The sequence below is a fragment of the Nycticebus coucang genome, chromosome 21 (genome assembly GCF_027406575.1).
Source record: "Nycticebus coucang isolate mNycCou1 chromosome 21, mNycCou1.pri, whole genome shotgun sequence".
In the NCBI taxonomy this organism is placed as follows: Eukaryota; Metazoa; Chordata; class Mammalia; order Primates; family Lorisidae; genus Nycticebus; species Nycticebus coucang.
Genome location: NC_069800.1, coordinates 55,163,685 through 55,224,551, shown reverse-complemented (window position 1 = coordinate 55,224,551; position 60,867 = coordinate 55,163,685). Strand labels below are relative to the sequence as shown.

General features: G+C 45.6%; 2 protein-coding genes, 1 long non-coding RNA gene and 3 other non-coding genes across 8 annotated transcripts; 1 reads left to right on the top strand and 5 right to left on the bottom strand.

The window, feature by feature from the left end:
• Window positions 1–2,702: 2,702 nt before the first annotated feature.
• On the bottom strand, window positions 2,703–6,063 carry LOC128573725 (uncharacterized). The gene is made up of 4 exons (XR_008376526.1): window positions 5,947–6,063; window positions 4,514–4,576; window positions 3,681–3,768; window positions 2,703–2,958 (listed from the first exon to the last, which is right to left on the bottom strand). It is a non-coding gene; the product is annotated as an uncharacterized LOC128573725 (long non-coding RNA).
• On the bottom strand, window positions 3,901–3,989 carry LOC128574391 (small nucleolar SNORD12/SNORD106). Its single transcript, XR_008376759.1, has one exon. It is a non-coding gene; the product is annotated as a small nucleolar SNORD12/SNORD106 (small nucleolar RNA).
• LOC128574390 (small nucleolar SNORD12/SNORD106) lies at window positions 4,646–4,736 on the bottom strand. Its single transcript, XR_008376758.1, has one exon. It is a non-coding gene; the product is annotated as a small nucleolar SNORD12/SNORD106 (small nucleolar RNA).
• Window positions 6,064–6,129: 66 nt separating the features above from the next.
• LOC128574389 (small nucleolar SNORD12/SNORD106) lies at window positions 6,130–6,220 on the bottom strand. Its single transcript, XR_008376757.1, has one exon. It is a non-coding gene; the product is annotated as a small nucleolar SNORD12/SNORD106 (small nucleolar RNA).
• A 215-nt stretch (window positions 6,221–6,435) lies between these two features.
• On the top strand, window positions 6,436–32,627 carry ZNFX1 (zinc finger NFX1-type containing 1). Of its 3 annotated transcripts, XM_053574092.1 has the most exons (15): window positions 6,436–7,101; window positions 9,593–9,707; window positions 12,918–13,276; window positions 13,424–14,726; window positions 16,385–16,516; window positions 16,978–17,126; window positions 18,449–18,598; window positions 19,771–19,885; window positions 21,384–21,628; window positions 23,665–23,804; window positions 24,774–24,928; window positions 25,317–25,462; window positions 26,535–26,645; window positions 27,422–27,517; window positions 29,151–32,626. In XM_053574092.1, exons 2-15 carry the CDS (start codon window positions 9,647–9,649, stop codon window positions 31,587–31,589), a joined length of 5,601 nt encoding a protein of 1,866 aa, XP_053430067.1. In that variant the 5' UTR covers window positions 6,436–7,101; window positions 9,593–9,646; the 3' UTR covers window positions 31,590–32,626. The 3 variants fall into 3 exon arrangements, with proteins under 3 accessions (XP_053430067.1, XP_053430066.1, XP_053430065.1); XM_053574091.1 differs by having other exon boundaries at window positions 9,601–9,707; window positions 12,918–14,726; window positions 29,151–32,627; XM_053574090.1 differs by having other exon boundaries at window positions 12,918–14,726; window positions 29,151–32,627.
• A 2,182-nt stretch (window positions 32,628–34,809) lies between these two features.
• Window positions 34,810–60,498, bottom strand: DDX27 (DEAD-box helicase 27). Its single transcript, XM_053574173.1, has 21 exons — window positions 60,370–60,498; window positions 56,726–56,872; window positions 54,442–54,501; window positions 53,979–54,198; window positions 52,881–52,927; window positions 52,674–52,760; window positions 51,010–51,115; window positions 48,011–48,184; window positions 46,918–47,068; window positions 43,520–43,619; window positions 43,245–43,386; window positions 42,281–42,434; window positions 41,648–41,729; window positions 41,363–41,540; window positions 39,671–39,777; window positions 39,429–39,531; window positions 36,510–36,604; window positions 36,290–36,413; window positions 35,808–35,895; window positions 35,093–35,167; window positions 34,810–34,971 (listed from the first exon to the last, which is right to left on the bottom strand). Exons 1-21 carry the CDS (start codon window positions 60,457–60,459, stop codon window positions 34,953–34,955), a joined length of 2,349 nt encoding a protein of 782 aa, XP_053430148.1. The 5' UTR covers window positions 60,460–60,498; the 3' UTR covers window positions 34,810–34,952.
• Window positions 60,499–60,867: the final 369 nt, after the last annotated feature.

The window sequence follows — 60,867 nt, the reverse complement described above, 5'->3', positions numbered from 1 at the left end:
CTGAGGATGGTACAGTGAGACTGTCTCTAAAAAAAAAAAAAGTCAATAAAATTGACTTCTTTTGTAGTACAGTTCTATAAATTTTAATACGTGTTTAAATTCGTGTAACCACCACCATCATAATCAGGATACCCACAAACTTCCTTGTGCTATCCCTTCATATGCACACCCTCTACCCATCCCAACTTCTGGGAACTGCCATGTTTCCCATTGTTACAGCTTTGTCTTTTCCCAGAATGTAAATTGAATATAGTAACACAGTAGGTAACCATTTGAGACTGTTTCCTCACTCAGCATGCCTTTGAGGTTTGCCCTCTTTGTCCCATGTACGGCTGGTTCATATTTTACTCATATAAAGATGGCTATTACTAATTGAGTACTTACCCTGTGGCCAAAAGCTACCCTAAGCTTTTGGATGTTACCCCATTTCATCTTCACAGTAACCCCAGGAAGAAGGAAATGTTATGGATAGGAGATAGGGAGTTAAGAGCTGGTAATGGTACTGCTGACAGAGGCCAGGACTAAGCCCAAGCTCTGAACTACTTGTCAAACTGCTTTGTTCCCAGCAACTGAGTGAGGTGTGGGGAGGATTCTACCTCTCAGCTGAAATTCTGGAAGATACTCTATGGATCCCTTATTTATCCCTGTAGCTCCCCATAAATGCTTGATTTCATCCATGTAGCTGGTGAGTCTGAAAAGCCCTTGCAAGGCAATAGAGCACTAAACCCCAATAGGGCGCAAATCCCAGCCATCACTAACCCTCCCTGAGCCTGTTTTCCTGTCCATAGGTGAATAACATTATATGTGGCATAGGTTAAATAATAGTTAACACAGTATCAGCAAAAGGCAAGCACTCCAAGAATCCAATTTGACAGATAAGGAAACTGAGGCTTATGGAGGGAATTTGCCCAAAAGATCCCTCAAGCTAAGGAGGGACAAATGAGATAGAACACATTTGGACTGTGGTGAGAGATGAAACTGGGGAGATGGGTGGCAAAGGGTTGGAGCACTGGATGTTACCATTGCTTCTGAAGCTCAGAGAAGCAGCAATAGCAAAAACGAGACTTGGATTGACACTAGAAATTCTCATGGGAGCTTCTTGGAACCCTTGTCCAACAGGCATTTGGCTCAGTGGTGTTTTATCAACTACGTGGGCATCAGCATAAGTGTAGCAAAAGCATTTCAACCTTTAAGAGACAAATACGTAATTAAGCCAAGAATTACTAATGCAAAAACCAACTAGCAGAATTCGGTGCCGGCTGTCACCAGCTGTGTAGCCTTACACAGGTATTACCTCTCTATTCATTCATCTGTCAAATGACAATATAAACTGCTTCACAGATATGTTGGAATAATGTTTTATTACAATATAAACTTCAGGCCAGACACAGTGGGCCATGCCTACAATCCTAGCACTCTTGGGAGGCTGAGGCAGGATCAGAACTATAGAGAGAACCTGTCTCAAAAAAGAGGGGGGCAGATTGTGTAAGCCCTAATACGAACTTAAAACCTTTTATAGTGAACTGGGGAGACACTGCGGAGTTCTAAGCAGGGACAGTCTCATAACCTTAGTTTACACAGATCACTGTGGTTCCATTTGGAGAACAGATTATATGGGGAAATGGCAAGAGTAATCCAAGTTTGGATGATGGTGGCTTAGACCAAGGAAGTTAGTGAGTTTCAGATATATCTAAAACAGAACCAGGTGCAGTGGCTCACCTGCATCTATAATCTTAGCACTCTACCAAGGGTGACAAAGTTAGATTCTGTCTCAAAAAAAAGACAGAACCAACAGGATTTTCTATTTGATATGAGCCATGAAAAGCAAACTGTCAAGGATGACTCCAAGGTTTGTGGTATGGGCAACTATGCTGCGAGTGATGCAAATACATGGAAGACTAGCACTTGGTTTTGGACATGACCCATGCTAAATTGAACGCAGAGAACACAAGTCTGGAAATTTAAGCTTGGGCCAGATAAAAAACTCTGAAATGTATTAGCATGAAATTAAGTAGGATTTAGTAAATGTATGTTCATGATGTCAAGGCTATTAACGGGCATTTGATTAAGAGTTCTATATTACACTACTTACTGCTATCTGCCTCTACTATAGAAAAGATATGCTTAAAACTCAACAAACAGTTGTTGGGAAGATTATTCCTTGCTAGACCTGGCAGCCTACCAAGTAGAATGAGTAGTATTTTATCACATCATCTCAGAAATGACATTAGGTACAACCCTTTACAAGAAGCACTTGACCGGGCAGTGCCTGTGGTTCAGTCGGTAAGGTGCCGGCCCCATATACCGAGGGTGGGGGGTTCAAACCCGGCCCCGGCTGAACTGCAACCAAAAAAAAAATAGCTGGGCGTTGTGGCGGGCACCTGTAGTCCCAGCTACTCGGGAGGCTGAGGCAAGAGAATCGCTTAAGCCCAGGAGTTGGAGGTTGCTGTGAGCTGTGTGATGCCATGGCACTCCACCGAGGGCCATAAAGTGAGACCCTGTCTCTACAAAAAAAAAAAAAAAAAAAGGCACTTGACCATTACCAAAAGCATTTCCAGAAATCCAGAGTCCCATCTTTCAGAGGTAAGATTCAAAAACCACATTTCTCATATTGATAATCCTGGGACGAGTAAATAACCCACCTGAAACACAAGAACACCTGGTTGCTACTTATTAGCCCTGCTAAATGTTTACCTCCATTGGCCAAACACAATAGCATTTTGACTTTAAAGATTTTATTTTCTTTTTCCAGGTAGGAAGGCTGCCACATGAGAAATTTCACCAAGGTCTAATAATTGCCTCCTCTAAGAAATGGGTACAGCCTTTTGTACTCAAGCTGCATGCACAATAACCTTCTGGAACTGCTTCAGCCAGAATGCTTTGCTTTCAGGAGAACAAAGGGTCAGCCAGTCTTCCTTTCAAGAAGCCTTCTCTTGTATTCCAAGTCCAGTTAAGAAACTAAAAAAAGATACATTGTAATCAGTGCTTCATTCTAATCTGCCCTACTATTTGTTTGAGATATGGGTACATGCACATAAGACTGAATCATTCCAAGTCCATCCACTAGGTGGATGTACAATCATGTACCAGACCAAGAGAGCTAGGAAAACTCGTTAAAAAGCTATTGAGGCTCGGTGCCTGTAGCTCAGCAGCTAAGGCTCCAGCCACATACACGGAGCTGGTGGGTTTGAATCCAGTTCAAGCCTGGCAAATAATGACAACTACAACCAAAAAATAACTGGGCATTGTGGCAGGTGCCTGTAGTCCCAGCTTTGAGGCCAGAAGTGGTATAATCCTAGCACTCTTGAGTTTTAAGACCAGTTCGATTAAGGGTGAGAACCCTGTTCTCTACTGAAAATAAAACAAAAAATAGCAGGGTGTTTTGGCAGGCACCTATGGTCTCAGCCTCAGTGGGAGGCTGAGGCAAGAGGATTACTTGAGTCCAGGGGTTTGAGGATGCTGAGCTATAACTCCACAGCACTCTACCCAGGGTGACAAAGTTACACTATCTCAAAAAAAAAAAAAAAAAAAAAAAAAAAAAAAGATTTGGTAATAGCTTCCCTGTTAGCATAAGCTATAAAAAGGTGCATTATACACATCTCAAGACAAGGGATTTCTTTTCTTATAAGACATGAGTCCCAGTAAGCAAAGATCAGCCCTGAGGACTTCAGCAATCTCACCTGTTACATACAGGACATCCTGAACCAAGCCAAGGTGCTATCAGCACACTGCATTCACACAGCTCCCAGACCCATAGGAAATTCCGACCTACAGGAAGTTAACAGATGAGACCAAAATAAACTATCTGCATACTGAAAAAAGCCAACAGAGCAAGCTCAAGCCTTACTAAATAATACACTAGTAGGGGGGCAACAGGAAACAAGGATAGAAGTTATCGAGGCCAATGCATCAGACAAAAACTGGCTAACCGTGTAGATCAACAAGGTCGATCTGATGGGGAAAAAAGTTATGTCATCAGCTGCAAAGGCCAACTTTTTAGTCTATGTGGAATGGGGACAATCCCACACTGAAAAAGAAAAGTAAACCAGGAATGGTGACGCATGCCTGCAACTCCAGTTATTAGGGAGGCTAAGGTGGGGGAGGACAGCTCTAACCCAGAAATTTGAGGCTGCTGGAGCTAGGATGAGGCCACCAGACTTCAGCCTGAAAGAAAAACGTAAACGTGAGACCTAGCATCTTAAAAAAAATTAAAGCAGGGCGCCGGCCCCATATACCAAGGGTGGCGGGTTCAAACCCAGCCCCGGCCAAACTGCAACAAAAAAATAGCCGGGCGTTGTGGCAGGTGCCTGTAGACCCAGCTACTCGGGAGACTGAGGCAAGAGAATCACCTAAGCCCAGGAGTTGGAGGTTGCTGTGAGCTGTGTGATGCCACGGCTCTCTACCGAGGGCCATAAAGTGAGACTCTGTCTCTACAAAAAAAAAAAAAATTAAAGCAGCTACCACCCCTGTGCAGATCCTTGCCTATTCAGCTGAGAAAGATGTGGGCACTTACCAGTCCCTTCCCACAGCCAGATTCATCCTGGTTCATTCAAAGTCTAGCTTCTGCCCAACAAACCTACAATGAAGAGAAAAAACTCCCATCAGCTAGACACCCAAGGGAATGGGGGCCAGAAGAACTGCTCAAGCTGGCATATCAGATAGAAACTGGCTTAGAAGAGTTAGATCAACATGGTCGATCTGTAGGGGAAAAAAGTTCAGTCATCATACATGCCAGCAGAGAATCCTAGAATATCCTTAGCAAGTAATAAGCTGCAGATAATGCCAGCTTCCATATCCGCAAACTCATTTAATATCTGAGCAACTATGCATTGTTTCCTGTTGTTGGCAGTGACATAATAGCCAAAACATCCCTCCCTGCCTTCAGAGCTAATGTTCTATTTGATAGGCAAGAGTTAATAGCTAGCGTTTACCAAGTTGAGATGTGGTATTAGTTCCTAAGCAAGCATCAGGAGGTTCTTTTTTACTTATTTAGAGGTAGTCTTGTTACGTTGCCCTCAGTAGAGTGCCATAGCATCACAGCTCACAGCAACCTCAAACTCTTTGACTTAAGCAATTCTCTTGCCTCAGCCTCCCAAGGAGCTGGGACTACAGATGCCCGCCACGACACCCGGCTATTTGTTGTTGCTTTTAGCTGGCAAGGGCCAAGTTCAAACCTGCCAGCCTCGGTGTGTGTGGCTGGCACCATAACCACTATGCCAGGATGCCGAGCTGCACCAGGAGGTTCTTAACACAAAAACCTGAACACTCTGGGACAAGCTCTCAAAAATGTTCCAAAGGCCGGGTGCAGTAGCTCATACCTGTAATCCTAGCACTCTGGGAGGCAGAAAGATAACTTGAGCCCTCGAGTTCAAGGCTGCAATACACTACCATGACAGCAGTGTACTCTACCTGGGGCAACAGTCTTCAAGCAATCCCCTGCCTCAACCTCCCAGAATACTGGGATTACAGGCATGAGCCAACACACCCAGCTCAGCCATTTCTTAAAGTTTCTCCATCAGGAATCTAAATCCAATAGGCAATTGTAAAAGATTATAATAAAGCATACAGCACACTTAAAAAAACTACCTAGCAAGCCAATACAAATTAACCTAAGTAGCCTGTAATCCTAGCACTTTGGAAGTTCCAAGTGTGATAGTCACTTGAGGCAGCGTGAACCATCTTTACAAAAAATATGAAAATTAGTTGGGGTAGTGGCATGGGCCAATAGTCCCAGCTACTCCAAAGGCTGAAACAGGAGAATCACTTTAGCTCGGGTGACTGAAGCTGCAGTGAGCTATGATCACACCACGTACTTGTGCCAGGGTGAGACCGGGCATCGGGGAAAAAAGTACATTAGTTAAATCTTCAAGCTTTTTCCAAGTTTCACTAGTTAAGAGGTTCCTCAAGAAGAGATTTCACGCAATAGGCCTGGAGATAAGCGCTTACCCCTAGAGGTCAGGAGATTGAAGGGCGCACGTGTCTGCACATGGTTCCCGAGAAGGCCCAGCGGTTCACCCCGGCTCCAACATGCTTTCTGGACACCGACCACGCTCTAACCTGTGAACCAACAACCAAAAGGTGTCAACCATCACCTTCCCACGGTCGGAAAACAGGGCTGGACCATTTTAGGCCGGTATATCAGAAACAACTGGCAAGTATTCTAAGACATCAGCATTGTCGATCTGATGGGGAAAAAAGCGAAGTCATCATTTACACCGGCGAAGGTCTGCTCAGGCCCGTGCAGAAGGCGCGGGTTTTTCCAGCTCTAACTCATCTACCCCGCGGCCCTAAGGCCTATTCGAAGTCAGAGCCGCAAAAAGGCCACGGTGAGAGCAAGAGTAGGACCAGCCACAGAGACGACGGCACAAAGAGGATAAAGAGATTTGGAATGGAAAACAATGGGGTTACCACTCACCGCACACAAAGCAGGAATTACCGTGCGGGACGACATCACAGTAACCCTCCAAATCCTCACAACGCCGCAGACGCGAAAGAACGAAGGCGTCTGGGACCTCCTTTATATAACCAAGGGAGCCTCTCGCGCCTGCGCACTGACTCCGAGGCGCCCTTCTCCCGCCGGCACCGCGCGAGGCCTCCTGGGAAGTGTAGTCTCCAGCCGCGCTTCCCGAAGCGCTGTCGTGGTCGTCCTCGCCGCGTTTGGCCCCGCCTCATCCTCTGTACACAGTGGGCCACCCAGGCTCGTCGGCCTCGCCGCCATGTCGCGCTTCACATGCACCAAGCCGCTCGCCGGGTTCCCCCTCCTCGGGGGCGGGCTGAGGCCTGCGACGGCTTTGGGCGCAGTACCCTCTGCTCAGCCGCGCTCGGCCCAGCCCGTCGGCACCGCGGCGCTGGGGAGCTGAGGCGACGTCCACCCTGAGGGCGGGGACGCCCGCCGAGCCTAGGCCGGGCCGCCCAGAAGCCCCCGCCCTCTCCTTGCACTCCTCCTCCTCCGGGCCGCCCGCCCGGCTCTTCGCCCCGCCCAGGGTGTGCGGGGAGGGGAAACCGAAAGTGCGCGGCACCGGGCGGCGCCGCAGAGCTGCCGGGCCGCAGAGCAGCCGGGCCAGAGCTCCGCTGCGCCGGGCTGAGGACGCGCTGGAGCTGGTGAGTGGCGACCCCCGGGGCCCCGGCGCCCCCATCGCGCTCCGTGGAACCCCTAGCCCCTGTCAGTCTCCGCGCCCCGCCGGGATTCCCTTCTGGGGGTCTCCATCCCCTCGGCTCGCCCGGCTCCCCCGTCACAGCTCTAACCACCCCGGAGCCCCTGTCCCCACCTCTTCCCCGGCCCGCACCCCTGCCTGTCTCTGACCCCCTCGCTGCTCGGCCATCTCCGGCCTCGTCCGTGCCCCGTCTTCCACCGAGCGCCCTGGGCGCCCCCCAGCTGCGCTCCGCTGCACCCCCTTCTCCGCGCAGCCCCACCTCGTCTGCCGTCCCCCGCGCACCCCGCTGCAGCCCGGGCACGGCGCCTCCCTCCCTCGGGGCCGGGTGGGCTCCGGGCCCCGCGGACTCCTCGGCCCACCCTGCAGTTGCCGTCCTCCCCTAACCCTGACCCCACACCAGCTTGAGCACCACTGGTTTCATTCTTTCTGCCCTTTAGGCTTGGATTCCCCCTAAATCCTACTTTAGTCTGTTTTTGTCACAACATTCATTTCCTGTTGGTGGCCTCTCCTCCCTTCCTTTCCTTGCTTTTTCTTTCTAATGTTTCTTTTTTTTTTTTCCTTCCGTTTCTTTTATCCCAGGAAATTTCTAGGTTTCTATTTTAGCATCTTTCAACAAGAAGGCATTTTACCCGTGGAGAATTTTTAAAACCCCAAACTCTAGATATTGAATCTGCGCCATGAGCGCTGGGTTTGATAAAATGAAGGAGGAGACACACCAGAAATATTCCCGGGGGAGAGAAAAGGGACTCCTTTTTCTGATGAGGATAAAAGCTCCCTCTAGTATAATGCCAAATCTATTCACAGTTTCCAAGTATGAATATTTTAAAACTCAGTGAGAAGGACAGTCTAAAAAATCCCTTTACTGAGGACTCTGAGTCACCCACTCTAGCCCTGAGCCCACATCATGTGCAGGAGTTGGATTGAGAAGTTCCCTTAGTGGGGCTTCCTTTTCCTCTTGTAAGACCAGTGTCAAAAATCAAGACAAGAAAGAGGAGAAAGAAAGACTTGCTAATTTCTAGCTGGTCCTGAGGAAACAACACCTCGTATTTGCCAAGCCTCCTGATTATTGAAACGTGTAATTTCTTTCTCTTGATTCAGTAGAGTGGAGGGCTTAATCATTTGGCTCCATTCCAAAGAATAGGGTAAAGGATAGCTGCTCTCTAATTATTTATAAACTATAGAACACTGCAAGCTATGGAGTACTCTGTAATGTAAGTGCCAGATAGGGCGGTGAGGACGTGGTTTTGGATTAACAAAAATGTGCTCCTTTTTGCCCTGGCAACAATATTTGTCTGCTTTATAAGAGAGGAAAATGAAACCTAGCAACCGATTAAGTAACTTGGCTAAGGGCTTAAACGAAACAGTAGTTTGGAATGGGAATTGATGACATTACCTCTGCCCCAAGAAAGTACAAGGAAAAAGGGAATTTGATCTTTTTTTTTTTTTTTTTTTATTGGGGATTCATTGAGGGAATAAGAAACCAGGTTACACTGATTGCATTTGTTAGGTAAAGTCCCTCTTATAATTGTGTCTTGGGCACACACCAAGGCCCCACCCCACTCCCTCCTTCCCTCTCTCTGATCTTCCTTTCCCCACCCCTCCCTCCTTCTTTCTCTCTCTGCTCCCCCCTCCCCCACCCCCACAACGTACTTAATTGTCATTATTGTCCTTATATCAAAATTGAGTACATAGGATTCATGCTTCTCCATTCTTGTTATGCTTTACTAAGAATAATGTGTTCCACTTTCATCCAGGTTAATACAAAAGCTATAAAGTCTCCATTTTTTTAATGGCTGAATAGTATTCCATGGTGTATATATACCACAGCTTATTAATCCATTCCTGGGTTGGTAGGTATTTAGGCTGTTTCCACATTTTGGCGATTGTAAATTGAACTGTAATAAACAGTCTAGTGCAAGTGTCCTTATGATAAAAGAATTTTTTTCCTTCTGAGTAGATGCCCAGTAATGGGATTGCAGGATCAAATGGGAGGTCTAGCTTGAGTTCTTTGAGGGTTCTCTATACTTCCTTCCAAAAAGGTTGTATTAGTTTGCAGTCCCACCAGCAGTGTAAAGTGTTCCATTCACTCCACATCCATGCTTGATCTCTTAAAATCACCTAAAATTGTGAATTTAATGTTCTGTATCATAATTGGGCATTCACTGAGTTGAGCACTTGTGCTCTTGATTAAAATCTACATTTAGGGTGGTGCCTGTGGCTCAAAGTGGTAGGGCGCCGGCCCCATATGCCGGAGGTGGTGGGTTCAAACCCAGCCCTGGCTGAAAACTGCAAAAAAAGAAAAAAAAATCTACATTTAATTCTTAGTTAGCAAAAGGTTAAAATGTTAACAGAGGCAGAAAGGCCTGGCTTGCTGGTATTTGGGTGTTTGCTGCTAAATACTGTATTTCAAGGGCACTGATAACTCTCACCCTGTGCAGTTTTCCAGACAACTGAAAGTAAAGTGAACAGGGAGGAATTCAGGTGACTCAGACATGGAAGACAGAAGACCTCATCTGGAGGCCAGACCCAGAAATTTCCATACCAACCACAGAGGTAAGCAAGGTTTCCTACCTAATGAGGGTATTCTAGTAATATGAGAAGAAAATTAGCTTCTGTATGAATGAGCAGGCCCTCCTAAGATTGGCTTGCCTTTCTCAAGTAGAAAATGATTTATTCCTTAGCTATAGCGTGAATGACTGAAAAATAAGAGAACCCTGCGCTTTTCCTAAGAGAGCTTATGAATGAGTACAGTCACTTTAACAAAAATAGTGACACGGTTCCAGAAATGGAAATAACTCTTAGTATAGAGCAGTGCTATCCAGTAGAAACATAATATAAGCCAAAACCATATTTTTTTTATTTTCTAGTCACATCATTTTAAAAAGTAAAAAGAAACATGTTATTTTATCAACATAAAACATTTTAATGGGTGATTAAACTTTTTTTGGTTTTAGTCTTCAAAATCCCATGTGTGTTTTACACATATTAATTCAGACTAGCCACATTTCACTTTTTTTTTTTTAGAGACAGAGTTTCACTTTGTCACCCTCAGTAGAGTGCTCTGGCGTCACAGTTCACAGCAACCTCCAGCTCTTGGGCTTAGATGATTCTCTTGCCTCAGCCTCCCCAGTAGCTGGGACTATAGGTACCTGCCACAATACCTGGCTATTTTTTCATTGCAGTTTGGCCCGGGCAAGGTTCAAACCCGGCTCCTTCTGTATATGTGGCCAGCACCCTACTCACTGAGCCACAGGCGCTGCCCCACATTTCACATGTTTAATAGCCATGTATAGCTAGTGGCTATTAGATAGCACAGGTCTTTAGTCCTAGTCACCAAAGCAAATTTAGTTCCAAGAGCGTCACTTGACCAAAGGGATTGTTCTATTGCCTCAGAATCTGCTAAAACAAAACAACTAAATGATTTCCTGCTTTTCCCTAAGTTTGCAACATCTTCTGAGTTTTAGCTGTGGGACAAATGAAGAACTGTGGAATTTTACTTTATTAGCTATGTGAATATCGAAAATTAGAAACAATACAATTTTCCATTCTTTCAGGATATAGCATCTTCTTTTTTTTTTTTTGAGATAGAGTCTCACTCTGTTGCCCTTGGTAGAGTGCCGTGGTGTCACAGCTCACAGCAACTCAAACTCATGGGCTTAAGAGATTCTCTTGCCTCAGCCTCCCAAGTAGCTGGGACTATAGATGCCTACCCCAACACCCAGCTAAATTTTGTTGTAGTTGTCATTGTTGGTTTTTTTTTTTGATATTTAAATTAATAGTTATATTTATTCCTTTTTATTATCCACTCCCCCCCTTCTTATAATTTTCTCTTTTTTTCTTTTTTTTTTTTTATTTAATCATAGCTGTGTACATTGATATGATCATGGGGTATCATTCACTAGCTTCACAGACCGTTTACCAAGTTTCACATATACCCTTGTAAGATGCACCGCTGGTGTAATCCCGTTGTCATTGTTGTTTAGCTGGCCCGGGCTGGGTTTGAACCCGCCAGCCTCGTTGTATGTGGGTGGCGCTGTAACCACTGTGCTATGGGTGCTGAGCCAATATTAAAATCTTCTAATTAGATCATAAAATTAAAGAACTTCTGATAAAGTAAATAATGAAAGTAACAATTATAGCATTATATTTTACCAAATATTCCTTTATGTTGTCACATTAAAATTTCTCTACAAAGTACAAAGAAAAATGTACATAAATAGATTTAGGGTCTGATGTCATAAAATTGTTATTATGATCATCTGAAATACCATGTGCATTTGAAGCTTTCATAACATTTTTAATCATCATATCATTGTATGCAGTCTTATTTTTAAAGTCTCCACATCATTCTTCTAAGTTGGGTCAGCTCCAGAATCAGTTTTAGTGGAAAGTAAAGTGAAAAAAACTGAACCTTGGGTATGTTGGGCAAAGTCACTTAGGACATGTGTGGTAGATCCAAGCAGATGAGTTTGGCTTCATTCATAGGGAAATGTTAGCTTTCCTGTGTATGCTGGGTGTGTTCTCACCATCCCTCCCACCCTCTCTTCCTATGTGAGTGTTGGTAATTGCTGATAAGTACTATTTGATGAGCTCATGCTCCAGAAAGGGGAAAGCTTGAGTTTCATTTTCCGGTTTCCTTCATAGTCTTTTTCAGGGTTTTGTTTGTTTTTTGAGATGGAGTCTTGCTCTGTGTCCCTCAGTAGAGTACAGTAGCATTGTCATACATAGCTCACTGCTACAACCTCAAACTCTTGGACACAACTGATCATCTTGCCTCAGTCTCAGCCTCTTGGACACAACTGATCATCTTGCCTCAGTCTCAGCCTCCTGAGTACCTGGGACCACAAGTGCACTCCACGATGCGTGGCTATTTTTTCTATTTTTAGTAGAGATAGGCTCTCACTCTTGCTCAAGCTGGTCTCAAACTCCTGAGCTCAAGCTCCCTGCCTCAGCTTCCCATAGTGCTAGGATTATAGGTGTGAGACACCACACCCAGCCCTCAAAATCTGCTACTTAGCTCAAAAACATTTTGGTAAAGAAACCCCATCTTTCTTTTTCCCATTAAGACTATATTTGCTGATGCTGGGCAAAGTTCAGGTAATATTTCCCTTTATAATTTTATTCTGCTTAATGTCTCTGCTGCCTATGATGATTGTTTGGTAGTAGAACCACTGGTTCCCTTAGAATTGATAGGATATTCTCAAAAACTTATTCTTACTGCTATTAATATTAACTAAAATTTGCTGAGAGTTTTTTATGTATCATCTTTACAAAGACCCCAAAACTGAAACTTACAGAAATTATACAATGTGGCCAGGGTTACACAGTGAGGAAATGACCAAGCCAAGATTTGAATCAGATCTATTTGGCCCTGGAACTCATGTTCTGAGTATCATGTTTTGAGCATTGTTTGGTATTGGCAAGAGATTATAAGCAAAGGGCTAATCTTTTCAACCCTCTGACACTTAAGTCCCAGATTGTAAGGATTAAGTATAATACTGTATGTATGTATTTTCTAACATGTATTAGGCACTGAATAAATATTCCTTTTCTCTTTTGCATCTTTTGGAAAAAGGGTTTTCATAATCCACACAGTAACAACAATTGTCTTTCATTTATTACACAACTTATTAGGAATTTTTTCTCACTCCAAGTAAAACCTGCACTCCTCAGTTTTGGACAATGAGAACATGTTCATGGTTGTCCAACAGGGTTTCCTTGCCCATTCACTCTGTGCTTACCTAATATTCCATTTGTGTTTAGGGCCTGTGGATGGAGAATTACCACCAAGAGCTAGAAATCAGGCCAGTAACCCACCAGCCAATGCTGTACGAGGAGGAGCCAACCATCCCAGAAGGCATCCTAGGACCAACAATCATCCTGTTCCCTACAGGCAAAGGGAAGAAAGATTTAGGGCCATGGGCAGGAACCCACATCAGGGAAGAAGGAACCAAGAAGGGCATGCCAGTGAGGAAGCTAGAGGCCAAAGACATGATCAGGAGAATGATACCAGGCATAGAAATGGCAACCAGGAGGCTAGAAACCACAGACCACCATGGTCCAGTGAAAACTTTCAGCAGTGGCGGACCCCCCACCAGAAGGCTGAAGATCCACCACAGCAGGTGAAGAAACTAGGCTATAAGTTTCTAGAAAGTCTTCTGCAGAAAGACCCCTCTGAGGTGGTCATCACACTTGCCACAAGTTCAGGGCTAAAAGAGCTCCTGTCTCATTCTTCCATGAAATCCAACTTCCTTGAACTTATCTGCCAGGTTCTTCGGAAGGCTTGCAGCTCCAAAATGGACCGCCAGAGCATTCTCCATGTACTGGGCATATTGAAGAACTCCAAATTCCTCAAAGTCTGCCTGCCTGCTTATGTAGTAGGTATGATAACTGAACCTATCCCTGACATTCGAAGCCAGTATCCAGAACACATAAGCAACATCATCTCCCTCCTCCAGGACCTTGTAAGTGTCTTCCCTGCCAGCTCTGTCCAAGAAACTTCCATGCTCATTTCCCTCCTGCCAGCTTCTCTTAATGCTTTGAGAGCCTCTGGTGTTGATATAGAAGAGGAGACAGAGAAGAACCTGGAAAAGGTGCAGACCATCATTGAACATCTGCAGGAAAAGAGGCGTGAAGGCACTTTGAGAGTGGATACCTATACTCTAGTTCAGCCTGAGTCAGAAAACCATGTTGAGAGCTATCGGACCATGCCCATTTACCCTACCTACAATGAAGTACACTTGGATGAAAGGCCCTTCCTTCGTCCCAACATTATTTCTGGAAAATATGATAGTACTGGTATCTATCTGGATACCCACTTCCGACTCCTGCGAGAAGATTTTGTCAGACCTCTACGTGAAGGCATTTTGGAACTTCTCCAAAGTTTTGAAGATCAGGGCCTAAGGAAGAGAAAGTTTGATGACATCCGAATCTACTTTGATACCAGGATTATCTCCCCAATGTGCTCATCATCAGGCATTGTCTACAAGGTGCAGTTTGACACAAAACCACTGAAGTTTGTCCGCTGGCAGAATTCTAAGCGATTGCTCTATGGGTCTTTGGTGTGCATGTCCAAGGACAACTTTGAGACATTTCTTTTTGCCACTGTGTCTAACCGGGATCATGAAGATCTCTGCCAAGGAATTGTCCAGCTCTGCTTTAATGAACAGAGCCAACAGCTGCTAGCAGATGTCCAGCCCTCTGACTCTTTCCTCATGGTGGAGACAACTGCATACTTTGAGGCCTACAGGCATGTGTTGGAAGGGCTCCAGGAGATTCAGGAGGAAGATGTCCCCTTTCAGAGGAACATTGTAGAGTGCGACTCTCATGTGGAGGAGCCAAGGTATTTGCTAATGGGGGGCAGATATGATTTTACCCACTTAATAGAGACTCCTTCAGCCATTGAAGAATCTCTGAGGAATGCTGAGGGCTTGAGACATCCCAGGATTAATGTCCTAGACCTTAGTCAGTGGCCCACCAAAGAAGCCCTGAAGCTGGATGACTCCCAAATGGAAGCCCTACAGTTTGCTCTCACAAGGGAACTGGCTATTATTCAAGGACCTCCTGGAACAGGTAAGACAGGAAATATTTCAGGGCACATGACATTTGCTCTAGGAGATAGGCAAGGGAGGTTTGACCTGAAGTTTCTAGAATGTCTCATTGAGAAACATTCCCCTGAAATGGGCATAAAAGTTGTTTATAAAGTAGCTGCTCACAATGATTTTCCAATGGGGACCCACTGGTATGCATAGTAATAGACCAAAATCACAAGACTAGAAAAAGATTCCCAGAGGTCAAATTTAGGGAAATAGCTTCAACCGAGGGTATATTGATTTGTTCAATTTTATGTTATTTTCAATTAGATGGTATCAAATACATATTAGCAATACATGCTAAGCACTGTTTACATGCTTTACGTATGTTAACTTACTGCGTACTCAGAACCACCCCGTGAAGTAGAAACCATTATTATTACTTTTTTTTTTTTTTTAAGACAGAGTCTCAAGCTGTCATCTGGGTAGAGTCCCATGTTATTGCATCTCACAGCAACCTCCAACTCGGGCTCAAGCGATCTTCTCAGGCTGGTCTTGAACTCATGAGCTCAAGCAATCCACCAGCTCGGCCTCCCAGAGTGCTAGGATTACAGGTGTGAGTCACCATGCCCAACCAGAAACCATTATTAAAACTATTTTATTCGGATGGTGAGGTGGCTCACATCTGTAATCCTGATACTTTGAAAGGGCAAGGCAGGAGGATTCCTTGAGCACAAAAATTTGAGGCCAGCCTGAGCAATGTGGTGAGACCCTGTTTCTACAAAAATATTTTTAAAATTAGCCAGGCATGGTAGGGCATACCGTAGTCCCAGCTATTAGGGAGACCAAGGCAGGAGGATCACCTGAGCCCAGAAGTTTTGAGGTTATAGTGAGCTGTCATAACATTATTGCACTCTAGCCCAAGCAACAGAGTGAGACTTATCTCAAAAAATATTTTGTGTAACACAGCTAGACATGGTGGCGCATACCTGCATTCTCAGCTCCTCAGGAGGCAGAGGCAGAAGGATTGCTTGAGCCCTGGAGTTCAAGGCTGTAATGCTTTCTGATCATGCACTGCACTCCCTTTTCTAAAAAAAGAATTTGCCACATAAGATTGGAAACAACATGTATTATTAATAGCGAAGTGACTGAAAACTACCTTACAGCTATTTTTTTAAAAAATGAGAGTGAGGATTCTTTTTATGCAATGACAGAGAACTATCTCCAGGATACATTGATAAAAGAAAGTTGTAGACCAGGGAAAATAGTCTGTTACTATTTGTATTTCCTTTTTTTTTTTTTTTTTTTGCAGTTTTTGGCCAGGGCTGGATTTGAACCCGCCACCTCTGGCATATGGAGCTGGCGCCCTGCTCCTTTGAACCACAGGCACCACCCTACTATTTGTATTTCAAAAAGAAAAAGGGAAGGCTAAAAAAAGAACATATACATGTAGTTGTTTGTATGTGTATAGAAAGATCCTCTCTAGAAAATTATACAAGAAACTAGTAACATGGGTTCCTCTAGCCAGAGGAACTGGGCAGCAAGGGAGACTTTTCACAATGTACACATTTTGGATTTTAAACTATCTCAATGTATTGCCTTAAAATTAAAAAAAAAAAAAAAAAAGATTTTGCTCTAAGTAATTACTCCTTTTAGAAAGTTTCTAAGTTTGTTAACTCCTTTTTTCTTATTTTCTAGGCAAAACCTATGTGGGTCTAAAAATTGTCCAGGCCCTCCTAACCAACAAATCTGTTTGGCAAATTAGCAACCAGAATTTCCCCATCTTGGTTGTGTGTTATACTAATCATGCTTTGGACCAGTTTCTGGAAGGTAATGTCTATAGGCAAAATTGTTCATTAGCAAGATGTTTACGTTGAACCAACTTTAGTAAATACTTAACATTTACTAAGTGCTAGCTTTGTGGCAGGAATATAAAGATACTCTTTCTTTTGTCCAGATTGTAGCCCTAAGAGGAATATTTTGCTATCTCCAAATCCCAGACAAAGAAACTGAGACTCAATTACCTGCCCCAAGTTACACAGCACTAAGTGGTAGAGCCAAGATTTGGGGCCCCAATTGTCTTGATGCCAAAGCCAGTGCTCTTAAGCACTATAATGTTGTTCTAAAGCTCACCTCTTTGGGTTCTTCTCACACATTAGTGGGATGCATTTGCTATAAACACAAGTTTGTTCCCTAAGGGACCAGCTAAGATAAGATCCCAAACACACATAGCTTTTACCCAAGAGAACCCAGCATAACTCTTCTCAACCCTACCATACTCTACTCCACAGGCATCTACAAGTGTCAGAAGACCAGCATCGTGCGGGTGGGTGGAAGGAGCAACAGCGAAATCCTGAAGCAGTTCACCCTGAGGGAGCTGAGAAACAAGCGGGAATTCCGCCGCAATCTCCCTATGCATCTCCGAAGGGCCTACATGAGTGTGAGTGCCAGCTCTGGAATATCTGAGATAGCTCAAGGGGATCTAAACAAGATAGCAGTGGCTTCCTGGGTAGGCAGCCTGGTGTAGATATGGAGACTTCTCAAATCTCTGAAGGACCCAAGTTCTTCTCAGCATTCCAGTCTGCCTATCCTTTGGCATGTCCTTTGCCTTCACAATGCCAGATGGAGAAAAGACAAAAGCACATTGCCCCTGCCTATCCCTGCCAAGACCTTAAGGCTCCTGCCCCCAAACCAACCGCAGTACTTCTACTTAAAGCTCATCATCAGGGAAATGTGCCCAGCCAAAAATCTGAGTTGTTATTACTAAGGAAAAGAGAGAAACCAGGCATGGTAGTGCATGTCTATAGTCCCAGCTATTCAGGAGGCTGAGGTGAGAGGATCACTTGAACCCAAGAGTTTGAGGCTGTGGTGAGCTATGATCACACAACTGCACTTCAGTTGCAGTTATAATAATAGAGCAAGACCCTGATTCTTTTAAAAAAGAGAAAGTAAGAAAACAGATACTGCAAGGCTTGAAGTCTCTGCCACAGTATCCTTGGCCTGTTTTTCTATTGTACATTTTGAGCATCCCAAATTCAGAATGCTCCAAAACCTAAAATTTAAATGCTTATTGGAGCTATTCAGATTTGGATTTTCAGATTTTTGATGCTCACCCAGCAATTATAAATGTCAATATTCCAAAATAAAAAAAAAAAAAATACAAAATCTGAAATACTTCTGGTCCCTCAAGCATTTTAGATGAAGGATGTTGGATCTATATTGTTTCTTTCTCTTGTTACTTGTTTCTTTTCTTTTCTTTCTTTTTTTTTTTGAGACAGAGCCTCAAGCTGTCACCCTGGGTAGAGTGCTATGGCATCATAGCTCACAGCAACCTCAAACTTCTGGGCTCAAGCGATTCTCTTGATTCCACCTCCAAAGTAGCTGGGACTACAGGCACCTACCCGCTACAATGCCTAGCTATTTTTTGGTTGCAGCCGTCATTGTTGTTTGGCAGGCCGGGCTGGATTCAAACCCGCCAGCTCAGGTGTATGTGGCTGGTGCCTTAGCCGCTTGAGCCACAGGCGCCGAGCCACTTGTTTCTTTTCTTATTGGTAAGAGTCTTTTTAGACACTGTGGATGCTAATCCTTTGGTTTCAAGACTGTAATAATATGCCTTGGGAAACTGGTTTGTTGACTGGTCTACTTATTTATTCTCCCTTCTTGCTATTCCTGTTTTAGCTTTGTTTTCTCTCAAGATAAGGACTGAGTTTAGGAAGATAATGCTATTTCTCCTCATTATTTCTTTTTCTCTCTTCTTGGCAGATTGTGACACAGATGAAGGAGTCAGAGCAAGAGCTTCATGAAGGGGCCCAGACCCTGGAGTGCACCATGCGCGGAGTCCTACGGGAACAGTTCTTGGAAAAGTACATCTCCCCCCAGCATTGGAAGAGCCTCATGAGTGGACCAATGCAGGTAGGGATCATGGCGGGGAGGGAGCACAAATACCTGCCTTGCTACAAGACTAAGAGGGAGCCTCCAGCAGAAGTAGCAGTCCAAAACTTTGGGTGTTTGGTAATCTGATGCTGCCACAATGTGTAAAGTTCCCTTTCCTGATGAGAAGAAGCTGAATATACTTGTCTGAAACAGATTCCAGAATTAGACAGCTGAGTTTGAGTCTTGGCATTACTCTGAGCCTGTTTCCTGAAGTGGGGATAATAGTAGACATTAAGTTGAACTATATGAAATTGCCAATATTTCTAAACTGGACATAACAAAAATGGCAGTTTCTTATACATCAGTTTAATTCTTATATAATTATTATTTGGATAAATAAATTAATATTTGTAAACCCATTAATTTGATGAGCTATTAGTGTTAAGTGAAATAAAATTATAACCAGAAGCAACCTATCACATATAGAGAGCTTGGGAGCTGGGCAGGTATGTAGCCTATAGTCCCAGCTACTCAGAAGGCTGAGCTGGAAGGATACTTGAGGCCAGGAGTGTAAGACCAACCTGAGTGATAATAGTGAGACCTCATCTCAAAAGAAAAAGAGAAAAGTTGGGAGTTGGTGACCTCAGTCATGCAGACTATGTGACTTGTGCTACTGTGATCTTCAACAATCAAATAGCAATAGTAATAACGTCTATCTTCAAAGGATATTATAAGAAGTAAATTGAGATAATCTCTTTAAAGTTACTGGCCAGGAACCCAGTGAAATGGTAACTCTGTTATCATTGAGTTGGTGATATCCAGGGTTACAAACCCAAAAGCTTAGGGAGGTCAATCCTATAAATAAGTGATGCAATCTAGATGTGAAACATTAGGAAATAGAGAGGACTGTGGCAAACTGGAAAAGGGGTGGCAGCAACCCAGTTCCAGCCATTTGTTTCCATTCAGTAATGTAATGGCTTATTGTTGTCCATTCACATTTCTACCATGGATGGATCAATTTCACTCTACTCAGATAACAAAATACTGGGGGGAGTGATTTTTGTCAAGAGAGGCTGTCAAGTAACGTTAAATGTTCCAGTTGCCCAAGCAATGCCTGTTTGCAACCTCTGAATTTTTGATCCTTTTAAGAGACCTTGCCTTCACATTGGTTGTCACAGAATTCTTGTGAATGATAATTCTTCCTTCCTCAGGATAGTGAATGGGTTTACTACCAGCATTGGAAGCATTCCATGATGTTGGAGTGGCTGGGTCTTGGCATTGGTCCTTTCACCCAAAATGCTCCTCCAGCAGGACCTGAGAATACAGGTAAGAAGTATATGTCTTCCTAGAATCACATCTTAAGGTAGAATATAGCAAAGACCAGAACAGCAGGACTTAAGAGTGATGCCCACAAAACATAAGGAGCTATGAATCAATCTGAGAAAGACAAATAGCTTAATACAAGGAAAATAGACAAAAGACTTTTAACAGGCACATCACAAAACAGGAAATCATATTGTTTAGTATGAAACAATATGAAAAGTGTTTGCTAAAAATTAGGGAAATTAAAACCACAGTGAGATACTATTACATACCCAGTAGATTGACAAAAACTTTAAAATTTAATAAAATCTCACTTTGAGAATGTGGAGCAGTAGGAACTCTTGATACACTTCTGATATGTATTTATTTATTTATTTTTGAGACAGAGTCTCACTTTGTTGCCCTCGGTAGAGTGCTGTGGTGTCACAGCTCACAACAACCTCAAACTATTGGGCTTAAGCAATTCTTTTGCCTCAGCCTCCCAAGTAGCCCACCACAATACCCAGTTATTTTCTTGTTGCAGTTGTCATTGTTGTTTAGCTGGCCTGGGGCTGGGCTCGAACCTGCGTATGTGGCTGGTACCATAACCACTGTGCTATGGGTGCCAAGCCTTAAGAAGTAAAACTACTAATTTTTTTAAAGGCCTCTGTAGGCCCTTCTACCCTGACTTTTATATTACTCATTTCCCCTTTTAAAAGAAAATAACATTACCACATATATGCTAATGTATCTCTAAATAATATATTATCTGGTGTATGTATTTTTCTGTAACATGCCTTTTTTATTCAGCATCTTTTTGAGATTTTTCTACCAAGGGCAACATAGTGAGACCCTGTCTTAAAAAAAATTAGTAGGGGTGGTGCCTGTGGCTCAGTGAGTAGGGTGCCGGCCCCATATGCCGAGGGTGGCAGGTTCAAATCCAGCCCCGGCCAAACTGCAACAAAGAAAAAAAAATAGCCAGGCGTTGTGGCGGGCGCCTGTAGTCCCAGCTGCTCAGGAGGCTGAGGCAAGAGAATCACGTAAGCCCAAGAGTTAGAGGTTGCTGTGAGCCGTGTGACGCCACGGCACTCTACCCGAGGGCGGTACAGTGAGACAGAGTCTACAAAAAAAAAAAAAGTCTACAAAAAAAAAAAAATTAGTAGTTTTACTTCTTAAATTGAGTAGAAGGAATCGAATATTCATTTTATGTATTTTTGTTACCTTTTAAATTGCGTACATTTTTATATTTGCCTTTTTATGTGTATTTGATATAAGTAAAACCTTTCTTAAAAAGATATATATCATATGATTTTTAAAATGTAAAACATATAACAAAAATATATAAGGAATATAAGGAAACCTAATCTTACTTCTCTTGTTCTCCCCAGTTTCCTTTCCCAGAGGTAATGTTATCCCTTAAACCCTTGGGAATGTCTTTATGCATGTAGCTCTTGTTGGTGCCCACTTCCATCCCTTAACTTCAAGAGTCTCCATCTCTGTCCTGCTTGTTTTCCTTTCTTAGCCCAGGCAGAAGGGGAGGAGGAGGAAGGAGAGGAGGAGGGTTTGCTGATAGAGATTGCAGAGGAGGCCGACCTGATTCAAGCAGACCGGGTGATTGAGGAAGAAGAGGTGGTGAGGCCAAGGCGTCGGAAGAAAGAAGAGAATGGGGCAGACCAAGAGTTGGCTAAAATGCTTCTGGCCATGAGGCTAGACCACTATGGCCCCGGGACAGCAGCTGGGCAGGAGCAAGCTACAGGAGAGTGGAAGGTAAACTCACTTCCTTTGGGCCCCTAAAAGCCCCAACAGAACGAGAAACTGGAGTTCAATTATTACTGCCAGGTGGCTTTGACTAAGACTTGTTGAACATGGCTGAGAATATTCTGTCCACTTCTGTTTTCCCTCACGTCTAATACAGTATGTTCACTTCATTCTCACAATTAGCTAATATACCCATATTACAACCTACCCCCCAGTACATATATGCGTCTGATTCCCAAGGGTATAAAAATATATGGCTCTTCAGAGAGGCTCTGGCAAGAAATTCCCAGCTTAGAAAGACAAGCAGGTAGGCAAGTGCTTCTTTAGAACTTTTAAAAGAATGCAACACATGAATCAGGTCAAATACTTATGGTCTCAGTGCTCAGGGCTCAGAAGCACAGAGCTTTGTGCCTTCAGGGGTGCTGTCTCCTCAACTTCAGATGAATCTGTGAACTTACACTAAGATTTTAGAGGATTAAAGTAAAAAATGAAGCAAGCCCTCTGGGCTGAATGGAATACTCTTCATTCACCCCAGAATTTAACACTTATCTTAAAGCCAGTCTTGTATGAATGCCCAGATAGTCTTCATTCATTAGACTTTCCCTTTGCTCCCTTTGGTCTAAGCCAGGGGTCCCCAGAATTTACTATGACATATGTTACTCTGATGACAGAAAATTAGATACTGAAAATTTAGGAACTTTGAAGGGCAACTTTGGATGCAATTTTCACTTGACTGCTGGCTTTCCACTTGATCTCCTAGTTCAGTTCAGCATCACTATAAGTGGTTGGCGCAGTCATGATCTCAATCCCTGGATTCCTGGACTGGACATCTCTTGGTCATGTGGCATTAACAGGGGTGGGGGTTTTTGGTTTGAAGTGAGGGAGGTCTTTAATGTGGTGAAATCTGCCTCCTATATATCAATCTTCCTAAAGGTTCATGGTCTCAGACTCAGCAACAGAGCCAGGGAGAGCATTTCTCATGAACAGTGCCTTTCACTATGATACTGTTAAAGGTACTATGTTGATATGATGCCATAGGATCATTTTAGCAGGCTCTGTGGCAAGTCCTACACTTAGTACTAGTCGGTAGACCCTGGTAGACACTGGTACATGACACCATACATTTTAGGAATGAGAAATAGGCTAAGATCAAAAGATGTTTAATGATAACTAGTGGCAGCACTACTGTGCTTTCCGTGTATTTACATCTTTAGCAAAGCCAACAAGCCTATGAAAAGGTACCATTATTCCATTCTATAGAAGGGAATACTGAACCTCTAACTGCTTCCCCTTATTACCGTTCATCATCAGCAGGAAGCAGTTTGGAGCAGTCAGCACCCCTTTTCCCTAACAGCAGTTAGTTTCTATTCGGAGAGGGAGGATTGATACAGGACTCCACCACTCAGGGCTAGACAGGGAGCCCCCCATTCTCAGGTGAGCTCCAGAGGTCAGACTCCCATTTCCAGGCATAAGCAGACTGCCTTTTTTGAGACACACCCTCTGGGCTCTAATAAGATCATGAACAAAGCAGCCTGTCATGGTTTTTTGGGTAGGAACACACACCTTAATCCCTTCTCAGGATCAAAGACTATAAAGGACCTGATAACCTTGCCATAGAGGAGGAGGAACTACATTCATTCATTTAATGCACTCATTATCTACCAACTGCCAGCCATGTATAATCCTCTAGACTTAAGACCCCTAGATAAAAGAGCCCACATGGAGACTCCCAAGGGAGTTCTTCTGGTACTTTTTACTTCTGTATTCCTTTCTAACTTCTAATAAAAGTCCTATCTTACCACTGGGAAAAAAGGGGGGTGGATATAGAGGTTAAGTAACTTGCCCTTGATCTCACAGCCTAAATAGGTAGAGTATGCATCTAAATCCATGCAAATAGGCACCAAAGCCCTTCTGTGATGTAATAGCTGTTGGGAGAATGTGAGACAGATGAAGTTTATCAGAGATGTGTGATGGCCCCCACTTTAGGCATAGAACCAGGCCTGCCTCTGCTCAGATGGTATCTTGTCTGATATTGATGTCTACAGATCCAGCGCAAACAGAAAAAGAAAATGAAGAATAAAGTAAAGGATGAGCTTCGTAAACTGAACACCATGACCGAGGCCGAGGCCAAGGAGATCCAGGATGTTTGGCAGCTGGACCTCAATTCTCGCTGGCAGCTTTATAGGTACTGTGCCCCATGCCCAGCCAGCCCAGCCCATGTAATTTCCCCAGGAGTTCCTTTTCTGTTCCCAGAATCCGTGCTCCCTTTTCTTTCAATAATGTTGACCAATTGAGCACCGCCACTGAGCTGAGTGCCAGGGATGCAGTGTGGGATAGAAAAGACACTTGCTCTACCTTCATGGAACTTAAGAGTCATCAGAAGAGACAAATTAGTCACATTATTCCACAAATAAAAAGTTACAAATGAGCATAAACACTAAGAAAGAGAAGAGCAGGGAGTACTAAGAATGTTACATGGACTCTGAGGTACTCATTGGTACCCGGGAGAGTGGCCTTGGAGGCAGCTTCAGGAGGATCAGCATGTGTTATCAAGGCCAGTGGAAAGGGAAGAACAGATGGGGTTGAGGAGACCACATAGCCAAAGGCCAAGGGCGGGAGCGTGGCTGTGAGAACAGAAAGAAAGCAGCCAGCACAACTGTGGCGCAAAGAGAGGTGGCATGTGACGTCAAGGGAGAAGGAAGCAGGAGGCCAGATGGGAGGGAGCCTACATGGCTGAGTGAGGAGCAGGGATTTTATCTGAAGAGTAGCGGAAAGCCATTGCAAGGTTTTGCATTAGAGTAGTCACATGATCGTTCTACTTATAAAACAAGGTACTCTGGAGAATTAGGGGAGGAGTGGGGACTCAGGCAAGGATGGTGCAGGAAAAATTTATCAGAAATCCTTCCTGAAGCTTTTTAAATTTTATTCTTTTCCCAATAATTAAGCTTTCTTCTTTATTCCACCCTCTTCCATAGCTCCTGACTACTCCGTATCTGTTTGTTGGGCCACTCCCTTCTCCATCCCCACCCTCGCTGTGGCCTACAAGCTCCTTGAGGGTCCAGGGTTTACATCATACACTGACACACTGAAGGGGGTTCCTCCACCTTTCTCAAAGAGTACATGGCTTCCTTTCCTGGTTCTTCCCATTCTCCAGACTGTGGCTAAAGATGTACCAGGCTGACACCCGCCGGAAGATCCTCAACCATGAACGCCAGTACCGCACATCAGCAGAGAGAATGGCTGAGCTGAGGCTCCAGGAAGACCTGCACATCCTTAAAGATGCCCAGGTTGTAGGAATGACAACCACAGGTAAGAGAGTGTGGGGAAATTGAACTGTTCCAACCAAGTTCACTTTTCGTACCAAATATATTATCTAGGACAATAAAGAGAAGCTTATTTAGTAGGGTAGAGGAAAATGCCATGAAAAGCTATTGAAAGCAACCCATATTTTGGGAACTCTTGGTGAAATTCACCCACATAGCTGTGCTGAATTTGAAACCTCCACAATGACCAATGTGGGCACAATGCTAATGCTTTGGAGACCACCCAGCACTCAAAGTCCTAGATGAAAATGAGCACTCAGTAATCACTGATCCAGGTTCATTAAAGGTACAAAAGGGGACTCTGAGAGGACCAGTGGGCCTGTGGGTCCCATGCCTCAGCTCAGAGGAACCTCTGTCTTCTTTCCTGACTTGAGGTGCTGCCAAATATCGCCAGATCCTACAGAAGGTGGAGCCTCAGATTGTCATAGTGGAAGAAGCTGCTGAAGTCCTTGAGGCCCACACCATTGCCACACTGAGTAAAGCTTGCCAGCATCTCATTCTGATTGGAGACCACCAGCAGGTAAATCAAGAGCCCTGGGAAGATGGGCTGGCTCTTTAGGGAGTGGGATCAGAAAGGAAGACCCTAGTCTCTGCTGTGTAGTCCTCAAGCTTATTAGTGGCTTTATATGATTCCTCTTTCCCTCAACTCCCACAATCAATCTAAACCAGGTGCTGTTAGATTTTGGGTGTGTTTTGGAGGTAGTAGCAGCATCTAGCTATTCTCCTAGTCCACTGTAGCCTCTTAAATAGACTATTACAATAGCAGGAATCACCAGTCCCCCTGCTTCTGTTTTTAGTGTCCTTTAATAAACACTCTCCATAAAGGAGCCAAAGTAATTTTTCTTTTTTTAAAGGTAGATCAGGTTATGTCACTTCTTAACTTAAAACTCCAGTGGTTTCCCATTGCACTTCATATAAAAATCAAGCTTCTTAAACCGACCTACAAAGGCCAATGTGATCAGATTTTTCAACTTGTTAGTCAGACTTCATTTCATTGGCTCAGTGTTCCCAACCCCTCGGCTTGGTTGTCCAGCGACTGCATAACTGGCTTCCATGCTGGCATCTACTCAGATGTCACTATTCAGAGAGGCCTGGCTTAAAAAGAAAACAAAACACTTTTTGACACTCTCACATCCCCCTTAGTTCTATTAATCCTTAACCCTTGTCACTATCAGTCCTTAACCTGTCAGCACCTACAATAGTGCCTGGCACTTAGGGAGCACTTCAGAAACACTTGCTAGATAGGGCTGGGTGCAGTGCCTTATGCCTAGCGCTTTAAGAAGTCAGGATGGGTGGAGTTCGAGACCAGCCTTAGCAAGAATGGGACCTACTCTCTACTAAAACATAGAAAAACTAGCTGGGCATTGTGGTAGGCACCCCTGTAGTCTCAGGTACTTGGGAGCCTGAGGCCAGAGGATCACTTGGGCCCAAGAGTTTGAGGTTGCTGTGAGCTACGATAATGCCATGATAGTCTAGCCTGGATGACCATGAAACTCTGTCAAAAAAAAAAAAAATAGATGGATGGGTGGGTGGATGGATGTAGATAAAATACATTTTCAGTAGAGAATCCTGAGCCATGTTTCTCTTCTTAGCTGCGTCCTAGTGCCAACGTGTATGATCTGGCCAAGAACTTCAACCTTGAGGTGTCCCTTTTTGAACGGCTAGTGAAAGTAAACATTCCCTTTGTCCGTCTGAATTACCAGGTGAGAAGCTGGGCCTCTGTTATTACCAAATGCCTAGAAGGCCGCTGGGAACCCTTCAACTACCAACAAGAAAGGTCTCATCAAAATACAACTGGTTTAGTAATGAAATGACTGTCAAATTTATTTTGTTTTCTGTTCTAAAATACTACAGTAAAGGGCAAGAAAGTGAGACTCTGTCTCAAAAAAAAAAGTAAGTAATGCTCTGTATTGAGTTTGTTGGATGAAGGAATTGTTTGTTTTCTCCCAATTATTCTTTTCAATAATGTTACCTCCCTAGGATGTGGTAGCTCATGCCTATAATCCTAGCACTCTGGGAAGCTGAGGCGGTGGATTCCTTGAGCTCAGGAGTTCAAGACCCGCCTGAGCAAGAGCAAGACCCTGTCACTATAAAAGTAGCCAGGTGCTCGGGCGGCACCTGTGGCTCAGTGAGTAGGGCGCCGGTCCCATATGCCGGAGGTGGCGGGTTCAAACCCAGCCCCGGCCAAAAAAAAAGTATAAAAAAAAAAAAAAGTAGCCAGGTGCTGTGGCAGGTGCCTGTAGTCCCAGCTACTTGGCAGGCTGAGGTAGAGGATGGCTTGAGCCCAAGAGTTTGAAGTTGCTGTGGAGCTATGACGCCATGGCACTCTACCCAGTGCGACAAAGTGAGACTATCTCAAAATTTAAAAAAAAAATGTTTTAAAGATGCCTTCCTAGATTTTCTACCAGCAAATTAGTCTTTAGAGAAATTATCTATTCATCTTCTGCCCATGTTTCTAATAACATGTGTGTTGTTTCAGCACCGCATGCGCCCTGAAATTGCCCGCCTTTTGACCCCTCACATTTACCAGGATCTGGAGAATCATCCTTCTGTTCTCAAGTATGAGCAGATTAAGGTGAGTCCGTCCTACTTGATCTTTCTTTGATGGTGTCAGGAACCTAGAAGAAGGCTTTACTTTCCTCAAGATGAAAAAAGGCTTTCAGAAGAGCAAGCTTTTCAAAAGCTAGTGATTGGGAAGATGATTAGTATAGAAACTGGAAATAGAGACCTGGGTTTTTTAATCCCAGCCCTGCTACTTAGTAGCTCTGTAACCTTCAGCAAGTTATGTAAGAGTTCTGAGTGTCAGGGGAGATGGACTTTCCATCCCAACACCGTGGCTCAGTTTTCGCAGAGAAGGTGGTGTGAACACTTGTGATTTATTTGAAGACTCAATTGGCCAAATTTTGGAATTATGCCAACGTTGAGCTCGTTCCTCCAACCCCTGCTAAGATCTCTAGAGCCTTTCAGAGCATGGGAGGCAGGGGGAATCAGTAGAGCTCAAACAGCTCCCATTTAAAGAAGCTGTGCTGAATGGTTTGGTGGCCACTGAGATGTGGATGTGGTTTTATATTGGTGAGATCATAGGCAAGTGTAGCCTCATTGGCTACAGTGTTTAAAGCCCACGCTTTAACATCTGATTATATTTGACTTATTATTTGAATGCACTATGTGTGATCAGGCTGTTGTCTGATAAGATGTGTCAAAAAAAAATTCTTAGTGTCAAGGTCTTCTGAACAATGACAATAACAGCTCCTGCCTCATCTCATTACTGTATTGAAGGAGGTAACATGTAAAGCAATCAGCACAGTGCTGACTGCTCAGAAGGTGCTCAATAAGTTAGCTGCTCTGCTTCTATCTTCATCATCATAACAGCTGATTATTCCCTTGGCCATAATGTTTGGCTTTTTTTTTTTTTTTGAGACAGAGTCTCATTATGTTGCCCTTGGTAGAGTGCTGTGATATTACAGCAACCTCAAACTCTGGGGCTTAAGTGATTCTCTTGCCTCAGCCTCCCAAGTACCTGGGATTACAGGTGCCTGCCACAAGGCCTGGCTATTTTTTTGTTGCAGTTGTCATTGTTGTTTGGCAGGCCCGGGCTAGATTTGAACCTGCCAGCCCTGGTGTATGTGGCAAGCACCTTAACTGCTGAAGTATAGGCGCCAAGCCTAGATGGCTATTTTAAATGTTAATATTATTAACAAGTAGCCAGGCGCAGTGGCTCATGCCTGTAATCCTAGCATTCTCAATATTCTGGCAGATAGCTTGAGTTTACCAGTTTGTGACTAGCCAGAGCAAACAGCAAGACCCCATCTCTACTAAGAAAATAGAAAACCTGAGGCAAGAGGATCGCTTGAGCCCAAGAGTTGGAGGTTGCTGTGAGCTATGACACCATGGCACTCTACCCAGGGCAACAGCTTAAGACTGTCTCAAAAAAAAAAAAAAAATATATATATATATATGTACATATTATTAACAAGTCTTAAAAATAAAATAGATATAAATTATCCATTTCATAATTTGCCATGGTCTCAAAACAAAGCACATGGTTATTACTAACTTTAGAATAAAAGGTAGTGATGTAGCAGGTACAAAAAAACGTTCCAAGGTCTCTGTCTGGAGCAGGGTCAATGTCCAATGCATGTGAAGAAAAGAATTAAAAGCAAGTGCCATGAGTGAACCTTGTAACATTTGCTTCTTTTCCTTTTCAGGGGGTGTCTTCCAACCTTTTCTTTATAGAACACAACTTTCCTGAACAAGAAATCCAAGAAGGCAAAAGCCATCAGAACCAACACGAGGCTCACTTTGTGGTGGAGCTGTGCAAGTATTTCCTGTGCCAGGAATACCTGCCGTCCCAAATCACCATCCTCACCACCTATACCGGGCAGCTCTTCTGCCTGCGCAAACTCATGCCTGCCAAGACATTTGCTGGTGTAAAGGTCCATGTCGTAGACAAATACCAAGGGGAAGAGAATGACATCATCCTCCTCTCACTAGTGCGGAGCAACCAGGAAGGCAAGGTGGGTTTTCTCCAGATACCCAACCGCATCTGCGTGGCCCTGTCCCGAGCCAAGAAGGGGATGTACTGCATTGGAAACATGCAGATGCTGGCCAAGGTGCCCTTGTGGAGCAGGATCATCCATACACTTAGAGAAAATAATCAAATAGGCCACATGCTCCGGCTCTGCTGCCAGAACCACCCTGATACCCACACCTTAGTATCCAAAGCTTCCGACTTCCAGAAAGTGCCTGAAGGAGGCTGTAGCCTGCCTTGTGAGTTCCGGCTGGGATGTGGGCATGTCTGTACCCGTGCCTGCCACCCCTATGACTCTTCACACAAGGAGTTCCAGTGCATGAAACCATGCCAGAAGGTCATCTGTCAAGATGGGCACCGGTGCCCCCTTGTTTGCTTCCAGGAGTGTCAGCCTTGTCAGGTGAAGGTGCCCAAAACCATTCCTCGGTGTGGCCATGAACAAATGGTCCCTTGCTCCATGCCTGCATCAGATTTCTGCTGCCAAGAACCTTGCCCCAAGGTTCTGAGATGTGGACACAATTGTAGCAACCCATGTGGTGAGGACTGTGTGCGACTATGTTCAAGAATGGTTATCATGAAACTCAAGTGTGGACATAGCCAACCAGTGGAGTGTGGTAAGGCAGAAGACCTAGCATACGGTTTGCCAGTTAAGTGCACTACCAAATGTGGTGCCATCTTGGACTGCGGGCATCCTTGCCCAGGCTCCTGCCATAGTTGCTTTGAAGGGCGTTTCCATGAGCGCTGTCAGCAACCCTGTAAGCGGCTACTCATCTGCTCACACAAGTGCCAGGAGCCATGCATTGGCGAGTGCCCACCCTGCCAGCGGACTTGTCAAAACCGCTGTGTCCACAGCCAGTGCAAGAAGAAGTGTGGAGAGCTATGTAGCCCCTGCGTGGAACCCTGTGTCTGGCGCTGCCGGCACTACCAATGTACCAAACTCTGCTCTGAGCCCTGTGACCGACCCCCATGCTATGTGCCTTGTACTAAACTGCTGGCTTGTGGCCACCCCTGTATTGGTCTTTGTGGGGAACCATGCCCCAAGAAATGCCGTGTCTGCCATGTGGATGAGGTCACCCAAATCTTCTTTGGCTCTGAGGATGAGCCCGATGCCCGCTTTGTGCAGCTGGAAGACTGCAGCCACATCTTCGAGGTACAAGCCCTAGATCGCTACATGAATGAGCAGGGTGACGAAATTGCCATCAAGTTGAAAGTCTGCCCTATCTGTCAGGTGCCTATCCGCAAAAACCTGAGGTATGGTACCAGTGTAAAACGGCGGCTGGAAGAGATTGAAATCATCAAGGAAAAGATCCAGGGCTCAGCAGGGGAAATCACAATCAGTCAGGACCAACTCAAGGCCCTGCTGGAGAGGAAGAGCCTCCTCCACCAGCTACTTCCTAAAGACTTCCTAATGTTGAAGGAGAAGCTGGCCCAGAAAAATCTGTCAGTGAAGGACCTGGGCTTGGTTGAGAATTACATCAGCTTATATGATCACCTGGCCAACCTATTGGAGTCCCTGAAAAAGGTGACTGTCTTAGACCAACAAAGAGTGAAGACTCGACTAGACCAGGTACATGACTGGCTGGCCAAGAAGCGCTTGAGCTTCACCAGCCAGGAACTGAGTGACCTGCAAAGTGAAATCCAGAGACTCACATACCTGGTGAACCTCCTGACCCGCTGGAAGATGGCACGTGAGAAGGTGACAGGTAGGATACTAGTAGAGGTCATTAGTATCCGAGATATCCTTGAGAAAACATGTAAGTTTACCCAAGAAGATGAACAGCTTGTGCAGAAAAAAATGGAAGCTCTGAAAGCCACCCTTCCCTGTTCTGGCTTAGGCATCTCAGAGGAAGAGCGAGTGCAGATTGTCAAGGCCATGGGTTATCCTCGTGGTCACTGGTTCAAGTGCCCCAATGGCCATATCTATGTGATTAGCGAATGTGGGGGAGCCATGGAGAGGGGAATATGTCCTGACTGTAGGGAGGTGATTGGCGGCACAAGTCATACCCTAGAAAGAAGCAACCAGCTTGCTTCTGAAATGGATGGAGCCCAGCATCCTGCCTGGTCTGACACGGCCAACAACCTGATGAACTTTGAGGAGATCCAGAGGATGATGTAGAAAAATGCTGCACAGTGCTGCCTTTTGCCCAGCCACCATAGTCCTGGCATCGCCTCTCTTATGAAGGAACTGAAGTTTGTTTTTTTATTATTTTCTTTTAGCATTTAGCATCTTTTTGAGGATCCACTTTTAGGGCTTGCCCACATTGGTTTTTAGATTTACCCCTGCGCTAGAAGTAAGCACTTTACTTCCAGAACTGAGAGTAAAGTTACCAGATCTCACCTCTTTTTCTCTTCTTCTGCAAGTTAGTGGACAAACTCTTTGAAACATACTTGGGATTTCCCTAGTCTCTCTGGGTTCTTACTTGTTCAGATGTTTCTTCTGTAGTGTTCCCCAGGCACAGAGTATGAGCTTAGTGAAGATGACTGATTCTAATTCCAGGCCCTAACTTGCAGACTAACTCTCATTCTAATAAACAGAGGCCAGAGGAGTTTATAAACTGTTTAGCCCTTTAAGGAGCACAAAAAGCCTTCCTGTCCTTCTCCTTAGGCACCCTCCCTCCAGGAGATGGAGGCATGTAATAAGAAATACTTTACTAACTCACCCTGACCCAGTTATATATTTACTAAAAGAGGGGAAAGTGGGATTGCCCACCATCTGGGAGCTTATGCAGCAGGCTTGGGCTAACTATGGATTGACCCCTGTGCCCCTTTCTGTGACTTGCACTTTGGGATGATAGAGGTTTCTTTACCTGCCGTAGGAGAGCTTCAGTAGCAGTGCTGGTTCCCCTGGGTCCTGAATGGAGGTAAACTCATGTTCAGTACCAGCAGCATCTATCCCAGCACCCTCTATTGCAGTTCTTGCCTAGGCAGGTTTAGCATGCCAGCAGGCCCCCGACTCAAGCCAGAAGCCAGCCCCAGGCCTGCTGCCTGCGTGTGCATTCCCTCAGTCCAGTGTTCCCTAGAACAGACACTTAGGAAATCTCAGGTCCTTTCTAATGCTATCAAGAAAAAAGTCCCTTTTCCTATGTATGCCATTTTCTTTCTTTACTATGCACTTTAGCCTATAAAAGCCAATTAATAAAAATGATTGAGAAAATTGTGTTCTGTGTCTGTCCTCGACTTTTTTGAGTCTCTGTCACCCAAGCTAGAGTGCCATGGCATCAGCATAACTCAACAACAACCTCAAACTCTGGGTTCAAACAATCCTTCTGCCTTAGCCTCCCAAGCAGCTGAGAGTACGGGCACCCACCACTACACCCAGCTAATTTTTTTTTTTTGGAGTGGAGACAGGGTCTCACTTTGCTCAAGCTGGTCTCAGACTCCTGACCTCAAACAATCCTGCAGCCTCAGCCTCCCAGAGTGTTAGGATTACAGGCATGATAGGATGAGGATGGGGATGGGGCAGGTGCTGCCTAGCTGCCTACAATGAGACTATTCTTTTGTTTTTGTGGCATGAGTTTTTTGTTTATTTAGCTGGTGAGTCAAACAAAATTGTTTTCAACTTATATAAAAGGGTATACTTGAGGGGCAACCCCGTTAACTTCATGAGTCCACCCAGAGATCATCTGTGTGTATGTGATGCGTATACCTTAAAAAACCTAAAAAGCACAGTCTGGGCACAATGACTCATGCCTGTAATCCTAGCACTTTGGGAGGCCAAGGAAAGAGGATCACAAAAGCCCAAGAATTCAACACCAACCTATGCAACACAGCTAGACCCCCATCTCCATAAAACATAAAAAAAAAAATTAGCCAGGTGTAGTGGCATGCACCTGTAGTCCCAACTGAGGAGACAGGCAGGGAGGATCCCTGGAGCCCAGGAGTTTTAAGGTTGCAGAGTTACGATGAAGCCACCACACTCTAGCCTGGGCAATGGGGGGAGACCCTGTCTCAAAAAAAAGAAAAAGTACCTAGTTCTGCACTTGGCTTTTTTAGCCTAATGACCTACTTTATCTATAAAGTGCATGAAGAGTAAGTCTGAACTATGCGGCATCATGCAATTACCCTTATTTTCTAAATTGGACCCTCCGGTGATGACTGTTAGGTACGGCCTGAATGAATAACTTTGAACAAACTCTTCAGTGTCTAGGGTATGTGCTGCTGGATAACTATTCTAATTTTTAAGCTGAGGGGGGAGAGGTCTATGTATACCCTGAAAAATGACAATCTTCCCAATAGGTGCCCCTGGCTTTCCTCTAATTCTCAAACGGACCCTGTGAGTAAGAAAAGGATGAGAACCACCATTCTTCAGGGTAAAAGCTGGTTTTTACAACAGGAGCTAATTTATGGTGTCTGGATTTCTTCTACCCCTTTGAGCTTCCATTTCTCCAGCAGTACTGACACAGCATAGCAGAAAGAATCAGCGTATGCATTCCAGTGGATGATGGTTTCAGAAACCTGAATTCCCAGTTTTGCAACTCTGGAAAGCTAGTCATTAGCAAACCTCTGTTTCTTTATTGGAAAAAATGGGGAAAACACTACCAGCTCAGCACACAGAATGTCTGGCACATGGGCGGTGCTCAGTAAATGACAGCTCTTAGTTCTTTTTTTTTTTTTTTTTGTAGAGACAGAGTCTCACTGTACCACCCTCGGTAGAGTGCCGTGGCCTCACACACGCTCACAGCAACCTCCAACTCCTGGGCTTAGGCGATTCTCCTGCCTCAGCCTCCCGAGCAGCTGGGACCATAGGCGCCCACCACAACGCCCGGCTATTTTTTTGTTGAGTTTGGCCGGGGCCAGGTTTGAACCCGCCACCCTCGGTATATGGGGCCGGCGCCCTACTCACTGAGCCACAGGCGCCACCAGCTCTTAGTTCTATAACATCAACAGAAGAGAACTTTTTCTTGAGATGGGGTCTCGTTATATTGCCCAGGCTTTAAGAGAACTTTTAACAAGAATTTCCTCACTCCACATGCATCTCCTTTATAAGCATACACATTCCAATTGTATGTGGCAGTGCCAAACTTAGTAGACTCCAGACTTAGAAGACTCTGCCATTGAGGAAGAGATAGTAATAAAATATATAATATAATTAGCTGAGTTTCTTCCTCCCACAAAATACTTCTTCCATTTGGAATATTAGATGAAATCAAATCAGCAAGAAGGGAGCCTTGGCTGATGGACAGAAATGCTTAGAAAATATCTACACACTTACGGGGGCAAGACATGATTGCAAGAGGGACTTTACCTAACAATTGCAATCAGTGTAACCTGGCTTATTGTACCCTCAATCCCCAACAATAAAAAAAAAAAGAAAATATCTACACACCACCACCACCCCAACTTTTTTTTTCTTTTAATACACAAATGACAAGCTTTTTAAAAACTTTTACAAATGGAGAAAAGACAGACGAAGCCAGGATGACTTCCCACAGGGAAGGAACTTAAGGGCTGCCTCATGACCTTCTTCAGGTTGCCAAGGTTACTTTCTCCTCTTATATCTGTTAAGAAAATCAGCAGAGTTAAGACCAGAAAGAGAAAGGAGAAGCGCCTTTTCCATGAAACGTTTCTTCTCTAATCCCAGCATAACCACCTCTGGCCCTCCAAACCTGACAGCATCACCTGGATTTAGATTTAAAGTTTCCTCCTCTTCTCTGGTGGGCCAAGCCCAACTGTTTCCTTTCTTCAAAGGAAGGGCTATGAGAGAGATGAGATGCTGAAATGAGCAAGCTCTTGAACACATGACTGATGCCTTACTCTGCACCACATGGCTCCCACATGAACCAGCAGCATCACTGGGATGCATTATTTTCAGGACCTAAGTTACAAGCCTTTATGTGTTTCCACCTGATAATATGCATTTCTGAAAGGAAGGGCTTCTAATGTTGGTAGAAGCCCTTCTCCTATATATAACAGAACTATTTGGGAAGCTTGAGTCTGTCCCAATCCATGGGGTGGGAGAAGTGGGGCAGGACAAAACATTCCTAAGAACAAGCTAGGACTCTCAGGGGATCTTGAGATGTAAGAGTTATCACTCTCCTGAGGCGAAGCTCTATTTCTAAACCCCCAAATTTTTTATTTTGCTTCCAAGGCAGGAACAGCTCTCTCCTATTCTCACCCTGGGGTCCACAGATGGGCCTGCAGGGGAGATGGGTTAGAGGATAGACAGGCTTGAATTTATACACTATAAAGCTATAGGTCTATGTCAGAATTGGGAGCGGGGAAGGAGAGAGAAGACTTAAATCTTCCATCAAAACACCAAGAGTTCCATGATGACTTAAAATCCTAGCCAGCTCTAAACCATCTCCCTAGTAAAAAAAAATAATAATAATCCTACCCAGCTCGATACTGCTTCAGGGCCTTCTTGCTGGTGTTGGTAAGTTCTTCATCAAATACAGATTTTTTCCCCTGCTTTTGCTTCTTGGCTGTGTACAGAGTGTATGGGTTAAATATGATCCTCTTTGGCCTAAGCTCCTAAATCCTCTTAAGCTAATGGTAATGGTTCCACATTCAGTGCATGTTCTGACACAAAAAGACTGCAGCTCATTCTTCCCTCACTGATTCCTCAAATAGCAGAAAGGACTTAGGCTCCAGAGGAAGAAAGTCCGGAGTTTGAATTCTAACTATCCCACCAACCAACCACAGGGTCACTCTATCCCCTGGACCAATAAAGGGACAACTATACACTCTGGTACATACTAATTATGCAAAAAATGTGGGCTACTGCCATCATCCTTCAAGTTTTGTCCCTAACCATAAGCACAGGTTTCAAGAGAACCTTCCTGTAAGTTCCCTCAGACTTCCTTTCCATCCACCTACCAGGGCCTTTTGCTGGCTCCTCCTCAGGCATTGCTCGGGCCCGCTTGGCTCTGCGATTCCTTTTGGCCAGCCTCTCAGCAAACATCTGCGCCTTGAGGATTTCAAACTGAGACCTTTCCTCTGCCTGGTAAGAAGGAAGACGTGTGGAGTGTAGAACACACCAGGCTACTCAGACTTCTCCCACTGGGTGGGCCCAAACTCCAAAGGAGATGCCACTCACTGTCATTTCCCCTTTTTTCTTGGCATCCTTCATAAACTTTTTTCTTTTCTTCTTTCCTCTTAGGGCCAAGTCAAACTCTTGCAGAGCCTTGGCAACTGAGAGGAGAAGAAATCAAATTTCAGGAACAATTTTATGTCTTTTCTTAAACTCACAATAAGAAATGCAGATATTATAAATCGGAATGTAACAACTTAAAATGAAAAGCAATAATCACTTTCTCTCCCAAAGATTACCTCCATCTCACTAAACAACATGCTTTTGCCAGGCACAGCGGCTCACGCCTGTAATCCCAGCACTTGGGAAGCTGAGGCAGGTGGATTGCCCTGAGGTCACAGGTTCAAGTCCAGCCTGAGCCAGAGCAAGACCCTGTCTCTAAGAAATAGCTGGGCGTTGTGGCAGGTGCCTGTAGTCCCTGCTACTTGGGAGGCTGAGGCAAGAGAATCACTTAAGCCCAAGAGTTTGAGGTTGCTATGAGCTGTGATGCCATGGCACTCTATGGAAGGCAACAAAGTGAGACTCTGTCTCAAAAAAACAAAACAAACAAAAAAAAAAAAACATGCTTTTTCAACTATTTCTCACTGGATCCATTTAAGACTTTCATTATCTACTGAGCCTTCTGTTAGGAAAATTGAAGACTTATAGGTCACTTACACTACTCTACAACTTCCCACCAATTATAACTCTATTTTTAACGTAGAAATTTAACACCCTTCTTTTTTTTTCTTTTTTTTCCCATAAATATAGACAGTTTTGGGCAGCGCCTGTGGCTCAGTCGGTAAGGCGCCGGCCCCATATACCGAGGGTGATGGGTTCAAACCCGGCCCCGGCCAAACTGCAACCAAAAAAAATAGCCGGGCGTTGTGGTGGGCTCCTGTAGTCCCAGCTACTCGGGAGGCTGAGGCAAGAGAATCGCTTAAGCCCAGGAGTTGGAGGTTGCTGTGAGCGTGTGTGAGGCCACGGCACTCTACCGAGGGCCATAAAGTGAGACTCTGTCTCTACCAAAAAAAAAAGAATAAGAAAATATAGACAGTTTCTGAAATTGGTAATATAACTTCTATATAGGGTGATTGTGCAATCTCTAACAAAATATAGCCTCTGACCTGCAACTCCGCTTTTAAGAATTTATCCTGCTGGGCGGCGCCTGTGGCTCAGTGAGCAGGGCGCTGGCCCCATATACCGAGGGTGGCGGGTTCAAACCCAGCCCCAGCCAAACTGCAACAACAAAAAAAAAAAAAACAGCCGGGCATTGTGGCAGGTGCCTGTAGTCCCAGCTACTTGGGAGGCTGAGGCAGGAGAATCGCCTAAGCCCAGGAGTTGGAGGTTGCTGTGAGCTGTGTAACGCCATGGCACTCTACCGAGGGCAATAAAGTAAAACTCTGTCTCTACAAAAAAAAAAAAAAAAAAAAATTGAAAAAAAAAAGAATTTATCCTGCTAACCAAGTGTACTTACTTAATTATAAAAAGGCATTATGTACAAGGTTATTCATTACATCATTTGTTCATAATGCTAAAGGACTGGATTTGTCCCTCAGCAGAGGACTAGTTAATGAATTGTGATCTACCCACATAATGGAAGACCAAGCAGCTGTTTTAAAAGAAAAAGAGCAGGGCAGCGCCTGTGGCTCAGTCGGTAAGGCACCGGCCCTATATACTGAGGGTGGCGGATTCAAACCCGGCCCCGACCAAACTGCAACCAAAAAATAGCCGGGCATTGTGGCGGGCGCCTGTAGTCCCAGCTACTTGGGAGGCTGAGGCAAGAGAATCGCTTAAGCCCAGGAGTTGGGAGGTTGCTGTGAGCTGTGTGAGGCCACGGCACTCTACGGAGGGCCATAAAGTGAGACTCTGTCTCTACAAAAAAAAAAAAAAAGAAAAGAAAAAGAGCAGTTATATATGCGTCTGTAGGACATGATCTCTAAGCTACAAAATTAAGTGAAAACACAAGTTGCAGAACAAGGTAAATTCATTACTGTTTGGGTTTCCAGCATTGGAGAGGCAATATGTATTTAATATCTCCTGACCTTTTAAAAAAAATTTTCTATTGTGGTAAAATATATATAACATAAAATTTGCCAGCAGCACTTATAGCTCAGTGGGTAGGGCACCGGCCACATACACCACGGCTGGTGAGTTCGAACCCAACCCTAGCCAGCTAAAACAATGACAAGTGCAACAATAACAATAACAAAAAAATAGCCGGGCATTGTGGCGGGCGCCTGTAGTCCCAGGTACTTGGAATGCTGAGGCAAGAGAATCACGTAAGCCCAAGAGTTTGAGGTTGCTGTGAGCTGTGATGCCACAGCACTATACTCAGGGTGATAGCTTGAGACTCAGTCTCATTTTGCCCATTCTTAACTGTATGATGCACTGGCATTAATTACACTTGTATTATAACATTGCACAACCACCTCCACTATCCAAAACTCCCAACAGGAAGGCCCTTCACTGTCAGCAGCCCAAACAGAAGCTGTGTATAACTCCCCTTGCCCCCTTCCCAGCCTCAGGTAATCTCTAGTCTACTTCGGTCTCTATGAATTTGCCTACCTAGAATCAGTAGAATATAAGTAGAATCAGACAATATTTATCCTTTTGCATCTGGATTATCTTATTCAGCCTAATATTTTCCAAGCTCTTCCTTGTAGAATGTATCGAAACTTCCTTATGGGTGAATAATATTCTACTGTACGTGTGGATGTGCACGTGCTCATGCGCGCGTGTATGCACGCACACACACGTGTAACATATGTGTTTATCCATTCGTTGAGGGACAGTTTGTTTCCACTTTTTGGCGATTATGAATAGTGCAAAGAACGCTGGCACACAAGCTTGAGCCGGTTTGTAGTTCCTTCTGGTATAGATCAGTGGAATTGCTGAGTCTATGGTAACTGTATATTTAGCTTTTTGAGGAAGCTCCTGACTTACTTTTCTCCTTCTTCCTCTCCTCTTTGGTCTGGAACCAACTCCTCTCAGGCTCTTGGTTTGCTGCCTCCTTCCCCTTCTCCAGGAGCCGCTTTGCTGTATTGATCTGAGCGACAAAAGCAGCCCTGCTGGGAAGCCTGTAAAAACTGGGGCTCGGATACAGTAGTATTGGGGGGGCAGAACCAGCAGGGCCACTGCGGTGTGTGACTGAGCCAAGTGGAGACGTGACGCCCGCACAGCCTCACCTGGGCTTCTGACTGCTGCAACTCCTTCTCCTCTGCCTCCAGCTGCAGAACTGCATACACGTCCTTCTCCATTTTCTCAATCTTGTCCCGGAATTTGAGGATGACGTCTTAAGACAACCAGAGAACTTAAGAATTCTTTTTTTTTTTTTTTGTGGTTTTTGGCCGGGGCTGGGTTTGAACCTGCCACCTCTGGCATATGGGACCGGCACCCTACTCCTTGAGCCACAGGCGCTGCCCAAGAACCAGAGAACTTAAAAGTAAGAGTAACCACTAATACTTTGTAGCTGATGAGAATATGTGCCTGCGTATTGACAGACATAGGAAATTATGTTTTTTAGTATTTGACTTCTGTGCTTCACCTACTCCCAGACTAAGAGTGACCGCTGCCCACCTCTCTGATCTGTGTCCCCCTGTCACCATGTCCTAAGCCCCTAGCCCTTCCTTCTCTTGTACTCACACACAAAGCTTGCTCCCACCTCCACAGCTTCTGCCCTGTTGTCTCAGCACAGCCTGCCCCCACATCTCCCGTGGCCGCCTCATTCCTAGCAGCCCAGGATCAGCTCCAAGGCCAGCGGCACAGAGGCCTTTCCTGAGCAGCCTTCCTAAAGTAGGCACCTCTCCCCTGTCATTCCCAGTAGCGTCTACTATTAGTTTATTTACTGTCCCCTCCTCTCACCAAAGTATCAGCTGTTTGTTCCCTGCTGTACCCCGGCACCTACAACAGAATAAACAGCAGCAGGCACACAGTAGCACTCAAGACCTATTTGCTAATTGAATGAATAAAATGAAAATTTTAAAGAAGGAAAGATATCTATGAATGGAACAAAGGCCTAAAAGGATATGTACCTAAATATTAACAGTGATGAGTTCTTGGACAGAGAAATTACATTTTTGCTTATTTTATTCACTAATTTCCAACAATAAATATATATGTATTATTTTTGTAACTTTAAAAAATAATTTTGAAGGCCGGGCACTGTGACTCATGCCTATAATCCCAGCACTCTGGGAGGCCAAGGCAGGTGGATTGCCTAAATTCACAGGTTTAAGACCAGCCTGAGCAAGAGCAAGACCCCCTCTCTAAAAATAGCTGGGGGTTGTGGCTGGTGCCTGTAGTCCCAGCTACTTGGGAGGCTGAGGCAAGAGAATTCCTTGAGCCCAAGAGTTTGAGGTTGCTGTGAGCTGTGACACCACACCACTCTACCGGGACCACAAAGTGAGATTCTGTCTCAAAAAAAAAAAAATTAAATAATAATAATTTTCAAAGAGAATGTGCTTTATGTGACCCCTGGAGCCATGAGCAGGCCTCCATAGCTGGGGACCTGGGGCAGATTCTTATTCAGCAAGAAGAACAAAAAGAATGAAAGATACCTAAAAAGAACAAAAGGTGATTTCCTCCCTCCCCTCAGTTGCCCACCAACAGGAAGGAGACGGTGTTAGTGGGAATTACGCCCCAAGAAGAGACCTGCTTTTCCCAGTTTCCTATAGGAACGTACCTGTGAATGAAGCACTATGTTTACAATTCCATCTTTATTCCCGCTTGCGAGCTTAGAGTGGTGACGCAAGGAAGGGAAGTGGCAGAACTAGGATTCCAAAGTGGCTCCTGACGCCAAGCACCTGCTCTCAGCTATCACACTGTCCCCTGCCCTGCCCACCCGACCGCCCTGCACCATGACAGCACTGCCTCCTCACCTTGGGGAAGTATCCGGGCCTTCACGGGGGCCTTGGCAGCTTTCACAATCTCCTTCAGCATCTTCCGTTCCTCTTCTCCCACCAGGGAGACTGAGCGCCCAGCCCTGCCAGCTCGCGCTGTCCGCCCCACCCGGTGGACGTAATGTTTGATGGTATTGGGCATCGTGAAGTTGATTACCTGGGAGGTCAAAACCGAACATCAGTCGGCCCTGCCCGGGGAAGGGAGGAATGTGAGTAGGCAAAAAGACTCCCAGCAGAAGTTCAAGGAAGACAGGGCCTACTCACTGTTTTGACCCCCTCAATGTCAAGTCCACGGGCTGCCACATCAGTGGCCACGAGGATGTCAATCTGTTCATCCTTAAAGCGCCTATAAATAGCCACAAACAGAGATGTTCCTCCAGACACCCTACCCCAGTAATGCTCCACAAGGGCTGCAGCCAGCAAGGAACAGATTAAGATGTGCTGTCTTTCTAAGTCAGCTTCCTCTGTTGTTCCTCAATCACTCCCAGTCTGGGGATAAGTGTCGTAGGGCATAAAGATCATCTCCCACAAGACTACAAAGTCAGCATTCTAAATAAATCCACAACGTGACTTCACGGTGTTAGATTAAAATGTTTGAGGCAGGGGTTATGCTGTCTGAGTCCCCTATTATTGCTCTAATAACACTCAGGACCCTCCTATATTTGGTTTTGCTTTATTTGGATCTGGCTCTGCTGCCTGGGCTCAAGTACAGTGGTGTTGTCATAGCTCAATGCAGCCTCAAACTCTTGGCCTCAAGTGATCCTCCTGCCTCAGCTTCCCAAACTGCTGGTATTACAGGCATAAGCCACCACACCTAGTCTTGGGATCCTGTTTTTTACTCTATCTGCCCTGCCCAAGAAAGGTGTGGGGGAACCCAGTCCCTGCCCCAAACATTACCGGAGGGCCTCCAACCGCTGCGTCTGGGACAAATTGCCGTGGAGCTCGCCCACCTGCAGCCCCATGAGCCCCAGAAGGATGTGCATGCGGTGGGCCTGCTTCTTGGTCTGGGTGAACAGCATCACATGGTCAGTGAAAGTTCTTGTCAACAGAGCTGACAGGGAGAGAAGAATGAACTGCAGCAAATTCTAGATTCTTATTCAACAAGTCCCCCCGCCCCCAACAAGGGCAGCTGCTATGCCTGACAATGGGGAACTCAAGCACCATCCCTGACTCATGGAACTCATGTTTCGGAGAAAGACAGAGAAGCCAATCCCTGAGAGTGATAACATCAGGAGAGAGAACGAAGAAAGGATGGGAAAGGTGGCCTTAGGGCTGTCCCCTAAAGAGGTGACATTAAGTTGAATGACTAAGCAGATCATCCACAAGAAGATCAGGGGAAGATTCCAGGTGGGGGAAAGTGCAAACGTAAAAGCCTAGAGCCATGAACAGGCCTCCATAGCTGGGGACCTGGGGCAGGTGACAGCCAGGTCCCAGAGGTGCTACAGGGCTCACAGCATATGTGGATTTTAGCCTGACAGCAATGGAAGCCACTGCAGAGTGTTCCAATAAGAACATAAGAAGAGCAGATATTCTCCTGTGAGCATCGTCCTCAGTGGGCTGCAGTGTGGGGAACCAGAGGGCCAGGCGGAAGCAGAGAGAGCAGAGCCATGCAAAACTCCATGCAGCAGACGGCAGCCCTGCCCACAGCAGCAGCTGCTGCCGAGTGGTGGGAGTTCAGCAGGACACAGAGAGGAATGGTGAGGCAGTAAAGACGAGGAGGCTCAGGGAGGCAGCCAGCAGCAGATAAACCACAGTGCCGCTCTGCAGGGGGAGGACTATACAGAGGAAGTCCAGGGCAGAAACCAAGTTTGTCAGTGTGGACACCCCCATCCCCACCTGCCCAGTCCCTCTGAGCTGCTACCTGCCACAATGGCTTCCCGGTCCCCTTCCCGATTAGGCCGGATCCGGATGAACTCCTGCCGCAGGAAGGGAGCCACGTCAGTGTTGCTATTCACAAATATCCGGACGGGATTCTTCAAGGAGACAGAAGCCAGATCTTTCACCTGCCAAGTACAAACCCAGCTTTGCTCAGCTGTCAACAAAAAGGGGGGACAGGAGGAAGCAGCCGCTCCCACTCCGACAGACCCCTCAGCCACATCATGCCTGCCCTCCACCACAGAGAAGGCCCCAGCCCACCTCGTCCGTCATGGTGGCTGAGAAGAGCATGGTCTGGCGGTGGTGGGAACACATGCGGATGATCTCCTTCATCTGCTCCTCGAAGTACTCATCCAGCATCCTGGAAATGGGGAGAGGAAGAACATGCCACAAACTGGTCTGGTTCTCTTCCGTCACGATGAGGGACATGGAACAGCACACACTGCTTGTACTTAGGACTTGTTTAGTTATTTCACCTTATTACCATTATTTTACCCTTTCACCAAGATTCACAAAGGACTACACTTTTCCATCTTCACTTTCTCTTTTTTTTTTGTTCTTTTTTTTTGAGACACAGTCTCCTTCTGTCACCCTGGGTAGAGTGCCATGGCCCCATAGCTCATAGCAACCTCAAACTCTTGGGCTCAAGCGATCCTCTTGCCTCTGTTTTTCTATTTTCAGGAGAGAAAATAGAGAGAGAAGGGAGAGAAGGGGTCTCATTCTTGCTGAGGCTGGTCTGGAAATCTGAGCGCAAGCAATCCACCTAACTTGGCCTCCCAGAGTGCTAGTGCTACAGGACAAGTGGGATCCCAGCCAGCTCGTGGAGCTGGGGGGCTCGGACCGGCTGCCTCTCTGCCTTGGCAATGTTGGTGCGGTGGCAGCAAGCAGCTGAACCAGTGGGCTGGAGGGTGGGCGGGGGCACTTCTTAGGCCTGGGAATGAAAGGCATTCCGTAGACATTCATTCAGGTCCCAGACATGTGCCAGACACGCTGTCCCAGACATGCTAAATGTAACTACAGAGGGTCCCAGACACTTTAAATTTAACTACTGAGAGTCCCAAATATGTCACAGAGGATCTCAGACACAATATAACTACAGAGGGTCCCAGACACACTAAATGTAACTACTGAGTGTCCCAAATACCTCACAGAGAGTCCCAGACACAATGTAACTACAGAGGGTCCCAAATACCTCACAGAGTCTCAAACACGCTAAATGTAACTACTAACTCGCTAAATGTAACTACTAACAGGCTAAATGTAACTACCAAGCCAAGCTAAATGTAACTACTGAGGGCCCCATGTGACTATAGATACCCCTAGACAGAGCCCGCAAAGGGACAGAGAGAGAGTTTTTCTCTCCCGACTTGGGTTTTCTCTCTCTGCCAGGAGCTCAGGCACTTCTATATTCTTTTCTGTAAATAAATCCTGTCTTACTGATCTGTGATCCGTGGATTCATTCTTCGAATCACAGAGACCAAGAACCTACTGAAGAGCGAAATTCTGGTATCACTAGGATTACAGGCGAGAGCCACCATGCCCAGCACTATTTCTTTTTCTTTTTTTTTTTTCTTTTTTGAGACAGAGTCTCAGTTTGTCACCCCCGTAGAGAGCTGTGGCATCATAGCTCACAGCAACCTCAAATTCTTGGGCTTCAACGATCCTCTTGCCTCAGCCTCCCAAGTAGCTGTGACTATTGGCGCCTGCCACAACACCCGGCTAATCTTAGAGACAGACTCACCCTCTTGCTCAGGCTGGTCTTGAATTCCTGAGCTCAAGCAATCCACCTGCCTCCAACTCCCAGAATGTGAAGATTACAGGCGTGAGCCCTTTGTTCACAAGCCAGATGAGTATCTCATGACATCTTATTCCAAACACCTCAGCACACAGCTCTTTGTCCTATATAACCCACCATCATGGCATCCAAGATGTTTAAGCGTTTAAATAATATCTGTAGTACAGGCCACATTCAAATTTCAACTATCCCAAAAGTGTCATGATAGCTACCTTTTGTTTTCATCCAAGAACCACAATTCCTGCACTTAGCTGCCACATCTCTTTAGCCTCCCTTCATCTAGAAAAGTCTCCTAATGCTTTTCACATACTGAATTTGTCTAGTAATTGTTTCCCCATCACTGACGCATAGAAATCACCACCTGAGACTGCTGAGGGGTGTGGCTGTGCCCTTCACATCCACCCCATTAGGAGACACCAAGGGTCGGTTTATTCAAGAACCACAGATATGCACTTGTTCACCAGGATATGGTGGTGTCTGCCATATCTCTCTATTGTGAGGGAAACTTTTTCTCTTTGTAGATAATAATAATCGTGAGATTACTTTGATTCCAGCTTCTCGGTTGACCCAATCCTTTCCAGCACGTCCCCTCCAGTCCAGGCTCCAGGCTAGGACCAGGTCTCACACCGAGCTGTACTCTTACTTTCCTTAATCTCAAATGCGGCCTCAGCCATTCTTGGTCTTTTGAGACATTGACGTTTTTTAAGAATACAGTTTCGCTCCCCCTTTAAAGTCCTAGTCAGATCATGCCCCTTAGCTTAAAATGATCTCCTTTACCCCCTTCAGGCCTCAGGAACGCTTCGTTTGCTCTGGGGCCACCAGCCAATCAGAATTCAACAACTACTTATTGAGCACCTGCTGTACACTAGACACACCCTGGGCATAGGATGCAGCAGCATCGCCTTCAGGAAGACCGTGTCCCAGGAGAGGAGCATAGGCCCACAGCGAGCCCTCGGTGGCAATGAGGTCGTCAGAGCCACAGCTCCCCAGAGAACACAGAAGGAGGGGAGAGCAAGGCAGACCAGGGGGCAGCAGAGTGGGCAGCCAAGGCCCCCTATTTATGTGATAACTAGAGCAAAACACAAAGGAGGGAAAGGAGGTCGCTCCAGCTACGGGATCAGCAAATGCAGAAGCCCCAAAGTGGGGGTTGCAGACGAGGTTTACCAATGGGTGTGCTGGGTGTGTGAAAAGGCGAGGAGATGCCGGGAATTCCAGCCCGAGCAAATGGAAGGATGGGGGAGGAAGAGGAGGTATCCCAGATCAGATGCTTGTTTAAGGACCTGCTGAGTCCTGAGATGCTTTAATCTGACAGTAAACCTGCCATGCTCTGGGGTGTTTGCGATCACCTTGCCCTGCCTCCACTTCCACCATCAGTCCAGTTCTTGAGTTCATTCTGATCAGCCATGAAGGAGAGAGGCAAGCAGATGGCACCTGTACAGGATATAGGAGGAGAGAGCAAGAGGAAAGGAAGAGGGGGAAGGGGAATCCCCTACTACAGAAAACTCACTGGCCTGCCCCCTACATCACCCCCCGGATCCTCAACATTACAGGGCAGGTACTGTTCTCGCCCCCCATTTCAAACATGAAATAATGTGTTTTGAGAACTACTTTTAGAAATAATGTTTCTAAATCTCAGGAGGTGGCAAATCCAGCATTTCACCCACTTTACCTCTTAACCATCATGTTACAGGAAGAGAGAGAAGCAGGAAAATGTGGGCTAAGGATGGACAGAGGCCCAAGTGTGAGCTGCTGAACTGGTACCACACACAAGAGGTGATAGCCAAGAGCCACGAAGAATAACGCTGGGTGTCAGGTTCTCGTCCGGGGCATGGGCGTTGGATCCCAGAGTGCCTGGGACATGTACCTGTCAGCCTCATCCAGGATGAGTACCTCGATGCTGCTCAGGTGGAAGGAAGGGCAATTGTGGAGGTGGTCGATGAGCCGGCCTGGAGTGGCAATGAGGATGTCAGGCGCTGCCCGAAGAGCTGCTTCCTGAGACTTCACGTCCAGGCCACCTGCAGAGGACAGCGCCCCCAGGCGCCAGGTCAGTCACGCACAGCGCTGGGCCTCACACCAGATACAGAGGAAACAGCAGAGGACAAGACTGACAAGGGCCCCACCCTTGTGGACATTCCACTACCGTGGAATTACAATTGTGCTAAGGAAGAAAAAGGATGGGGACAGAAAAGCACTTCAGAGTAGAACAACCAGACCATCTGAGGACTAAGACAAGCGACTTCAGAAACTGATGAAGTCTTTGTACACAGCGACAAAATCACATTTGACTTCCAACTGCTCAAAATAATATTTGATTCATTATTCACACTGAGCAGAAATTACATCCTAAATTTATTCAGTACTGAGAAAGAGTTTTTTCCCATAATTTTTCAAGGTTGGTAAGTATCAATCAAATCTTTCCCCCACTAAGTACTATGAAAGCATCATCTGGTTTGTAAGTGGAGTCAATCAACATAAAGACCATTCCAGGAGCCAATCACCTGTACATGGCAGAAAGTGTCCATCCTCTACCACTGCAGTCCCCACCCCACGGGCTGCAGACCAGTGCTGGTCAGCGGCCTGTTAGGAACTGGGCCACACAGCAGGTGAGCAGCAGGCAAGCGAGCAAAGCCGCTCGCCACCACTCACATCACCACCTCAGCCCCACCTCCCGTCAGGTACGCAGTGGCATCAGATTCTCACAGGGACACGAACCCTACTGTAAACTACACGTGAGGGATCTACGTTGCATGCTCCTTGTGAGAATCTAATACCTGGTGCTCTGCGTGGACATGTAATAAGCATGAATCATCCTAAAACCACTGACCCTCCCAATCCGGCCCCACTCCGTGGAAAAATTGTCTTCCACGAAACTGGTCCCTGACCCCAAAAAGGTTGAGGACCGTGGTTCTAACATATCACAGTCTCTTGAAGGATGCCGTCCTTAGCCAGAAACTTACCCACAGCCAGGCAGGTAGTGATGTTACAGAACTGGGCCAGCTGCCTGGTGACAGAGTGCACCTGGATGCCCAGCTCTCGGGTGGGGACCAGAACCAGCACCCGGGTCACTGGGGCCTGGCGGGGCTTGTAGATCAGACGCTCCAAGACAGGCAAGGCAAAAGCAGCAGTTTTACCTGAGGAAGCCACGAAAAGAGTCAATCCCTTCCACAGTTGGATTTTCATTTGATTTTTTGTTTTATTTTTGGGGAGAACAGAGTCTCACTCTGTTGCCCCAGGCTAAAGTGTTGTGGCTTACAGCTCACAGCAACCTCAAACTCCTGGACTCATGTGATCCTCTTGCCTCAGCCTGGATTTTCATTAGAAACCTACCAGTCTAAATAAAATCTGTGCTCTGGAAAAAAAAAAAAAGAAACCTACCAGTCTGCTCAGGAGGACATGAAGCAACTTATTTTTCAAAGAACATTTTTAATGCTTTCAAATGAAACAGTCAGTGCAAAAATATCTCAGAAATACAAAAAAGCCTGAAAATAATAAAAATCACCCATTATTTAGCCAACCAAAAGAAACATTAATAACATAATGAGATCTGTATTACCAGTCTTTTTTTATAATTTTTTACAGAAATATAAAAAATTTTAGTTCCGTACCTTTCCTTTTTCAAAAACTTAAAATAGGTATTTTTCCATTTATTTAAATACTCTTCCCTTTTTTAAAATAGTAGCACAGTATTCTAGTACATTACTATTTCTACCATAGAATTAACTGATCCTTATGGTTGGACCTTTCAGCTGTTTTCCACTAATAAACAATGTAGGAATGAACACCCCTTTAATAAAATCTTTAACCCTACAAAGGGCCAAACATAATGGGGTCAGAACGCCACGGTCAGAGAGATAACCCAAGAGGATTAAATGAAGACAACCTTCACCAGGCCCACTGAAATGTGTGACCCATTACTAGATTGAACCTCTTCTCATGCACTATTTATTTTTTAAAATAAATCCTTCAGTAAACTGAATAAGCTCTGCCGTCTAATTAACTGTTGTATCAATGCCAATTTCCTGATTTTGAAATTGCCCTCCAGTTATGTCAGATTGTCACCACTCAAGAGACTCAATATCAGCAGTTCTCAACCTGTGGGTCGCAACCCCTTTGGGAGTCAAATGACCCTTTCACAGGGGTCACCGAAGACCATCCTGCATACCAGATATTTACATTACGATTCATAACATGCAAAATTACAGTTATGAAGTAGCAACAAAAATAATTTTATGGTTGGAGGTCACCACACATGAGGAACTGTATAAAAGGGTCGTGGCATTAGGAAGGTTGAGAACCACTGCTCTATACACTATTTTTGCAATTTCCTGTATTCTATAATTATTTCAAACTAAAAAGATTAAAAATTTAAAAAAACCTTTACCAAGAACAGGACACTAATGAAGTGGCTGGGTAGGGACGAAGAACCAGGTGGATGGGGATTTTTTTACTGTACACCTTTTTAAAATATTTCATTTTTGGGCGGCGCCTGTGGCTCAAGGAGTAGGGCGCCGGTCCCATATGCCAGAGGTGACGGGTTCAAACCCAGCCCCGGCCAAAAACCAAAAAAGAAAAAAAAAAAAATTTCATTTTTGAATCATTACATGTACCACCTACTCACAAACAGAAATGATTTAAAATTAAAGCTAATTATCATAACTCATGTTCATAAACCCCTCATTTTGTCAATTGCTCAAAATATGGAAGTGAGCCAGCCCTCTCAACCCCTGAGAAGTCCATCTTTCTTTGGCATAATTAACAGGTTAACCGAGTAACTCACAATAACACTTTTAAGAGTAAGACTATCCACTGCCAAACTGCCTCCAAAAAATGAAATCATTTAACTTCTTGTCAGCAGCGTGTGTGTGTGAATGAAGCATGGCAATTCTCCATCTTTCCCCAAAATGGAAAGAGGCCAATGCCTGACAAAACAAGGATGAGTCGTCTTTTTTTTTTTTTTTGAGACATAGTCTCACTATGTCACCCTCAGTAGAGTGCCATGGTGTCACACCTCACAGCAATCTCAAACTCTTGGGTTCAGGCAATTCTCTTGCCTCAGTCTCCTGAGGTGAGGGAGGCACCTGCCACAACACCGCCTATTTTTTTGTTACAGTTGTCATTGTTGTTTCGCAGGCCCCAGGAAACAACACCACCACCATTGGTATATGTGGCCAGGCACCCTAGCCTCTGAGCTACAGGGGCAGAGCCAGAATAGGTTGTCTTTAGAATGCAGCGCTGCATACGCTGGGCCCCAGCCACAGCCTATGTGGTCTGGGAGAAGAGACCAAGTGCTGCAGAGAATAAGCCAGGCAGTGCTGAGCACACACACTGCTGTCACTTGTCACTTATGACCTGAAGAGAGGACTGGGGATCACTGACCCACTCCGTTTCGGTTCATGTGAAAGCTGACTCTGTGGGAATAGGCCAGCTCGTCCACTGTCCCAGTCCTGTCCTATTCTATTGGCAGTAGCTGGGATTTTGATTTTGTCTTCATCACCACCTTTTAAGGACTGGTAACCACTCAGTCTGTCTCTCCCCCACCTCCCTTCTGTGGGGGCCAAGATGGAGAGGCCTGGTATCCACTGCATCCTGCCCACTCTCCCACCCCATTCTCCTGGCCTCTGGGATGGGCCATCCAACCTGCACTGGGCACCGTCTTCTCAGTCTCTCCCCCCAACAGAGGACCCTCTCTGCTCCCTGTCCCCCCAATTGCCTCCCCCTACAGCCACAGGGAACAAGGTGGAAACAAACTGAACATTCGGTAAACTGCTGCCATGAAGACAAAATGGAAGCTAGTCAACTCTAAGTTCCGCCAAGTCTTCCAAAGCCATCAAAATCACCAGTCTGGAATGAATTTCTACAAACATTTCAAATAGTTCACAAAACTGCATTTTTAGCAAACTATCCTTTTGTTAATTCAACCTAGAGCCCTCCCCCCACCAGAGCCCCACCCTTTCACCTGTCCCGGTGGCTGCACAGGCACAAATGTCCTTCCCCAGCAGCCCCACAGGTATGCAAGCCTTCTGGATCGGGGTGGGCTGCTTGAAGCCCATGGCTGTAATGGCCTAAGGAGAAAAGAGAGGAGAGTGAGGGGCGCTGGGGCCCATCTCAGCACAACACAAACAGGGCAAGTGTCCAGACAAGTGGTCACTGTGTCAGTCCTTCCCATCCATTCCACAAACATTTACTGAGCGCCTGCCACCTTGGCACTGAGGACACAGAGTACACAAAAGAAATTCAAAACACCCTGCCCTCAGAAATCTTACAACCTGGTGAAAAATAAACAGACCAAAACCCAAACACATGCCATGTGGACACAGAAGCTACAGAGAGGAATGCAGAGGGCTGAGGCGGGAGTGGGTACAATCACAGCAGGGAAGGACTCACTGAGCAGGGGATATTGAGTTGAACCCTGAAGGACGTAAGGAAGCACCCCTTCCTACAGATTTCTGGAAGAAGCGTCTAACTGGCAGAGGGAAGTGCAAAGTGCAAGTGCAAAGGCTCTAAGGAAGAGGATACATGACCTGTTTTAGGGTCAGCAAAGAGATAGCATGGCCAGAGCAGAATGAGTGTTAGGAGACGTCATGAGAGGGGACCAGAAGGGGACAGAGTCTCTTTTTTTTTTTTTTTTTTTTGACACAGAGTTTCACCATCTCGCCTTCAGTAAGAGTGCCATGGCGTCACAGCTCACAGCAACCTCAAACTCCTGGGCTCAAGGGATCCTCCTGCCTCAGCCTCCCGAGTAGCTGGGACTTCAGGCACGCACCACAATGCCCAGCCATTTTTTTTGTTGTAGTTGTCATTGTTGTTTAGCTGGCCTGGGTGCAGGTTGAACCCACCACCCTCAGTATATGTGGCTGGCACTGTAACCACTGTGCCCCAAGCCAGGGCAGTCTTATGTAGTCAATGTAAGGACTCAATGGAAATAATGGTTTTGGTTTTTTGGGGGTTTTTTTGTAGAGACAGAGTCTCACTTCGTTGCCTTCAGTAATCACACAGCTCACAGCAACCTCCAACTCCTGGGCTTAGGCAATTCTCTTGCCTCAGCCACCCGAGTAGCTGGGACTATAGGCACCTGCCACAACGCCTGGCTATTTTTTTTTGTTGTAGTTTGGCCGGGGCCAGTTTTGAACCTGCCGCCCTCAGTTTATGGGGCCAACGCCCTACTCACTGAGCCACAGGCGCTCTTTTTTTTAAGAGACAGAGCATCACTCTGTGCCCTGGGTAGAAGGCATCACTCTATCGCCCAGGCTGGAGTGCAGTAGGGTGATCATATCTCACTACAGCCTCAAACTCCTGGGCTCAATCGATCCGCCCACTTCAGCCCTGTCCAGTAGCTACGACTACAGGTGCACACCACCACACCTGGATAATATTTTAACTTTCTGTAGACACAAGGTCTCATTCTGCCACCCAGACTGTCTTGAACTCCTGGTCTCAAGCCATCTTCCCACCATGGCTACCCAAAGTGGGGCGATTACAGGCGTGAGCTATTGCACCCAGCCAGAGATCACTGTTTAAGGGTGTTCTCTGGCAGCTGTATGGACAAGAGCCAAGGGAAGCAAAATGGGAAGCAGGGAGTCTGGTTAGGGACCGCTGTAGTAATCCCACAGAAGCCACTACCTTCAGTAGAGGACGGGAAAGGTTCATGTCCTGGAATAAGAGGTTTTCATCATACTGCGAAGCATCTTCAAAAAATCCTCCTGCTTCCTACACCAGAAAATCCAAAGAGAATAAGAAGTCACCAAAAAGGGCCCCCAAAACCAAATGACCTGAAAATCCTTGCGAGTTGTCAAAACAAGCTACACACTATCTTCCAAAGCCACTCACCTGTCCTTTCTTTTTCTTTTTCTTCTGATCCTTTACTTTGAGTGTATCTGTGGAGAAAAATACAGCTGATGACCAGGGCTCAGACTTCCCAAGCACTTACAATCTGCTGGCCGCTGTCCTAACCGCTTATGCAGTGGTTCTCAACCTTCCTAATGCCGCGACCCTTTGATTCAGTTCCTCATGTTGTGGTGACCCCCAACCACAAAATTATTTGCATTGCTGCTTTATAACTGTAATTTTTCTACTGTTATGAAACGTATTGTACATATCTGATATGCAGGATGTGTTTTCATTGGTCGCGACCCACAGGTTGAAAACCGCTGGTACAGGGATTACTTCACTGAATCCACAAGTCAGCTATGAGGGGGCAACTGTCACCACCCTCGCTGCACAGAGGATACCATGTGGTAATATAGTGAAATAACTCGCTTACAGTCAGAAAGGAGGCGAACCCAGGGAGTCTTGTCCAGAAACCAGGCTCTCAGCAACCACTACACTATAGTACAGTATTTCAGCCCACACTTCTGCATGAAATACTTACTGGAGACCCACCTGGCTGGACCCATCTGACATGGGTCACCCTAAATAAGTTTGAGTCAGAGGCGTCCAGTGGCCATGTGGGGAAGGAGCCAACTGTCTGAAAAGTATAATACCCTGAACAAAATCCCAAGAGGAGGCTGGGTGTGGTGGCTCACGGCTGTAATCCTGGCATTCTGGGAGGCTGAGGTGGGAGGATCACTTGAGCTCAGCAGTGAGTAGGACCCCATCTCTCCTAAAGATACAAAATTAGCTTGGCCTGGTGGTAGGTGCCTGTGTCCCAGCCAAGTGGGCAGGCTGAAGCAAGAGGGTCGCGTAAGCCCAAAAGTTTGAGGTTGCTGTGAGCTAAGATGACACCATGGGACTCTAGCCAGGGCAACAGAGTGAGACTGTATCTCCAGAAAAAATCCCAAGAGAAGAAAACCTAAAAAAAAGGACTTCAACATACAAGGAGGAGATTTTAAATATCAATTGTGCAGGAGAGGGGAGGGATTCTTACATTGGGAAGATGATGCCCTCCCATTTCCTGTCCCCATCTGACACCCCCACTGTCACGCCCACCTGCTTTGGTGAGGATGCTCTCATCAGCAGATGAATAGTCGGTCTCCGACTCTTCATCCTCTGAGCCTTTTGTGTCCTTCTCTTGAAGGTCTTCCTGCTCCTCCGGTCCGGAACCCTGTTTTGCCTCGGAGCCCTCCTTCATCTCAGAGCCCTCCTCTGCCTCGGAGCCCTCCTTTGCTTCCTTCTCCTTCTCTGACCCCTGGGACTTGGCTTCTTTATCCTGCAAAAAAATTAAAATAAAGCAAGGGTGGCTGTAAACTTCAGGAAACTCTCAACCCAGGAAGAGCACAGTGCTGCTGTGCAGACTGGACAGAATGCCGTGTGGATTCTTCCTGAAGATTAATAAGAGGAGAGTGTCTGCCCTAGACACACCCCAACTTGGGCTTACGGAGAAATGGTGGGGTCATTTTGAGCAAAGCTCAGGGTATAATTACAACAGGAAGTAACTGCTTTTCCCTCTCACCTCTGTCTTCCTCTTCTTTCGAACTTTCTCGATCTTCTCATCTAGTGTAGTGGCTGCCCTCTGTAAATAAAAGCAAAGAGATGAGAAAGAAATACACATGTGGGAAAGAGACCAAGCAACGTTTCTCTGAGGGTCAGGTCTCTAATGTTAACATAGGAAAGGCTTCTCTGTCCTTGGACAGATTACCCAATCTGCAGACTTTCATGGCAAAAAATAATAATAATCACAGTATTAAGTCATGGGCCTATGTGTAAAAAAACTTTAAATTATCAAGAACCAATACAAACAGCTACATTTTACTTTTTTTCTTTTTTAACAGTCAGTCTCAATATGTTGCCCAGGCAAACTCCTGGCCTCAAGGGATCATCCACCTCCGTCTCCTAGGTAGCTGGGACGACTGCAAAACCAGGCCTGGCTCACAGATGTCCACCATTTAGAATCATAGAATTACTAGGTGATGCAAGAATTACATGTAAATACTACTTGGAAACAAACACCCTTCCCTTGCCAATCAGACAAAATTAAAACATTGAAATCTAAGCAAATTCAGGTAATACTGAATACTGGTAAAACTTTAGAAAGTTAAGCAATTGATAGGCCCTCTTTGTGCACACTCAAAGCACCCTGACCTGCTATAGTGCTTACCATAAATGCAATTAACTGCGTAAGTATTTGTCCCACTATGTTCTACCCTGCTGGACTATAAGCTCCATAAGACCAAGTCCTTAATTACATGGGGCCTATATGCCAAGACCTAGCAACAAATACAGTATTTGTTCAATAGGCCAAGCATGGTGGCTCAAGCCTGCAATCCTAGCACTTGGGAGGCCAAGGCGGGTGGATTGCCTGAGCTCACGAGTTGGAGACCAGCCTCAGCCAGAGCAAGACTTCATCTCTAAAAATAGCCAGGTGTGGGCGGCGCCTGTGGCTCAGTGAGTAGGGCGCCAGCCCCATATGTCGAGGGTGGCGGGTTTGAACCCAGCCCCGGCCAAACTGCAACAAAAAATAGCCGGGCGTTGTGGCGGGCGCCTATAGTCCCAGCTACTCGGGAGGCTGAGGCAAGGAGAATCGCTTAAGCCCAAGAGTTAGAGGTTGCTGTGAGCCGTGTGATGCCACAGCACTCTACCGAGGGCAGTACAGTGAGACTCTGTCTCTACAAAAAAAAAAAAAAAAATAGCCAGGTGTTGTGACGGGTGTCTGTAGTCCCAGCTACTTGGGAGGCTGAGGCAAGAGAATCGCTTGAGCCCAGGAGTTTGAGGTTGATGTGAGGCATGACACCACACCACTCTACCAAGGGTGACAGAGTGAGCTATCTCAAAAAAATAAATAAATAAATTTGTTCAATAAACCTGAAATAAATTTTCATCAAAACACGGAACAGGCTTGGCACCTGTGATTCAAGCAGCTAAGGTGCCAGCCACATACACCTGAGCTGGCAGGTTCGAACCCAGCCGGAGCCTGCCAAACAACGATGATGGCTGCAAGTCAAACTGCAACAACAAAAAAAAAATAGCCGGGTGTTGTGGCTGGCACCTGTCCCGAGTAGTTGGGACACCTGGTAGCTGTCCCAACTACTCGGGAGGCTGAGGCAGGCGAATCACCTAAGCCCAGAAGTTGGAGGTTGCTGTGAGCTGTGATATCATAGCACTCTACTGAGGGGAGATAAAGTGAGACTCTGTCACTTAAAAAAAAAAAAAAAATAGCTGGGCGTTATGGCAGGTGCCTGTAGTCCCAGCTACTTGGGAGGTAGAGGCAGGAGAACTGCTTGAGCCCAGGAGTTGGAGGTTGCTGTGAGCTGTGATGCCACAGCAGCACTCTACTCAGGGCAACAGCTTGAGGCTCTGTCTCAAAAATAAATAAATAAAAATAAAATAAAATAACAATTGTATTAAAAAAAAAAATCAAGGTCTCTCCTAATATACACACCGTAGTTAGTCTGAGCTCATCATTCCCTCCACTAGGAAAAGCTGTCATGGATATTTTATAATGAAGGAAATAAGAAGTTTTTGATACTTCTAAATGTTACCTATAGATAAATGTGTTTGTAACTAAAGTCTGGAATAAACTTGTTTTGCAACATTTTATATTTTGTTCGTTATAAATAAAGACTGCCAGTCATTTGTGGCCCTCTCTCCCCACCCTATTAAAACTACATCACATGTTTTCAAGGGGGCTCGAGTCTCTGCTGAATGAAAGCAGGAGGTAAAATGAAGTGAGGTCAGGGTAGCCCCTGAAACCTTCTGTCCAATCTTAACATCTCGAGATCTGCAACTATCAGTCTCACCTTCTTCTTGAGCTGGCTCATGACATCAGCCAGAGCCCAGCTGCCATCATACATCCCCTCCTTCTCAGTGAAAATGAAGTCTGGGTTGAAATCTGCGCTGCGGTTCTTCTGCAAGGCTTTCTGCCTTCTGCCCAGCACAATGGGCCCCTAGGAAAAGAGAGGGGCAGGGTAACTACAGGGCTGCTATGAAAGTATAGAAAAGGAAAAAGGAAAGGAGAGTGCCCAATAAGAGCATAGAAACATATAAGGTAGGCAGCAGTGAGTCACACCTGTAATACCAACACTTCGGAGGCCAAGGCGGGTGGATTGCTTGAGCTCAGGAGTTCGATAACAGCCTGAGACAGAGTGAGACCTCATCTCTAAAAAATAGCTAGGCGTTGTAGCAGGCACCTATAATCCCAGCTACTTGGGAAGCTGAGGCAAGAGAATCCCTTAAGCCCAAGAGTTTGAGGTTGCTGTGAGCTGTGATGCCACGACAGTCTACCGAGGGCAACAAAGTGAAATTCTGTCTCAAAAATACAAGGCAAAATGGACAGATTATAGGAAACTAAAAGATCAACCATTATTGGGGGAAATTTTTTTTTTTTGGCAGTTTTTGGCAGGGGCTGGGTTTGAACCCACCACCTCCAGCATATGGGGCTTGGCACCCTATTCCTTTGAGCCACAGGCACCATCCTATCAGGGGAAATTTTAACACACCTCTGTCAGTAACAGATCAATCAAGCAGACCAAATATGAGTCTGCAGAAAATTTGAATAACACAATGAATGAGCTTTATTCTAGGGTGGCGCCTGTGGCTCAGTGAGTAGGGCGCCAGCCCCATGTGCCGAGGTTGGCGGGTTCAGACCCAGCCCTCATCCAAACTGCAACAGAAAAATAGCCGGGCGTTGTGGCGGGCACCTGTAGTCCCAGCTGCTCAGGAGGCTGAGGCAAGAGAATCGCGTAAGCCCAGGAGTTAGAGGTTGCTGTGAGCCGTGTGACGCCACGGCACTCTACCCTAGGGCGGTACAGTGAGACTCTGTCTCTACAAAAAAAAAAAAAAATGAGCTTTATTCTAATGAACATATAGAGAAGACATGTGAGAGAAAGTCAAACCCGTAGAAACAGAGAGTAGAGGTTCGGCGCCTGTAACTCAAGCAGCTAAGGCTCCAGCCACATACACCACAGTTGGCAGGTTCAATCCAGCCCAGGCCTGCCAAACAACAATGACAACTACAACCAAAAATTAGCAGGGCATTGTGGCGGGCGCCTGTAGGCCCAGCTACTTGGGAGGTTAAGGCAAGAGAATCGCTTAAGCCCAGGAGTTGGAGGTTGCTGTGAGCTGTGACACCACAGCACTCTACCCAAGGCGACAGCTTAATGCTGTCTCAAAAAAATAAAAAAAGAAAGAAAAAAAGAAACAGAGAGTTGAATGGGGTTGCCAGGGGCTAGGATGTGGGAGAAATAGGGAGTTATCAGTCAAAAGGTACAAACTTTTCAATTTTAAGACGTGTAAGTTCTAGTGATCTAACTTTTCAATTTTAGTGTATACAACACATGGTGACTATAGTTAGTAATAATATTACCTACTTGAAATTTTCTAGAGAGATCTTAAATGTCCTCACCCCCCCAAAATGGTAATAGGTAATAAATGTGCTAACCAACTTATAATAATCACTTCGCAGTATGTACATATATCAACAATTCGCCTTGTATACCTTAAATTTATAAAATTGTATTTGTCAGCCCTACCTCAATAAAGCTGGGGAAAAAAGCAATCTATTGAGCCCTTCATAAACATGATAGCCTACACTAGGCACAGAGAATAAAGGAGTAATCAAGACAGTCGCTACCCTCAATCTCAATGAGCTGAAAAAAGAATGGCTAATTAATAAATTACCATTTACTGAGGACAATTACTAGTACATACTATCCTTAGATATGTATCATACACGTGTAGTTATGCACATATATTAATATAATTTAAGTCTCTTATTTAACTCTATGAGATGCTACCATTATCTCCCATTTTATAGAGAGGAAAATGAGACATAGGTTAAGTATCCTACCCAAGATCATCATCTGATAAGCAGGAGAAGTAAGATTCAAATACAGACACTTACGTCGCCAGGCCAAGATCTTAATCACTGTTCTCAAATGTTTCTCAGCACATTAAATAACAGGTACCTTAGACAGATGATATGGGTCACTTAATTGTTTCAGATGGGGAGCAGAGGTGTCAGGAAAGGTTCCAGAATGAAGCCATGTATGACGTGCAAACCATACATAGCTAGAGGTTTCCACACAAAGCAAATAGTGTTCTAGGCAGAGGAGGAGAAAAGTCTCTGAGCAGAAAAAGAATAAAGATCATGCAGATTTCTAAGAAATGAAGTGAGTGAATCTAACTGGCATGTTGCTCTGAGAGATGAATCCAGAGGAGGGAAGGACCAGAGATGAAGGACTATGAAAGCCACATGAATGCAGGCTGAAGGATGTTAAGGGAGGGCTCTAAATAAAAACACCTCTGCTGCTAAGTTTAAGAAGAATACACCAGGGCAGCGCCTGTGGCTCATATAAGGCGCAGGCCCCATATACCCAGGGTGGCGGGTTCAAACCCGGCCCCCGCCAAACTGCAACCAAAAAATAGCCGGGCATTGTGGCGGGCGCCTGTAGTCCCAGCTACTCGGGAGGCTGAGGCAAGAGAATCGCTTGAGCCCAGGAGTTGGAGGTTGCTGTGAGCTGTGTGATGCCACGGCACTCTACCGAGGGCCATAAAGTGAGACTGTCTCTACAAAAAAAAAAAAAAAAAAAAGAAGAAGAATGCACCAAAAGGAGACAAGAGAGAGATGGAGACAAGGTATGTTTGAATTGCAGGTCTCCAAGCAGGAGATGGCAGTGGCCTGTAAAAGACCGGGTACAGTGTGAATGGAGAGAGGGGAGAAGCCTGAGCTCGCAGAGCAGGGGAGGGGATGAAGTGGAGGAAGTTGTCAAGAATGACTCCCAGGCTCCTGTCTTGACACGGAAACAGGCTGGGAAGGTGAGGGAGCCCAGAAGTTTGGCTTTGGAAGAGTTGAATTTGCAGAAGTCATGGGGCAGCCAAAAGGATGTGTCAAGTAGGCAGATGAGGATGCGGGGGTAGGGGGGTAGCATCTGGGCTGAATCATTGAAGAGCAAACATCTTTTTCACGAGACGGATCCCTTTTTAACTGTCATACTGTAACATCTGTAACCCCCTCCCCCAGGCCTCCATAAGATTCAGGATAATGAGACCCATCTTGTTCACTGCTCCGCCCCCAATATTTACCACTAAGTCAACACACCTAGGTAATAAACACTATCTCGCCGGACATACGGGTGGGTGGATAACACAGCTCCTTGGGCAGGAACCAGGGCTGACCTCACCTAGGGGTCTCTCTTACGCAGGGCCTAGATTAAATATCAGGTCAATGAATGGATACTGAGTTAAGCAAGGTGACAGAAAATTGCACGGGCAAAGGTGTAGAGGTGGGCAAAAGCTAGCGGGGTCCGAGTGAGACCCTTCTCGGGATAAATCCCGGCCTGGCGGGGGATTTATGCTGAGGAGTCGGGGGCAGGGGTCTGCGCAATCATGGTGAAAGGAACCCCACGGGACCGGAGCCGTGCCCCCAGCCCCGATCGGCTCATACCTCCTCCTCGTCTGCGGAGTCAGATTCGGACTCCACCGGCACCTCGTCATCTTCGCCTATGGTCCCTATTAAACCCAACTCCGCAAGCATGCTGTCGCAGCAGCCACTTCCGGAAGCGAACGCACTGCAGTCCGGCCCTTACTCTGTCGCAACTTCCTTGTTGCCACTGCGCATGTGCCAAGCTTCACTTCCGTTCGCGCGGTCTCGACTCCGCCTCCCCTTTCGACCTCTTAGAATGCGCATGCGGCAATCTGAGGCGTGGTTTCGTGTGGTGACGTAAGAGGCGGGGCTTTGTTTAGATGAAAAAATTCTATTGTTTTTGTGGTCGAAAAGCAATGGGAATCTTTGAGGATCGTGAGCGTGGCGACGCGGATGGTGTAAAGAGGTGCACTGATAAGTTCTATATGTGCATCTATGTACAAAAAATTGTGGAAGATGGCCGGACGCGGTGGCTCACACCTGCAGTCTTAGCACTTTGGGGGGTCGAGGCCGGTTGAT

Coding starts and splice junctions, on each gene's coding strand:
- ZNFX1 (XM_053574091.1), top strand. CDS start 9,647: ATGGAAGACAGAAGACCTCATCTGGAGGCCAGACCCAGAAATTTCCAT. Junction 24,929..25,316: donor TGTAGGAATGACAACCACAG/GTAAGAGAGTGT, acceptor TCCTGACTTGAG/GTGCTGCCAAATATCGCCAG. Junction 26,646..27,421: donor TTGTCCGTCTGAATTACCAG/GTGAGAAGCTGG, acceptor GTGTTGTTTCAG/CACCGCATGCGCCCTGAAAT.
- DDX27 (XM_053574173.1), bottom strand. CDS start 60,459: ATGCTTGCGGAGTTGGGTTTAATAGGGACCATAGGCGAAGATGACGAG. Junction 52,928..53,978: donor GAGCATCCTCACCAAAGCAG/GTGGGCGTGACA, acceptor TTTTCTCCACAG/ATACACTCAAAGTAAAGGAT. Junction 51,116..52,673: donor TTTCCCGTCCTCTACTGAAG/GTAGTGGCTTCT, acceptor TTTTCTCCTTAG/GCCATTACAGCCATGGGCTT.